Source organism: Micrasema longulum, unplaced genomic scaffold (assembly GCF_059751315.1).
Source record: "Micrasema longulum isolate JH-2025_06_02 unplaced genomic scaffold, ASM5975131v1 h1tg002202l, whole genome shotgun sequence".
NCBI lineage: Eukaryota > Metazoa > Arthropoda > Insecta > Trichoptera > Brachycentridae > Micrasema > Micrasema longulum.
The window spans coordinates 18,324-90,412 of record NW_028279365.1 but is presented as its reverse complement, the minus strand read 5'-3'; the positions used below and the strand labels follow the sequence as shown (position 1 = coordinate 90,412).

Here is a 72,089-nt window from a genome sequence, read left to right as displayed (position 1 = left end):
ACCCAGCATTCGGCACCATATGTAATGAGCACTCTTAAAGCACTTACTCTCAAAAGTCAGTTTGGTGCTTCGAGTTTTTCCCACCATAAAGGAGTACTGGCAAAATTATTATCAAATCCTTATCCGCACCCGATAGTGCAAAGGGCAATGCACCCTTAAACCAGGTGCAAAGTATCTCGATCATCTGTTACAGGTAGGTGATTAGTCTTACGCTTCAGGAAAGATTCCAGAGCGATGTTATATTTCCCGGGATCCACGACCCGAGACATCGAACATGGCAGGTGAACGCGCCAAATACTACACTACTGGGCGGAATTTTCTTCACGCGATTTCCCTTTTCAGGATTTTTACCTAAGAGCCCGAATTCAGTCTTCTAGAACTATTTCACTCATAGGATTGAATTCTCCATCCACCCAGATACAAACAACCAATTAAAAAAAACACGGGTTTTTAGATAAAAAGATAACTAGATAGTTATAAAAAAAATAACGTATGATTTTAGGTAAATCAATATTCGTTAAGGATAAATGCAATATTAAAATTATACGACTCACGATGACGAGCAAGATAATATCAACTCAAGAAATATCTGAGTCATGCCCAATATACATTTAAAAAAATAATTTAGTAGACGCATACCTGTTATAAAACTTGATGCGAAAAATGCGATATCGACTTTCTTTTTTATTCGATCTTGAAAAAATTTTATCAAGGCTTTACATTTCAGGTTTAAAAAAAATATAAACACAACTTGCCCAAATATCAAAAGATAAACTTTTGTGCTTACCGAGTAATGAAATAAAGTGTAAAAAAAATTGAACCGCTGTCATGTCAAGTTGAAGAAAATCACACGCGTCGTTGTTTTACGACCATGACGATACACTTTTCCATTTTCTTAGTTTTTAAGAACCAGTGACGTCATGTGAAGTAGTTTGTTTTCATTTAAATCATTTTACATATATTTTCAAGAAAAATTGGCCTAAATTTTAATGCTCTAATTTTTACCGCGCGTAAGGATAAATTTTTTACATCAATTTCCTGTAGGGCTGAACTTTTTCACTGCAGTTCAGTTCTATCTTAATCAGACAATGATATAATGTTTCTAAGTAATATTATGTTTTTTCGTATCCAATGCAATAACATAAAAAATTTAATCATGTTTTTTTTAATGTAAAAAATGAGTTTATTTGATCAACGTATTTTTTATTTACTATCTCCTGCACTTTTCACCTTTCGCACGTCTGAAATAAGATTAAAACTAAATTTATTGGGACTATTTTAGTATTCAGTTCAACAATATTACATAATATTTCATCTAAAAGTAAATGTTTGTTTTATTTTTTTCAAGAAAACAAAAGCCATAAAAAAAATACAACTTTTAAAAATAAATCCAAAATATAGTTTTCTATATATTACTAAGTCAAAACAAAAAGCATAATTGTGTAGTCACTCCGAATCACTTCACTTGTAAAAAGAAAAAAAGAAACAATAGTAATGAAATAACACATAAATAAAAAAATGTTTCTCTGTCGTAAGAAAACCTTTTCGTCAACAAATCCACATGTTGTGACCCCAAATTAGCATTTTTTCTTTAAAACTAGAGAAAATAAACATTATGATATGAAAATTTACAACAAAAAAAAGTAAAGATTTTTAAAAATTCTGTTCGCAACTATTTTTTGGAGACAAGAACTAGATTCAACTCCCCAGGGAGCTGTTAATATCAACATACTACAACAGATATTTAGAACATGAGAACGGAATATAACATAATAAATATACACAGGGTGTTCTTTAAACCCTGTCACATCTGAAACCACGATGATCAGTATGAGTAAGAAGACATATTGGCAGATTAAAATATTTTTTAAGAACAAATGAAATTAAAAAAAAATATCTATTAAAAAAAACCAATGGTTGCTTACTTCTGCAGGGGTGAAACGAGGGGGGGAAGGGGGGAGTCCGTTACTGCGCCACGCTCCCCTCATTTCTCCCCTGCAGAAGTAAGCAACCATTTGTTTTTTTAAATATCTTATTTTCAAAAAAAATTTTCGTTCTAAATATTTTTCTTAATATGCTAATATGTCTTCTTGCCCATACTGATTATCGTGGTTTCGGATGTGACAGGGTTTAAAGAACACCCTGTATATATATATATATCTTCATTCCCTTCTCTAAAAGTTCTTCATGTCGGTTGTAATATGTTAAATACAGTTGGATTAAATAGTAATTTTTATTTACAGTTAGATTCTAGAATTTTTTTCTTTATAGTTGTTTGAATTTAGATAATATACATAGATTTCAGATAAAAATATAAAATATTTGTTGCATAATAGTTTATGAGACTAATTCAAATTGCTTCATAAATAAAGTGGACAACAAACAGATCGAAACAATTATCATTTATTTATTGAGTTGGCGTTTTGTAGACTTCCATATTATAATTTTAATGTTAAAATAAATCTTGACTGATTTGAGTTTAATAATTTTGTTTATTTTATTTTTCAAACCTTTAATATTCTAGACCTTTTTTATCCTTTAAGGACCTTTAGTCTACTTAATCTTCACATTCGTTTGAAAATACCCTAACAAGGCGAAACAACTGCCTTATTTTTTGTTTAAAAACTAAAGTAAACTAAATTAGGACGCACAAATCAATGTTTGATGTTAATATTAAAATTATTATTCATACTTTAAAATTATTACATACAGATTGTTAATCATAGATAGATTTTACTGACTTGAGGGTGCGTGAAAGAATAGTCATTTTCTAAGGTTAAGAATGCAGAATTATATTCATAATTCTGCTTTTAATAATTCTCTTAATTCTGTCTAATTTGCTTAAGTAAACATCATCAAAATCATCAGAAAATCTATTTTGCTTACATATTTGTTATACAGTAAAAATATTCGATATCTCGGATCATTTCCTAAAACCTGTAAATAACTCGTGCTGGAAAAATTGGAAAAGAGTTGTAAGATAGTGGAATTGGAACCTCGGACCTATCCGTGAGTCCACAACACTACCACTGGATTGCAACTAAGTTTACATTCGTATTTATATTATACATAATATGTAAGACGATGTTGCTCTACGTTTGATTAAATGCTGTTTACTGTCAAAGGCATACTCGTATATATATTTTCATTGTTGTTAGTATGACCTAACGAAGAAACAGATCACAAAGAAATGAAACCTTATGAATGCCAATAATTGAGAGAAAAAGAATCAATCAACCAAAATGATGAGAAAAACAATATACTATATTTTTTAGGTGACAGAAATGTGTAAGAAATAGAGAAAATGTTTTCTTTTTAAAAATATTAACAAAACAATCTTAAAATTAATGTTATGCTGAATTGCAGACGTGTAATTCGTCAGGAGGTATGATAAAAACGTGACTAAAAAAAAACTGAGATTAAATTTATTCCGGTAAGTACTATAAAAGAAAATGTAACCTAAAACATAAATTTTGATAATCTATAACTATGCGCATTCATATTAAAAAAGTTAAGTATGTAATTTATTAAACATATTACAACAGAGATAAAGAACATTTAAGAGAAGGTAATATAGAAGTCTAGGTCTAGTTTAAAATCTAATATACCTGATGAAAGATACAACTTTCATGACTTTAAATTGACATTTATTATCTTTTATTTTAAAGTAATTCAATCGTTGATATTTTAAGTGTAATAATTTTTTTTTCCATAAGAGAATAAGGAAAGTTAAAGTCCTAAGTATTTCTTACATTACACATTAAAGGCGGCTCAACTACATTGGTGAATCTGCACGTGACACCCCGGTTTTAATTTAAAACTTTTTTAAAAATATGTTTATAATTATTATAGAATATCTTAATCTCGCATACAACTAATTACTGTTTTTTATTTTGGTGTTCCAATCGGGAATCTAGCCCGAAACCTTCCGTGTGTAAGTTAAGTGTCTTCGCTATTACACCACTGAGGCCGTATTCCACCAATAAACGTCAGTAGATAAATTAAATTCATCATTCTCTTTATGTTTACTATTGGGGAGTTAAATCCAGTAGTTGTTTAGAAAGAGTGGGACGTACTGGAGTATATGAAAAAAATTATAAATATTGCAATTTTCAATAATCTAAATGTATCAAAACGGTTTCTTGAAGTAATTCCCACTTACTTTCAGGAACTCGTGCTATACTGAAAGAAGTTTCAGGATCTTTCCGGTCAGGAGAGTTGACGGCCATTATTGGTCCTTCAGGATCCGGAAAAAGCTCACTCATGAATATTCTTGTTGGATGCACGTGAGTTTACCTACCCTTATTACCCTACATTTACTTCCAGTGTGTGTATATCATAAACATGGCCACAGATAATTATTCCGTCAGATCCTCAGACTATAGTTAGAGAAGTTAGAGGGAATATAGCATGTGCGGTAAACATATGCACGAAATAGTAATAGTAAAAAGTCTTTCATTTATTAATATTTTCTGGAGAATGGAGACGTTAGTGTGTCTTGCAGTTCATAAAAAAGATAACATCTTTCTCCAGCACCGAATTTCAAAATCATCGAGCCAACACCTTTCTTTTTTCTATGTTTTCACTGCATGTAATGTAACGGAGAAGTACAGTTCTAAAAACTAGACTACAATAATAACTATGTTTCAGCTCGTCGAATGTTACTGGTAACATCCTTGTTAACGGAAGACCACGTGACATGCGCCTGTATCACAAGCTGTCCAGTTACATCATGCAAGATGATCTCATGCAGCCCTGGTTGACGGTTCTGGAGGCGATGGAAGTTGCTGCGAACCTCAAGCTTGGGTCAGAACTGGGGAAACATGAGAAAGCTTTGGTGGTAAGTGTTATTCCGGAATGTTCTATGATACAGTAGGCTAAAAAAAAAAGAATACTGGAAGATACTTTTTATATGCAGATAAAAAAAAACAAAGTTTTTACAATTTTTTGTATGAAAGCGGCCTGGCTGTATTAGCAGAACATAGAATTGACCTCACTGAACCTAATATCACCAATATATCATTTTCCCAAAATTGTGGACTGGCTGTTTTCTGGAAAACTAGGTTCAATTGTTGTGATTACAAAGACATTCTTACTTTAAAATTCATAAATTTTGACTGTGAAAAATCACCCTTTAATTATACGTAGAATAAATTAATAATAATACGTTTATGGTTTATATCATAAATTATTTATCATAGTGCTTCACGGTTAAATGAATTTACTTATTTGAATATTTTGCAATACTGTTTTATTTATTTATTGATAACTCGACAGTGAATATAAAGGTGTCCACCGTATCAAGAAAATTTGTAATGTGTTTTTAACATAGACTTTAGAAAAAATCTGAGAAATGCGGAAATTACCCATTTAGCATGTCTAATCGTGGTTTGAAAATAAATTCATCATTAATAAGATGGTAAGTTTACAGTAATTGGCTAATTTATATAGCGTTTTTGTGGGAAATCACCTCAAAGGCACTGTACAATTTTGTACTTACATGTTATGAAAATTTTAATGTTCATTCTAATACTGCGCATTAAACTCGCAGGTTGCTTACATACTATATTTATACAATAATCTGTTCTGATTTATTACTTGACTACAAATATTGAATTGATTCTAGCGTTCCTCAATTTTTCTTCTTTTCTCTATTTTTTATTTAAATATATTTTTATTGTAAAAGTTTGTTTTGTGTATCTCAAATGCACAATTTATTTTTTTACGAAAACCTTACTTAGTTTGTATATACGCAGTATATACAAACTAAGTAAGACGTCATTCTAGTTGATTTTACATATATAAATACTTGGTGGTACAAAAAAAAATAAGTTGAAGATAAAGCACTCGATTTTGACAGGTTTTGTCCTAGGTCGTATAATAGAAATATGGTTGACGAAAAATATGAAATATATAATTTAATGTCGGAAACATTTACGATATGAAAAACACTTATATTTAAGCTTATCACACATTATGATTCAAACATTTCAAATATATGCTAATTTATGTTGAATGAAATTATGCAATTTATAATAAAAATTTATCCACTATTTTTCAACATTATTGATTTATGCGAAATAATATCAAAAATAAGGATTAAATTTTAAAAATAAAAAATTAGATATTTAAAATTTATTAATATTATGTTAATGCTAAACATATTGAAGTTACAGTCGGTTGGATTTGTTTTATACCTTTTTTTTTTTTTTGAAAAAAGAAATATTTGCGTTCTTATGATTTACCCAAATATTTAATTTTGAGGGCCATTTTCAACGATTTGTAAATAACTCACTATTAGAAAATGGAATCAAGTTGGGGTAAAGTGGGATTTGAACCTCGGAACTTTGGTCCGTGAGTCCGAGACACTAGCCACCTGACCACAACCCGATATACCTAATTTTTATAATCGAAAAAAATAATTGTATTTAAAAATACTTTGGCTTTAAGTTTAATACAAAATTAAAAACAAATTTTCTTCACATTCCAATGCGGTGGTTTCCAACCTGGGAGGCGTGTTTTCTGGGGGAGGTGCGGACTAATGCCAGGGGAGTGACTAATTAAAATAAAAAAATAAAAAATTTTTTCATACTTAAGTTACTACAAATAAGTTAAACTTCACATTGTAATGTAATAGTAAAAATTCAGTAAATTAACGTTAATTTTTTTGTTTTCTTTTTACATTTTGATACATACATTCAACTCCATTTGAAAAACTACTGAGTTTTTAAAATATATTAGAAATGGTAAACAAATCAAACCTGTTGTTTTAAAACAGTTATTTATTCGAAACAGCTGAATCAGTTTCACGAAAAATAAACTGTAACTTTTTTTTAAAAGCATTAAAAGTTTTTTTTCGGAAACAGCTGTAACAGCCTCGTCAGAAAATTAAATTGTAAATGTAAAGAAAAAATAGTCAGAATATTAAATGAAATTGTTTTTAAAAACAACAATAAGTGGGCAAAATTGTGACCATCACCCCCTCATAAAAAATAAAACATTAGTCCGTATATATTAATCTGTTTCATAAAAAAAACATTTTTCCGTAATTGATTTTTGTAAAACTGTTCCAGAAATTGTTTGTACTAGACTTTTTGCATACATTGCTCTCAACTGTTTTTAAAGTTTCAGAAAATATTTTAATTTGTAAACCGTTAACCGTCACTGCTTCTTCTTTTAAATATCCGAAACGCCCATCTCTAGTCTATATTATTGTATCTATTTAAAATATAAAACTGTTGGGAGAGGGAAATTATTTTTTTTCAAGCGGGTGCACGAAAAAAAAATATTTTAGGGAGGCTAAGTAGAACGAAGGCTGGAAACCGATGTGCTAATGTATCGGTAGAACTTTGTTCTCCTGCGAAGCTTTTTGATTTGCAGTGCCAATTAATTGCCACCATAGAAAATAAAGCTTTAAATTTAAATCAAGTTATAAAAGGAATCATAATGTCGAAAATATATTTTTACAGGTTGATGAAGTTTTAACAACTTTAGGGCTCGCATCTTGTAAAGACACACGGACGGAACAGTTATCTGGGGGACAAAAAAAGAGGCTTGCAGTTGCCCTGGAATTGGTCAACAATCCACCAATAATATATTTGGATGAACCCACTTCGTGAGTAAAGTCGTCATTAATGTAAATCGAATGCCCTGAACATTAGTTAATAACAAAACTCATAAATTAATTACTCAACTTCAAATAAAAGAAAATACATACACGCGTGTAAAAATGACTAATTTTGTGAACAAGCGAAGACACGCTTGATTGTAAAAAAAACATTCTTATTTTGTTAGTAAACATGTCACTGTTTCTTTTAAGTCAGTTCCAACCTGAATTTTGTTTCCTTTTCCTGGACGCCTCGGTGCAATCAACATTGTTTTATTTTGTTTTATCAAATTTATTTTTTCGACCTAAGTTACCATTTATTATGTACTACAGGACCTGCGTTAATTTTTTTAAATTTTTATTTTATTTATTTCTTAAGTTAGCTTATACTAAAACTAATATAAACTATTATGTACATTTACATCATCTATTTATATTTACATTTCCTTACAGTAACTTATACATTTATTTTTAAATTCTTTCAGACACTTTTCATTCTTCATACATTCAGGCATCTCATCATACATTTTTAAACCCTTATACATCAAACAATTTTGCGACTCAGCTCTTTTCAATAATGGTAGTTTTATTTTATCCTTTTGTCTAGTAGCATATTCATGACAATTTTTGTTTAAGACAACTTTATCCTTAAAATATTTTGGTAATTTATCGTGAAAAAATTTATGTATAAATATCAACATATTAAATTTAAGTCTCCTTCTTACAGATAACCATTTTAGTTCATCTCTCATTTTTTTTACATTGCTATATTTATTTTTCTTAAGAACTATTCTCATCGCTTTATTTTGTAAAATTTCTAGTTTATTTAAATTTCCTTCGTTTGCTAAAAATAATATTGTTGAGCAGTAATCTATATGTGGAAGAATGATTGTTTTGTAAATTAGTTCTGCAGTATCTTTATTTAATTTATTTCTCAATCTACTAAGGAAAAATATATTTTTTCATATTTTTTTATTAACGTGTTCAAAATTTGCATTAAATTTCAATTTTGAATCAAGTATTATCCCCAAATATTTCATTTCATTAACCTTTTCTATGGTTTCATTATCAATAAGTACATTCATCCTTGGGTTTGACTTTTTCCTTCCTAACTCCATGTATTTTGTTTTTCCAACATTAAGCTGAAGTTTATTAATTTTGAGCCACTCAGATATTCTGTTTAAGTCCTCGTTTAATTTTTGTAAAGTCTCTGTATAATTTTCTCCCGCTATATAGATTAATGTATCATCGGCAAATAATTGTAGTTTGCAGTGTTTTATTATATTTGTGTATAATAAAACACTGTACACATAATAAAACACTTTTATACGATAATTATAATAAAGATACATATAAATATGTATGTAGATATGTATGTTTTTACGCAAAAAAATATCTCTCAAATTCGTCGAACAAATTAAAATCTTATCTCTGTTCTTTGATACACGATTTCGGAGCACGCAAGTGATAAAAAATAGTGTTTAGAAAAATGATATTGAAGAAAACAACATGAGCTACTTTATTAATAACATATGTATGTATCAAGTTTAAAAGTTATTGTGTCACGCTAGGTTAGGATGTTATGTAAACACGTACGTTGTCTAAAAATAATTATAAAAATTATAAACAAACCACCCCTTTGTTTTCTTGTTGAAGTAGACAGAAGTATTTTGTTTATACACGTACGTCGATCATTCCGACTTTTAAAATGCCCAAATAGGTGTTAGATCGTAATATTTTACTCCAATTGAACTAAATATAATAACTATTAAAAAAGGCGAATGATTTTTATTACTATTGTTACAGTGGACTTGATATAGTATCTATAAAACAATGCATATCACTTCTCAAAATTCTGGCTAACTTTGGAAGGACGATCATTTGTACCATACATCAACCGTCTGCATCCGTCTTTACTCTGTTCGACAATGTTTACATCATTGGAAGAGGAAAATGCGTTTACCAGGGAGCTCCTTCTCTATTGGTGCCTTTCTTGAGCAAGATTGGCTGCCATTGTCCAAGGACCCATAACCCTGCAGACTTCGTAATGGAGACGATTCAGACAGACGGAGCCAGCACTAAATTACTATCGGCTGCTATAGGCAATGGCAAAAAGTGCTTCTATCAGGAAGGATCCTCCGCCATGGTGATTCAACAAATCCATAAGGTGTCGAGACTCAAGTCCACCGAGGAAGAAATTGATGTAGTTAAACAGATTGGCACAGGATACCCTACGTCATTTTTTACGCAATTCCGAATCATTTTGAAAAGGATGATGATGCAAAAATTTCGTAATACGGTGAGCATATATTAAAAAAAAAAAAAAAAAATTTAAATAAAGGTAATATATCAATAAAGGAAAAAAATATCAAATTGTTGCAAGATGTCATATAATTTTTGTTTTTTTTAAATTATTATAATGGTCTTATGTTTATACGAGTATTTGATATGTATTTATTGAATTGAATTATGTTAAGCAGATTTCATGTTTTTTTTTGGGTTGTTATGTTTTGACAATAGCATTTCTTGCAAACGCGACGCCTGAGCTCAGCGGTGCTATTCTGAACCGCTCTCGCGCCCGTAGAAAACACTTTTGTCTCGCGTATTTTGTATATAAATAATAAAATGATGTGACAAAAGATTGCGCAGAAAGGTAACTTTAAGATAGTTTGCTCCATATTCCATCCCATACATTTTATACCTCATTGTTTAGTAATGACAATGAATAGAAAGTAATTAGACTAATTATATTTTTTATAAAACATATTTCTGCATTTTCAGACCTCATTGTGGATACAATTGGCTCATCACATGGCATCCGGCATACTGTTGGGTGGTATTTTCTTTGGGATCGGGAACAATGGATCATTTCCCATAGCCAATTTCAAGTACTGCCTAAGCATCATTGTTTTCTTTATGTATACATATGTCATGTTCCCAATATTACTATGTAAGTATTCCTGAAGTTTTATAACAATTTGTTTATTTTACCTCTTACAATCTATTTATTTTTAACGCCCCACAGCTTTGAAGCAAAAACATTAAATGTTTACTTTGGTAAAGGATGAAATATTAATTTATTTTATATCAGAATATGTCTGAACCAATTATATTTCCTTACCCCTAACTAAGCAAGCCTGTAATGATAAAGAAAAAAATAGTTTAGTATGTCATTTTTACATAAAAAAATATGTGTTTTGTTTTATAATTGAAATCTTCTAATATACCTACATTACTACGGGTACTCGCAAAGGTTTGCCTTCGACCTAATAAAGCTCAGCCGAAATCAAGGGATGGTTATCACTAGAATCCCTTTTTTAAAAATTTCAATTTTTCATTTTTTTTTTTTTTAATTCAATTTTTACATTTTCAAATTTTATTTATTCATATATATGTACATTACAAAATAGAATATCTTAATTCATACATATGTAAATAATTAAAATAAAAGGTTAAAATTAGGAATATATAAAAATAACGCAGAAGTATACATAATATAATATGTTATAAAAGTAAGAGAATCTTAAACGAAAATCTCCCTCAGTAACATAAAAAATGTCCATGTCCAAAGTAATATTGTTCAACATAGAGATACCCCTTCCAATAGGCATAACCATTGGCAGGTTGGTCCTGTATATTGGAATGTGAAACAGTCTATGCTGACGCAGTCTAAAGTAAATTTCCGGAACACAAAAGCTAATGCTCCGTATAATTTTAGGGTTGTCAATAATACCGCGCAACAATCGAAAGAAGTGCGTAACTAAATAAACATTCTTTCTGGTCTTCAAACTGCTCTAACCAAGCACACCCTGGAGGAACTCAGTAGGATAAAGCTATAGATAATATCCGAACTCCCTCATGTAGAGAAACCAAAGAAATTTCTTCTGAACCCTCTCCGCTATAAGAGAGTACTTCAACTCACACGGTCCCCAAATCATCGAGCCACTCTCGAGTCTACTTCGCACCAACGAGTTATAAAGAATTCTCAGTACTCGTGTACTTCTAAAAACCCTGGCAGTACGCAAGCACCTAACATCTTCAACGAACTATTACAAACTGTTTCGATCTGATCATGAAATGTCAGAGAACTTACAAAAGTTATGCCTAGATCTTTAACATTCGAAATCCGCATAAGATTCTGGTCGAAAAAGCGGAAGAAAAGCGTTTTGTGGGCCCTGCAGATTGAACAAACACCTTGCTAGAATGAACCTTTCCGAAACTTCTAGATGTAGGTTCTGCAGTGCAGATGAGGAAACACCTATACACATTATATGTGAATGTGAGGCTTTACATCATAAAAGGATCCTCATCCTCGGGGGAGCATTGGTTAAACCTGAGAATGTTAAAGAGCTCGCCCCTCACTTAATAGTCTGATACTTTACGGATCTGGGCTTGGAGGGGGAGATTTAGCAAAATGTAAACTCTTGCTTTGTGTAAAATGTAAACACATCAGCCAGGTTCTTTATAAACCTGGGTTGGGAGGGCGAAAAATATTCACGGGGACCCGTCATAATATATTTTCACAGGTCGCAGTGACGTCAGGAGCTTGAATAGCCCCGACCCCCACGAATAAGAATAGAATATCTAAATTTATTTCCATACTCTTAATTTTCTCAAATCGAACGGCTTTGGTAGGTAGGAAGAAATTGCCTTATATATATATATATTTTTTTTTATCAATATTCCTACAGAGATGAGGTAGAATTTTTTTCAAATTCAGGATTATCGATATTCGAGCGTTTACAGGGCTTATGACCTGTCATTGGCTGGGTTGAGTGGCCACTTTACGTACAACATTCCCCATTCCGCTTATTAGCGAATATCGACACTGGTATCATTTTGATTCTTGTATATACATATCTTATTAAATGAGAAAGCATTCACTAGCGTGTTGGAGCACCATCTATGTATTGATATTGAAGTTAAGTAATACCTACTTCCCCTCGGGAGAAATCCAGATTTGTGTATGTACAAAAATACACATACCAAAAATAATGTTGTTATATATATAATTACATGCCAGCCGTTTTATGTATGTAAATTGGATACGTTTATAAAGTTTTTAAATTAATGAATAAACAGACTAACTCACTTTTGCATTTATAATATTAGAGTGGATTAATGCACTATGTCAGTTGAAAGTCATATTAGCCACAACAAATAAATAAATTAAAATCAATAAGAACTGGATGAATAACGACTTGATATTAAATGGGCTTACTTTTTTTTAGATCCTAACGAGCTAATCAATTTACAAAGGGAATACTTCAACCGGTGGTACGGTCTAAATGCTTATTACTCAGCTCTGACAATCGCAGGATTACCGTTTATTGTAAGTTATTTTATTTTATCTACATATGAATATGCACATATTCGACATTGATTAATTTAAATTATATTTATTACACGTGTTTCGGGACCTGGCCGCGAAACATTCCTCATGGTAAACTTTAAAAAAAATCCTAATGGATTTTTTCCTAGTACTCATTCTTTTCTCCGTGTCTCGGACTGGCATCCCTTGCACAAACTTATGCTTCAGAGGAACGTACCGCGGTATGGCCTTGAAACATCGTGTATATTTGTTGTCTTCTAAACTTTATGTCCGAGTGAAGCAACCCAGAAAGATGTTATGCTACTGCATAGCTAATATTTGCAGAATATCGTCTAAATCCTTTTCATAATTATTTTAACGCCTTGCCTTGTTTTTCTTGTTAAAAAAATACAACGATAGGTAAGCGGTGCCAAACAATGTTAGTGAATAGGTACTTGAACATTGTTTTTCCGTCGCTCTCTCGCAAAAGCGTCCCGATACTGTGCGAAAAAGACAACTGGACGTCGGAATGATTATACTTAACTAAAATCGATGTTTCGTTGTCCCGTTTTCCGCACCTCAAAACTGAACCAATTTTCTTGTTTTTTTTAGAAAAAGTATCAAAATAAAATTTTCTTTTTCGGTACTTTTTGCCTTTTCAAAAAATATTTACCATATTTGAATACCGTACGTCCGAAGACAGCAGACAAAACTGGTTGCTTTTAAAGGTTTTTCGGGTGGTTTTAGTTCCCATAATAAACAATTTATCGATAAAATAAAAACCATAGAGACACGCCAATGATAAATATCTGTGGCGTGTAAAAATATCATTGCTCTCGTGCCATAATCCAGGGAGAAAATACGAGAATACGTTTATATGAAGAAAAGCGAGACCGCGTTGCCTTTTAATTTAACTTTTTTAAAATGCATAAATACCGGGTGTTCGATAGCATTATTCAAATAATGAAATACGTATTTTTTAATTATTTTGTGCAGAAAATTGTCGTGCGATATTTTTGCCACATTGTGTTAAACAATCGTCGGGTCGTGGTGCTGTGGGAAGCGCGTTTGCCTTGCATGCAAGATTTCTCGGGTTCGACCCTATAATACTATTATATTTTATTTTTTATCATCATGCCTTATAGATTTTTTTTTGTTTTTGCACCACAACAGACCAGGAGGCCTAATTACAGTGATGAATTACATCACAGAGCACCCGGGCTTGAGAAAAATCACATTTTTAATTTTTGTGTTCTCACCGGGAATCGAACCCGGAACCTTCCGTGCGTGAGCCAAGCGTCTTGACCACTTCACCACGGAGGCCGCCTATAGTCCCTGGACTGGCACCTGAAGCGTAAGACTGATCATCTTACCTTCATGTAACAAAAATGATCAATTAGGTGCGGAAAGGGAATGATGATGATGTGTTGAAATGCCTCCAAAGTATTTCCAACTGTCGAAGAAACATGAAATATATTAAAACAATGTTTTGCTTATTTTAACGAAGCGCAAAATATGTACTAAATACTTTTTTCGGTTTTTTTAATATTTCAAATACGCGTTCCCGTTAGTTTCATGGCGGGTGAATCTCAAATGAACTTTCTAGCAACAAACATCAGCATGTAATCATCTGTTTGTTAGAAAATGCACTTCTATTGCATTGAATGGTGTAAACCTGTGCTACAACAATGATTTAAAATGAAATTTGGTGTATATTTTGGATGCAAGCACCGAAATGGTTTGAAACAGAATTGTCACTTGATACTATAAAGGGTTAACATATTTTGATAGCACAGTTCGTGTACAGGAAAGTCGTTCTTCTAAGGAAAATGCATTACTTAATTAATATGCATGTAAAATTGTACAGCATCAAAAATTGTTTTCATTGATATTTATTATTATTTTAAATCAAAACTGTTACTTTTAAAGGTACTGCTTGGCTTGATATGTGTGACCACGACATACCTCATGTCAGGTCAACTTCTGGAGCTCGATAGATTTGCTATGTTCAGTTTCGCTGGCATCCTGACTGGATTGTGCTCCGAGGGTTTTGGGATTGCAGTGGCCACATTATTCAATGCTCAGGTATTTAAAAGACGAAAGGTCAGATGAGTGATATTATCAAGTTTCGTGAAAATGTTTTTTTATATCCTAAAGACATTGCGTCGATGGAACCGTTCATTTACTAACCGAAATTGGTGTATTAAACCATCACAAGTCTTTTATTTTTATAATTCTTATTTTCAAAAGCTGTCAGAGTGGTTAGGAAATAATAGCACTTACGTTTAAACACATGGAGTAATAAGACACATGTAACCAAAATACTATAATTATTTATTGAATAGTTGTCTTATTAAAAATGTCTCATTAAAAAATATATTTTTATCTGAACAAAATACAGTAAACAGTTTTGTGTGTGAAATAGAACAAGAACCCTGGACGAGTGTTTTCTACTCGATGACTACTTTTATGTAAATATCCTGAATTAAATCAAGTGGAGATAAGTCCAATTCGAGGTGTACTGGTCTACTGTTAATGTTTAATTTTTTTATATTTTTTTTATTTCAATTTTTATTTTTATAATAAACATAAGTGATAAAACAGAGTATTAAAAAAATAAATCACAATTACATAGCAATTAAATACAAATTAATAGTAAAAATAGTAAACAAAAATCTCACAAAGGCATGGTCTGTTCGTGGGTATACAAGAAAATGTTAATTAATTTTTGCTCCTATGATAAATAATGGACAGTTATAATATTTTTGTATAACATAAGAAAGAAAAAATAAAATATTCTGTAAAAGATAATATGGTTTTTTTTATAGTAATTAAAAAAGGAAATAAAAAATATCTTAAAAAAAACACAAAAAAATCCTTATTATTAAAGGGCAACAAAATATATCATGGAAAAAAGAGTTTATATCTTTAGTTTGAATCCAGGATAGAGCATGTTTTTTAAAATAAGGAATATTTTGAATGTTTTAAAAATTTAAAATTTTTGAGCCTATAAAGTATACATGTGCGAGCCTCGTTTTACAATGTGGTATTTCTAACACACGATTCCCTCGTTGATTTGATCTATTTGAATTACTTGTAAATAAATTTTGGTTCTTAAATATATATTTTAAACATTGAAAACAATATATTTGTCTTAGATCTAAAAGTTTAGCTTCTTGGAACAATTGGAAAGAGGGAAAAGTGCGATTATTGTGAAGCATTATTTTTAATATAAATTTTTGAACAGTTTCTAATGGTTTGATATAATTGTTGTAAGTTCCCCCCATCCAATTATTTCATAGGGAAGCAATGACTGTACAAGTGCATGATATACCATTTTAATAGTATTTTGCTGGGCGTAAATACTTAGTCTTTACCTGCCATATTTGAGTCTCGGGTTCAATTCCCGTAAGGATGGACATAGAACGGTATTTTTGGTTTTAATGTTTCACCCCTGGAGTGAATCTAAAGAGCCTTCACGAATTAAATTATCTAAATTACTCGGGTGCGGATAGGGAAATCAGGAAAACATTATTTTTAGCATTGCCCTACACCCAAAAACATTCTTGGTGCAATATGTTAGTTCTAACCTGGGAGGAATATCAACTCTGGTGGTTCCATGTTCTTTCTTAATCGCTATTGATTAGATAATTAAAACCTTTAAAATTTCATTGGTAAGTTTTATTTTCAGAATGGTTCCATTGTCGGTCCTGCCATAATAGCTCCATCCCTCGCTCTCTCCGTGTACGGCGCAGGATTTGGTCCGTATATAGAGACGGTTATGGTGATCCTCATGCGGCTGTCGTACCTTCGCTATGGGCTGGTGGGGCTGGCTGCTTCTCTCTACAACGAGAGGGGTCCCCTGGACTGCCATCAGTTTTACTGTCACTACAGGGACCCGCGGACCCTAATGAGAGACCTGGGGATGAGGGACGCTAACTACGTCATGGAGATGGTCGGCCTACTCGGATTCACAATTTTCTACAGAGTTGTGGCTTATTTATTTCTCAAGAGTAAACTACAATCGGAGTTTTCTAATAAGATCAAAGAAAGTGTGTCCAAACTATTGCGGCGAAAGTAGTTAAAAAATAAAATATGTATGTAATAATAACGTCGTATCAAGATGCGTGGAAATAATTATGAGAACGTTGATGCTGAATTGTTAACAAACAAAACTGTAATCAAAATGAGAAAGATTAGTTCTACCAAAAATGTTTCATCATTCTTCAGTAAAAAAAATTTTCTTCTTCTTTTGGTGCCATGTCGGGTCCCCCCGACGTTGGCGACCGCTGCAGCGAAAGCATTTCTGTACCGCGCTACTTTTACACTCCGCAGCCAGGACGACTGCTTATTGATGTACTCGCCGTAGTGATTCCTGGGAAAATATGACCAGAGTCGTCTCCCGTTGCCTTCTCTGGTGGTATTTCTATCGGGGTTACCTTCCTTAGCTGGAGTCGCCAGAAACTCGCCTTTCATCTTTTCGTTATTTGCTGTGATCACACCGTCTTGAGTGTGACCCCATTGACCAGAGTTCGCGACGTGGGCGCTAACGAGTTGGGCTAGTCGGTAGTGTTGCCGGTGGAATGCAACTGGATGTTCACAGTATTTTATATAGTAGAATCACACCCTTGTAATGCGACTCACTGCGATCCTACTGACAGTTCGATCCCTAATACTTCTATAAATGTCTAAAAAAATATATTTTCCTTTCCACTATCTCCTTGTTTTGTCCATATTTATCTTATTTTAATATAAAGTATATTTATTATTTATATAGTTTAAACTTCAAGCCGTCGTCGCTTTATTACAGTAGTATTTAGTGAATACATATAATTGGATGGCAGGCCCTACTATGTATACATTTTATATAATTATTTTTTTTTAAATATTCATTCAACCTGTACATCTGTTTGTATTCGAAATAAATAAAATAAAATAAAATAAAATATAAAAAAACAACGAAAATTCAAAAACATTTTTAATCTACGTAAATAGGCAACTAGCAGATATAACAAATAATATATCGTCATAATGAATTACAAATTAGTTCGAAAAGCGTAACTTATACCGGTCTATAAAAAATCTGTTATAAATCAATACAAAAACGTCCTTTGGAGCGTATTCATGATTTGAGTAACAAATAAAAGATTTTTTTAAATATTCATCATTTGTGTTTATGTGTGCAAATACATATTATTTACATAATATGTATTTGCATTAAAATATTTTTAACTTGTTAACAAAGCGGCGCGGCGTTTAAATATATAAAAAAAAACGGTATGTACATATTAATGTTTTGACTTGGTCAAAACTACAGGAAACAAAACATTAAAAAAAAAACCCTAACTTCATCATTTACCTGATGGAGTTTAAAAGACCGCTGTTCTATCACAATAGACGACATTATGAATAAATAGTTTTTTTCTGGCTAGGGTCAAAGCACCAGTAAATGACCACCCCCCAGTAAATGACTATTGGTTAATAAAACACAATATAATAAGAATTGCTACATGTGTCCAGTCAAAAAACTTTTAACACTAGAAACAATGAAAAATCAGTAGGCGGACACATCTTTCGGTAAGAAACAAATCTATCAGTTTTCAACTGTGTGTTGTCAAAAGGTAATAGTGCGTATTCCCGTTATTGTTCTGATATTGATAGTGTTTTTATAAGGAAAGGTGTGGTAAGTGTTTTATTTGATGCTATTTCTTATGCAATTATTTGAATATATCCATATTCTAATGTGTTAGGGTGTTTTATAATGTTATGGTGTAACTAAATCTTAGTATTATTTTTACTGGGGTAGTAGTAGTCATTCACTGGTGATTCTGCTATTTTTTTAGAGTAATATTAATTATAATTGAACGTAGTTATGCAGAAAGCAGCCAGTCCACAAGTTCGGAAAAATGAGATATTGATGTTATCGGGTGCAGTAAGGTCGATTCTATGTTCTGCTAAAAACAGCCAGACCGTTTTCATATAAAAACCGTATTAATCACCTCCGGAAAAGGTGTCGATCACAAAAACGGCATTTCTCAATTTGCAGAAAACACCCACAAAACTAGAAAAATCTTATTGTACTTTAAAAATCTTTTAAACTGGTCAAATACACAATAAGATTCTTGTTTGTAATACATAAAAAAACTTATGTATTCATTGTTTATCGTTTGTTAAAGTCAAAAACATTCAAACTATTGAGTAGATTTTACAATTCACTCTTTTCACAAAATGGTTATTATCTCAGTTTTACTTTTCTATGGCTGACTGCTTTCTGTATAACTACGTTCAATTGTAATACTCGTATTTTAATAAAAAAGTAAAAGTACTTAGAAAAAATAATGTGTTTTTAATTGATTTCTTTTATTTTGTACTCTGAAATAATGAAATTTATACCTTTAATGTGGATTTCACTACAAGCTAAACCTTAAACAGTCATTCATTGGTGCGTTGAGCCTAGTTCAGGTATCAGTTTTCCTGACTAGTAAAAAAAATATATTATTGTTGTCACTAAAGCAAGATTTTGAAACGACAACGACAACGACAACCGTAATCCCTAACCCTTTTGTCGCATTTGAAGTATTGTAAAATTATTAATTTTACTTTAAATTTGTGTAGGTATAAATTGATTTTATGATGTCAGTTCTGATATGAAAACTTAGGCATGCTTTTAACACTTTGTATCCCGGAGCCGTGTAAACACATGATTATATAACCATGCGTTGTGTCCCGGTCCCGTGTTTCCACATGGTTTACCAGCCGTCTAAAAAAGTGCATTTTATTGAAATCTAGTGACTTTTATTAGTCTTTTTTTGCTGCTGGTAAACCACGTGAAAACACGGGACCGGGACACAAGGCATGGTTATTATAATCACGTGTTCACACGGATCCGGGATACAAAGCGCAAAAAAGGAGTGAGGCCCTGTATATGTGCAAACATTGCAATGCGCAATGTGGCTCTCCATCTTTATGGCCATTGCCAATGTTAATATTATTAAAATAAATTATTTCAAATAAATCTGAGGAGTGTCAATTGATTTAACCCAGTATTTTCATAATTATGACACTTTTAAGAAACCCTTCACAAAGCATGAAATTTCACAAAAATTGGCCGGGCACAGGGAAAATTCTATGTGTATTCGGCCGGTAGCCAAAGTGTTAAAATGATTTTAAAACATGATTTTTTAAAGTTATTTTGATACAAGGACTTGAAAAAAATATCAACATTTGTTGTAATTTCACAACAGAGGAAAAACGTTTTTTAAAATAGAATAAGGAAGTCTAGGCATTCACAGGGCTTATGACCTGTCATTGGCGGGTTTATGTGGCCCCTTTACACACTGTGTAACATTCACCGTTTTGCCTACGCTTGAATATCCGCATTTCTTCAATTCTTCCATCTGTTAATTTTTGTAAAGTTAAAGAGCTGAAACCTTAATTTTTGTGAAGAGATTTATCTGATCGAATCATTTCACATTCTAGGCAACGCCTGAAAACAATTTTCCTATTTTTAACTTATTCTAGGATTAATCCAGTCTTTTGTCTACAAACATTTGAACAAACTTAAAATTTTATGAAAAGATTATGTTTAAAAAAAAATCTAAAATTTTGTTAGTTGGTGTACGATTCAAACTAATAAAGTATTGCCAACAAACCGAAGTTGTTTATTTACTTATTTTTATCTTAGTATGTAAATATGTCATATATTAAATCAATATTATTCCATCTAAAAACCATTAAAGACCATTATTATGTTACTTTTATGATTATAATTATTACAAAACGAGTTTCTGTATTAAAAATTAGTAATTATGCAAAAATGTATATTTGACCTTGATGGACACTAATATCAAATATTATAATTGTATAGATTCTGCACATAAATACTTATTTTCCCTGTGTTTGAAAATATTTATTTATTTATACCGATATGTTAAGTAATCAAAAATAATAATATCCGGGTGGGATTTATGGTGAGTGTTGGTGATCTTACCACACTCGGACGTTCACAGAAGAGAAGGGGTTTGAGGTTCAATGGTACGAGGGTTGTGTAAAAAATAAGGTTCTAAAATTTTTTTCAGGTTTAAGGCATTTTTATTTTAACTGAAAAATACATCATTGGAAAGCTTAATTTCTTAACTATTTTTCAACGTAATCACCAGATTTTTCAACGCATTTTTGTTGACGACTAATCCACTTTTGGAATCCAGCTTCAAAAAAGTCCGCCGCCAGTCCATGGAGGAATTTGGTGACAAACTAAAAAAAAATCTATGATTTTTTTACAAAATTTCTGCATTTTCCTTCGAAATAAATTCGCAATCTAAAAAATTATTCAAGGTTTATGTATGTAGATATCGTTTTAAGTAGTACGTGACGTCAACAGTCGACATATTTAACATTAATAAGTTTTTTTACTAAGGCATGATGCATAATATGAATGTACAATATACAAAACATATGTACTATGTACTATGAACATCAAGTATTTCATAGAAAAATTTCATATCAAGTCTTCTTAGAAAAATAATAATTTGATATGATGAACAAAACTAGTTACCTACCTTAAAAATCAATATCTTCAATGGATTTTTGAAATGTCCGCCTCGTGGCGTAATGGTCAGCGCGTTTGCTAGCATGCAAGAGATCTCACAAGTGGTTCATCTTTGACACCTTCTCGGTGTCCACCGGCTAGCCAGTCAAAAACAATGAGACGCAGAGTATGCAGATAACAACAAAAAAAAACCTTGAAAAAAAATTTAAGTCTTTGAATGTAAGTGAAATGCATGACCAGCTCAGAAACAATTAAATAAAACACCGATTATTGTATTATCTTTTGATATTTACGGAAAAGCCACAAAAATTGACCATGTAAATTGAATGCATCTTGTAAATAACATCTCTGTCTTATTTTTTGTGTTTTAATTTTTTTTTAAATTCAAGCAGTTTGTAAATGCGGAGTATTAAATCATGGCCATTATGCGACTAGGCACAAGCCTAATAGGATAATTCGGAACTGTATTATGTTCTGGTCACAGCCCCGCATTATATCCATACAAATAGAATTAGCGATCATTGTATCAAGTATTTTCCATTGTTAGAACATGTACATAATGTAACAAGACCAAGCGTCTGTTGATTCTACTCTTGAATAAAATCAAATTACGATGTTAGGGCTCGTTTTCACGAGGGATAATAATTATCTGACTTTGAACAATCACAATTTTCACCCTTATTTAATAAAAAAAAATGCATTCATTAATATGTATTAGGTATGTTAGGTATTTGATGAATCGTTTTCGAGTTATGTTAAAATAAACTTTGCACCATTTAGCCTTCTGAATGGAATAAACATATTTAATGGATTTATCTATTTTATTTTAATAAATTTACGGACCAAGTCCATTTTGAACATACCTTTATATTACAACGAAAAAATCATATTATACATTAACATAAAATAAGAAATGAAACAATAAAGAAAAATCCGAAAAACAAATATAATGGACAAATATACATTTAAAACACAATACAACAAATACATTTTTTTAAATCATCAAAAACTTATTAAAAAGAACAAGTGAATCTTAAGTGTGCACATAAATATTTTCGTAATTTTTTATTAAACTCTGTACCTACCTTTTACGAAAAAAGGTTAAGTGAAAGAAAATCACACGCGTCGTTGTTCTACGATCATGACGATATACTTGGTTTAAACATTACATTTTTTATTTCATTTATACTTTTATAATGTCTGTAAAAAAAAATTTTATAGAATAATGTTCCCTCATTGGGGAAACATTTACAATAAGTGAAACATGCCTTAAATAAGTTATTTAACATAGTTGACATAATAATGTGTTATATGCATTTTTTTCATACATTTTCAAGAAATTTTGCTTTACAATTTAATGCTTTAATTTTTACCGCACGTAAGAAAGCTTTATTAAATCCAATTTCCCGTAGGGTTGAACTTCGTCATTGATTACAATATCGAGATGAATACTGCTGTGAGTATGATGCTTCAGTGTTGTTTTTACAAACAAATGAGCAAATACCAGTTGTTGAATAAGTACATTAAGTTACGAGCATTGAAACATTTTAAAGATTGTTTTTGCTCTCTTGCAAAATGGCCGATTTAGACAAAAAACTGTGTATTTCTGGAGTTGGGATATGCGAACAATATTTAATCTTTATTATTTATCCATTCAATATTCAACACAGTGTGTATTTATTTTCTTTCAGTAAACATCTCGCTTCTACGTACGTACATTCAAATTGTTAAAATCAAACATGGTATGAATCTGTTTTCATCGATTTTGCAATGTTAGTGGAATTCTATACAAGCAAAGCTAACCAATTATCTAACATTAACTAAATTGACGTCAACCGATCTATTATCATCGCATGATCTGTTCAAACTGCTGAATATTACAACAGGTTACTGTTTGTTTATAAGGAACTATATAAAAATATGCAACATAACCAACCAGATACCGTGAACTTAAGGATACTCACTTAGACGTCAGCTCCTGGGATTGGAATATTGTCCTAGTATTTAACTTTCTTATGACGTCAACCCAATCAGTTATTTGAACTTAATCGATAAGGAATTGTTACTTTGTTAACGTAATCAAAACGGTTATTAAATTTTTTTGTAAGGTCAAAGAAATGCATTTAAAATATAATTTACCAATGATAATGATTTAGATAGATATTTTTTTTAAACATTTATTTAAAGCCGTTGATTGGAGACCAGGTTAATGGCTTTGTCTAAGGGATTCTATGTTGAGTCCAGACTAGAAGAAGAATTATAAAATATTACATTTATTTTATTTTGAATCTTGAAGTAGGGCACATATAAACATATTCTTATATGTACTATAATAATAACAATGTACATGTATTTAATTTAAAAGTTGTTTAACACATATTTCTCAACCTTCTATTTAAATTTAGATTATTTTTTAAATAAATGTTTTTTCGAAGGCAAAGTCATAAAATTGAATTTTGTGACTTCGCCTTTTTTTCTAAATGGGAGTCTGATTTTAACATTTTCTCTGGTATTGTGATCATGTTCATATTGCCTTTAAATTATTTTTTTTTAAATTCTAAGTTAATACGTTGAAAAAGTATTTTCGCAACAAAAACTTATTCCGTTTTCTAGAATGTACATGCTTTCGTTAAATTACGAATATCATTGTGGATGCATTATTGTGTTAGGATCATGTCGACTCAGGGGCCCCAATTACAGTGGGAAATTAAGGCTGTAGTCTGGTAAAACGCACGCAAAATGAGGAAATCATACGATTTTTGCCATTTTAAAACAAATGTTTTTTTTTAATCACGCAATAAAAAAAATTTAAAAACTAAAATAAGATAATAACAATATTATATACTTAAAGGTATTTCTGTTAAAAAATATACTTAAAAGTTTTATGTAACTAAAATATAATTACTTTTAAACCGGCAGATAACGCCGTTTATTAAAACTTAACTTAGGTATTTGGGATCTAAATAAAGACATAGTAATGTTCTTAAATTTGTTATTGAAGAAAATAAATTTAACATGAAAGTGGCAGAAGCCAAATTTATTTTTTATGATTTTGAAAAGAAATACAAGCATTTTAAATTACATACATTTTTGTGATATTTTCCTTTATTTCTACTTGAAATTATGTCTTCGGTAATCCTTTAAAAAAAATCATTTATTGAAATACTTTAGTTATAACCTTTTATTTTAGAATTTTATTCTCTTTTTTCCACGTTCATGTTCAATTTAATTATCTTTAAAGCTTTACAACAAATTTTAGTTCAATACTTAGTCTTTATTGAGATCCCAGATACCTAAGTTTGGTCTAAATTTGAAATGGCGTAATCTGCCGGTCTAAAAGTAATTATATTTTAGTTACATAAAACTTTTAAGTATATTTTTAAACAGAAATACCTTTAAAAAATATTGTTTTTTTCTAGTTTATGTTTTTTATTTTTTTACTATAGCGAGATTAAAAAAAACATTCGTTTTAAAATGGCAAAATTGTATGATTTCCAAATTTTGCGTTCGTTTTACCAGACTACAGCCTTAACGAAGTTATCTTCAATTGTCTACGAAGTAAAATCGAATTTTCTGAAAATGTTAATTTTATATTAAATTGCTTTAGGAACATGTACATTTTATAGGTTATCGACGAAATACTTAAAAATTTCATTCAAATAAACACATTTTTATAAAGAAATTTTAATTTTACTATATACGAAGATAACTATGTAAAATTCTCATTCTAATCGGTCTCCAGGTATCGACAAATATTCATAAAATGAAATTAACTTCGACTACAAAAAAGTGTGTTACCGGATCATAAAATTATACCTGAAACAAAAAGTCTAGGATAAAAAAATATAAAAAATAAGTACAATATTTGTTTTGGATAGTTCGTTTTGGAAGATGAGTGACTGATATAGTCTGAAATAAAAGTGGAAAAAAAAGTATTATATGTCGCACCCATTTCTAACTTGTTTAATATTTGATTTACTGTGAAATTTGACGTACTCGTATTCAAAGGGAAAACTCAAGGCGAGAAAAGGTACATTTTGATATCATATGAAGAGAAAGCTGGAAGGTGAGGACTGTAGAATGTACTTATACGGCATTAGAAAACAAACAAAAAAAACTTGAAGAGTATGGTTTTGTGAGTGCGAACACATACATGTTTTAAAAAAACAGAATCTACAGTCTTGCAGTGTTTATTTTACATTTTAAGAATTTGGTCTTCTTTAACAGATTGTGAAGTTATTCTAACATTGTAAATCAATCAGATTTTGAATTTTACATAACGTTTAAAAGCTTTTGAGAAATTAACACGCAGTCTACGAGTTCAAATAATTAAGCGATGTTAACTCCTATAGATAATATGAAATAGTGTGTATATTTTTTGTTCTCTAGTGTATGTGACTTTGGCTAAAGAGCAGTTCTTTGTGCGAGAATCCCTGAACTTTACTCGTCTATTATCCAACTTACCTATAATAACTTATGACCGTACTATCTGTAGACGTTAGGCAATAACTGCGGAATAGAACAATATGCCAGTAACTAGAAGTAAGGTACCAGCTACCAGCTACCTACAGTAGAAAAATAAAAAATGGTAGATACTAACTATAATAGTAAGTAATGTTGAATAATGACAACGCAGCTCTTGTCTAAGTCTAGAGACGAATGAATACCTTTTTGCGTTCAAACCAACAACTAAAAAAATACCGAAGTGATCGTTTTTCATCATGTAAACCGACAGACGCAATAACCAGTACACCATGAGACCGACTAATCTCCAGTCGATTTTCTTTTGCAGGATTTTTACTCGCTAAATTTAAATAATGATTTTAATCAAATAATTATCTAAATAATGATTTTAATCAAATAATTATCTAAATAATGATTTTAATCAAATAAAATCTCTTTTGTTAAGTTTTACTACATTATTTACATCGAGTTGTGGGCTCGTAGCTAGTGTTGTGGACTCACGAATCACAGGTCAGAGGTTCGAATCCTACTCTACCTGAACTTGATTTCCATTTTCTAATAGTGAGTTATTTAGAGCTCGTTGAAAATGGTCGCCAAAATTGAAATATTTGGGTGACTACTCATTAGTTGCACAAAAAATATTTTTAAGTTTATAATTTTGAATTCCCACGAAAACGGTCCATTGCATTGGCTACGCCGTCACGCCGTACGTCACGACTCGTGTAAATTTTTAACATTGTTTGTGACAGTTTAAATTTAAATAGAACATCGTCACGAATCTGACGTCACAATTATCAAGGCCAAACATGTCGCGTTTTTGTAGGGACACATTTTTTAATGATTTATTTTTTAAAGTTATATATAAAAAACATTTCTTCAAAATACGAAAATACCCCATTTGATTTTGAAAATACAATTAACTTTTCCAAATCAATTTCTTTTTTTTTTCGGTATTCGTAGCATGCAATATTTTTCATTATGTTTAGGTACCAAAATATAAAAATACCTTTCCAGCTTTCTATCAATAAATGTATTAAAGATATTTTTTTTTTCATACCTTATATAACCATAGCATAGCGTAGCAAATTTGATACATACCTGTTTTTTTGTATTTTCTATCTAGGATTTTAAAAATGATTTTTCCGTCCGTTTTTAGCGTATGTAATATCGTTTTGAATACAAAAATAACACACAGAAAATCTTGCAATTAAGGGTAAAAATTGTTAGATGCCATGTGTACTAGCTACGCATGAACTGAAAGGGAGGGTCAATGCGAGTAATGAATAACTAAACCCAGATCTCATTGGAATCCAAATAGAAATAGATTTCGCTTTCACGCATAATCTTTCAGTACAGTGTGGCCATACAACAGCCGTGCCGTAATAGAATCCTATTACATGGGTTCATATGAAAACACTGTCAAGGTATCAATGAGAGTTTCACGTGAGGCGGGAATATTTATTTGGTATTTATACTTTTATAATGAAAAATACACAAATATATGATTTAGCGCTTGGTACATTCTTTCACCCGATGAGTTTGTAAATATCACATGCACTATTTTGTGTTTTTTTTATTGAAATCACGTATTAATATAGAAGAGCGGACAGATTTTCCAGTGCAATTCGTATTTAGGAATAAAAATAAACCTATATTTTTATTACGATATATTTACCATACTCGGTTATAAAACACGAAGTCCCCGGTTTGGTTTCAGATAAAGTTAATGCGCAATAATTTACTAACAAATGCCGTTTTTTAAATCATTACATCATGACAATTAACAATCTTCATGTACATAAAATAATAAACTTATGCCTTTATCTCCCTAACAAATTAACAATCAACATGTACAGCAATATTATGTATGCAATGTTTGCAGCGTTTGGTGCGAATAAAGGAAAAAAATGATAATTTAATTATTAAAAAATTACAATATAGTTGGAGAACAATTTAGAGAAAGAAATCATTTACAGGGCTTTTGACCTGTTATTGGATGGTTTAATAATATTTTATACCTTTTTAGCTAGTTTGTCAGTTGTGTATCATATATAATTGAACATGATTCAAAAGCAACATAATTGGAAACTCAAACATTTATTTTCAAAAAATATTGCTTAGATATTGAGTTTCTTTAACTAAAAAGGTGGACATTTTTCTTCAAACGGGTTTGTCAGATGATGTTCCTCTCAAGTATGCCCGAGTATGTTTACTTTTCAAGTCTTATGACGCAGATGGTTTTGTTGACATAACACGGAGACTTGATGTTATTCTAGGTATAATTTAATTTATTGATTAATTTTACCTCTACGAGATTGCGAACGTTTTTATAGTCAATGTGTTTAATTATTATAACAACAAATTCGGTTACTTGTTAACAATACCTTGAGCATGTGCAAATATTTGTAGACACTGAGACTGTTGGGAATGTGGAAGTCCAGGCAGTATTTACTCCTTTCAACAAGAAATATCGCTACGGCTCTTCAAACTTATTTTTTTGATTATAAACAACCCGCTTGTAAAATATCATATCTAAATCAACCATAAAACCGTGTAAGTCACTCTACAAGTGCAAGAACTAGTCTCTTTTTTTTAAAATATACAGCTTTAAGATTACTAAAACTAAATACATGTAAAAGTAGATTGTATTAGAAAAAATGAACATGTATCATTTTATGTAATCGTATTGATTAAATCATGTATATTAAAATCGGATAATTCCATAGGTGAATATGAAAGTCAACTAACTTTAAGCAGAATGGTAAGTGTTACACAGTTTGTGAATTGATTTAACATAACCGATTACCATCAGAAGCTCTGTAAATGTCTAGACTTCCATATTCTCGACAACTTCATCTTTGTAAAAATATATATAAATTATTAACTTGCAGGACTAGCGTTACACCAGAAAAGCGTTTTGCTTTAATTTTTTTAATACACATTTTCATAACATTTTTTTTGTTAGATCCGAGTATATTTATGAATGAAAAATATAAACAATCATGCTATAAATTAATGCGTAGTAGTAATATTTACACCAATGTAAATCGATAATATTTTTTTCGCGCATATATTATTTACGATTTAAAATGAAGCATGTAATAAAAAGAACATCGTCTTAAGCCGTAAAAATGTAACGAAGTAAAACAGTAATTAAAACGTAAAGAAAATAATAAATATTTATGAAATGTGGTTTGAATGTTTGTATCTTCATCACGGGAACAACACAATAAATATTTTTTTAATGTCTAGTATTCGAAAACTTAAGGTCAATGGAATGGTGTATTTATACCCAAAAATGATGTATTTTATGTTTATTCCTGAAAAAGTATATTTATAAATAATGTATTTTTAAGAAGAGTTCTGAAAAAAGCTACGTCGCAGTGCAAAAAACTAATTTTATTCTTCAATATAAATAATATGCTTGAACAAAAATAAATAATTAAAAGGAAAGACGCCGAAATTTGGAGCATATTTTACAATAACGTGTAGATGTAGGTATTAATGTTTGTTTTGTGAAAATTCGTTAACTTTGGTTTTTATGCTATTCGTTTTTTGTATATTATGTCTATTTAAAAAAATAGTTTTCTGATTATGTAATTTTTAAATAACTTTTTTTCCCTTTTACATCAGTTTACTAACAATAATAAAAAAAAATTATCATGAAATTGGCTCTGCAACATTCAGCCCTTTTAATAGATCCGCAAAAATAACTGCGCAATAAGCATAAAATTTCTCTTAACTAAGGTTAATTAGGTCGGCTCTGTTAGGTTTTATGGTTTTTCATGGATTTTTTTTCTTTTAGAACCCAATCAATTGCTGAAACTTTTTTATGTAGGTAAAATTACTATCTGCGTGTTTACCTTTCCTAAATTAGTCCATCTTATTTTGTGAATTATTGATACAATCAAAGCACTTTATTTAACGTAATATATTTGTATTCAATTATTAATCAAAATAAAAAGTGTTGCACACAGTTTATATGATAAAGCAGTTTATCGGGAAGAAAATCTACAGTGTATCGCGTTATTCTTTTTTTTTTTAAATAAAGACCAACAACTAACTAAATATTTTAAACAAATACGTTCACAGTTTATATTATTAGACAGCATAAGTTGTGTGATTACTCGAAATTTTTTAATGAATATATTCATGAGGCGCAGAAATAATTTTAACTGTATCGGCCAATACTGCGCCTGAGCGGAGGCAAGCGGAATGACGCTGGCGCCAAGCCGGAAAATTGTGTTTAGTTTACTAATGTATTTGTTAAATTTATGCCCTTATTTATCTTTTAATGTACTAATAAAATAATTTCTTAAATATTACATACTGTTCCCGCAAAGTAGAGGGTTGTCCCGTTGTCCGTTGGTTACATTTTATTCATATTACGGTAAGTGTTTTCGTTTAAAATTTCCAAATGAAGCGCTACAAACAAGTTCTTAAATTTTATGCTGAATTATAAACATCGCGTTGATATCATTTTCATTAAGAGCGTTTTATTATAATTGTAATTGTTTTTTTATAAATTAACTTTCAACTGAGTTCAAATTTCACGTTTGTAATGCGTGTCCAGATTAAATATTATGTAAGTAAGGTAGATATGCTTATTTAAGTATGTTAACGCAGATATTTCGTGCCGTATTTGATTAGTGTATTATATTTTACATAAGAAAAAAAATGGAAAAATTATTTAAAAAAATCATTTTATTAATCCATTAAACTTAAAGTTTCAGTGTTGATTTATTTAAAATTTACGGTACATCACTTTTTAATTAAAATATAAACATTGGCGTTGCTCCGATTTCTCCAAATATTTCGATTTAATGACTATTTTCAATACCTAAGTATGAAAGTATTTAATCCGTTGTTCGTTTTCACTAAAACGTATTTACGATAGTGAGATATATGGTAATACTTTTGTATAAACATAATATAAACAAACAAACAAACAAACCATCACGCCGTCTCCCCGTAAGGGTAGGAAGAGAGGATAGAACGCCACATCACTCTATCTTAGCATACAGATCTCGCTTCCTATACATTCATACATCCTCTCATGCACGTGGGCCGATTATTTCGACTTTTAACATGTCTATCTTCAAGTATTTGTTGGACTTGATCGTGCCATGTCTTTCTCGGTCTTCCTCTATTTCTGTACCCATTCGCATTGTAAATATTTCTAGACATTTTTTTGCTGTCCATTCACTCTAAATGTACAAACCATCGCAGAGCTCCGTTCCTACATAATAAACCTATATATATATGTTTGTTGGTTTGGGCCACTCTCTTGCCCTGGAAATGGTAAATGCCCTCCAAATGCGGAAGAGGCTTCGCGGTCAACGGCGTGGGATGTTGAAAGTGCAAAGGGGAAACCACCACATTAAAGGTCCAAGTGGCATCCCGAGAACTAGCAAATATGAGATTACCCGGGATGGTCGGTCAATGAGCGCGGCTGCCAGCCGTGTACATCAGGCAAGACGCGAGACTCGTGTTTAACAGAAAATCTTTTTAAAAAGTTATTAAATAACGAAGACCTGAAACTACGAGATACGGTGCGTGTCCGAAGGAGACAAAAAAAGACTAAAGGCTTTCGAGATGCGGTCCTTTAGAAGAACTCTGGAAATTGATCGCAGAGATTGCATCACGAATGACGAGGTTCTTAATAGAATTGAACAAGGAAAGCACTCGTTTAAGACCATCTCCGAAAAACGTGCTAGAAAGATTTGACATATAGTGCATCAAGAAGTCTTCTACGTGAGGTAATAGAGGGGATGTCTGAGGGGACAAACTAGAGGGGTGCCTTCGCCGAGAATACCTAGAGGATTTATGCAAAGACACGAGCTACGAGTCATGTGAATACCTAAAAAGGGCCGCTCAGAACAGACCGGAGTAGCAGAGGAGATGCAGAGCTTTGCTGAAAGCCAATCAATCTCATAGGATTGAAACCAGAGAGACATATTTCATTGCGTACCTGGACTGACATCAGAACATAATGTTGACCCACGTTTCCTTTATACATTTTTTCTATATCAAAGGAATCATTGCATTCTTAAACGATTTACTAAAATATTTCGTGAATAACTGTGTTAGTAATTGAGAATCAAGTCGTGGTAGAATGCAACAATACCTTGAACTAAAATAGGCACATAAATGTGAATAAGGGAGTGATGTTATATCTTCCGTCAAACTGTAAAGAAACAGTTCAGTAGGGCGGAAATTTTATTTAAAGAGACGTGGATACGCACAATGTTGAGTTTTGTTGCCACGGGGTTTTCTTTAGTCGCTTCTGCAAAATATTATAGCGGTCGATAAAACATGATTATCTCCCAAGGGGTCATCGGTAATAAATGCTCACGTAAATAATATTAAATAATCATAAAATTATCACGCCGCTTCCACGAACATAAAGATACCCTTGAGACGCGTGGCACCCGATACGATTATCAATAACACCTTTACTTGAACTATATATTAGTGATAAATTCGTGTTAAATAATAAATAATGTACAAATTCTAGCGAGACGATGAGACAAGCCACGCGCTTAAAAAGTCTTGGCACGTGCCGCAATTCTTCAGACGTAAACAACTTTTTTTAAATAAATTAATTCAATTATTACAAAATTCATCAATTTTATTAAACGTTTTATCACTAGGCTGTAAAAAGTTTCATGCAAATAATAAATTCCAAACAAAATAATGACAAAATATGCTGACAGTACCGTACCTACCTCTCTATTACCTAACAAGGAAAACAAGATTTTTTAAATGCTGTTATTATTTCCGAATTTTATTTTATTCGTTGATATTTTTCTTCGTTTCTTTATTGGGGTGAGCCCAATTTTTTTGGTTCACATAAAAATTATAAAAATAAATATCAAAAACATATTTTCGTCTTGTGATTTACCTAAATAGGTAGGTATTTAATTTTTGGGGGCAATTTTCAACTGCGCACAGTAAGTTTTTTGGGTTATTATCAATAACGATTTATTATATACTATCTATCGAATCAAATATTTGTGAGATTTCCGATGTTATTCTGAATACCATGGACACTGAATATCGGGTTAATGTTTTGTACACGGATCATTCAAAGGCTTTTGATAAAATAAACCATTCAATACTACTTCTTAAGCTTTGGAGGATTGGTATACGGAGAAATCTGTTTAGCTGGATAACTCCATATATTATGAACCGTTGTTTCAGTTAAATATTTCAATTCTTTATTTAAGTCAGTTCCATCGATGTCCCACAAGGTTCATATCTTGGACCCTTGTTTTTTTACGATTGGGATTCAAGAGTATGTTGCTACTGTGAGGACAATCAGCTATTTCTAAATATTGATAAAAAATCTTATCATTTCATTCACTAGGAAGAAAAAATACATTGTCTGCCACTTTAAATTATCTAAGAAACATGTAAGATGCTCAAGAAAAGAAAAAGATTTGGGTGTATTGATGGATAGAAAACTCACTTTTCAAGATCACTACTACACTAACTACTTTGGTTTAACAATGTTTTGAGTATGTCCAAATGCTTACAGACTGGCTGGATTTTCTCCCTACGGTGTTGTTAATATTTAAATTTGTTGCAACAATGAGGTAAAACATTTTCGAGAAGGGAATATGGGAGTCTAGGCATTTGCAAGGCTTATGATCAATCATTGGCTGGTTTAAGTGGCCACTTTACACACTGTGTAAAATCAAACATAGGCAGAATGGCGAATGTTACGTAGTGTGTAAAGTGGCCACTTAAATCAGCCAATGACAGGTCATAAGCTCTGTAAATGCCTAGACTCCTATATTCCCTTCTCAAAAATGTTTTCCCTCTCTGTTGCAACAAATTTAAATACTTGAGTTTAAATAACGCATTTTAAAGCCATTCACATCCCCACATACTCTCAAACTTTTTTACTTTGCTCATGTTTGTAGTCAATTGGAATTTGCTTTAATAATATGGCAGCCTCAGTATAAACTGTTATATCAATCAGATTAAATGTATCAACAAAAAAAATCTCAAAAACATCGAATATTGCTTTGGTAATATAAATTATGACTATAATACTAAACTTCCCTAAGTAATTTTTTTTTCAATACACGTGTAGGAGTCACCTGAAATTAAATTCTTAGTGTCAGCTGGCTTACTATCGTATTAAGTACTGCAGAAACGAAATCAGACATTTCCTGAGTGTAAACAATTGATTACCAAAGTATCTTAATTACTGATGACAAATTATTGCTGACATGCGCGAATATCAGCAATATCAATAAAATCGCTGACATCCAAGTAAGTAGTACACAAAATCAAGATCCCACTAGGAAGTAAAGTGAACACTAAACAATATATAAGTAGTAACACCTTAAGTTACACGGTCAGATAACAGTGAATCTGGTACAACATGTAGTTCAACTACTTAGCTCGTATCATACAATGCAGTTACAACATGTAGCTCAGACAGCCTTAAGACAGTTCCAACATGTAATATAGTTCAGTGCTCAGTGGTTTGACATGAAATGTCTACACAGTTACCCTTTCTGTCACTTTGTTCATACGACATATAACAAACACGCGTCAAAGCGTATCATTGTTTTCTTCTGTCACCTCCAACTGGGTAGGAGCTCTTATGCATTCATTCTTGTATTGGTGACCTCGATGTCCACCCTTATTAATTCTCACACGCGTTATAAAATAGTTTTGTCCTAACATATTGACCGAAGCGTCGCAGCATGTCCTCAAGCTCTGATATCATGGTGGCAGGAGGGGGTGTGAAAAAGGGTTTACTAAACAAAAATTGTGTGTGCAAAAAAAACACACAAAGTTATTGCAAACAATCCACTGTACACCGTGATCCACTGTTACCCATTGCTCCCCTACTTCATCCTACATAAGAATGAAGTTTTAGTTATATAATTACCAACATTACAAAGTTGCCTTGGTAGGTTCAAAATTAGCATAAAGTACGCAATAGTTAGGTAAATAAATTATTATAAATGTCACCTTTGGTGCAATGTGAGTTTATATAGGTAAGTATATTATATTTGTGAATTGGTTAAATAATAAACATGAAATGAATCGATGCAAAATTCTTACTACTTATTAGTTTTATGTAGGTACACTTGTACCCATAGCCTTTTCACTTGGCAAGTTTAGTTCGTCATAAGAAAAACTATAAATTTGACAAGACAGCTAATAAAATAAATAGGTATAAGATGGTAAATGACATGAACTTACTTGTTTTTCATATCTACATATTGTATAATATATAAATTAGTTAAATGAATAGATAATATAGGTACACAATATAATATATCACAAAGTTACGTTACAAAGTTGATTTCGTAGATGAGAGTTGTTGTATCACACAGAACCACAGAAAAAATAGCAATTTATAGTAAATATAATTTCCATTATATTATGTACCTATTATGTACGTACAAATAAATGATTTTGTTAATAGCTTACCTGTAAATAAAACCACCATTCGCCACTGACATCTACCACCTTAAGGGCCGTTTACCGGACATAACAAAAGATAAGACAATATTGTCTCATCCCAATTCCATAAATAGCCTCAACCGCGCAGGACAGAGCACTGGGACAATACAAAAATTCGGCCGCAGTTCACACGCGAGCGCTGATATATATATATATATATTTTATATAATATAAGGGAGGTCACAATACTATGATATTGGAAAGAACTTCTTACTAAAACCTATATCATCTTCTTCTCTTAGTGCCCTGTCAGGTATCCCATAATCCCAACGTTGGAAATCACTCTGGCGAAGGTCTCTCTGCCATGTGCTGCCTGGAAAATCTGCTCGATTGCAAATGCAAAACTGAACCGATTTGGTTATTTTTTAAAGAAAAAATATCAGATTTTCTGTGTTGGTACCTTTTCAAAATTATTTATCATATTTGTATATGTCCAAAGAAGGCAGATAAAACTGGGTTTTTTTTGGGTTGTTAGATGGTCCTAGCTCCCATAAGAAACAATTTATCAAAAAAAACGAAACGATAGAGACATGCAATGGTAAATATCTATGTGTAAAAAAATCATTGCTCTAGTGCCATAATCTAGGGAGAAACGTATTTTATATTTACTATGTTTGTATTAATATGTTTACTGCTCTACTCAGTAGCCTAGCTCTTCAAAGACTTGGAGGGCGTGGAGACTCGTCACATCAGATATACACAAGTCACAGTGACATTGGGAGCTAATTTAGCACTAACCCTATCTACAAGAATATAAATAAGAATACTGCACTTTGTAGTACATTGGTTGGAGCATTTGCCTACTATGCTTGAGGTCCTGGGTTCAATTAAGGGTTGTTTTGCACTGCAAAATTTGATGTCCGTTTGTTGTTCTCGAAGCGTACGACTGAACAGCTTATTTCATATCATAGATGATCGAGTTGTGGATACGAGAATGATGATGATTGGTAGGTACTAGGTTGAAAAAATATATTTTTTCGTACTTTTAAAATATGGACCTCTGAATGAAAAATTAACTAAGCTTTATTAATATTGTCCAAATTATTACAATTAAAACCGACATATTATGTAAACAACAAGTCAAACTCAATAAATAATAATATTTGTTAGTCGAGGGCAAACTCCTAAAAATAAATGTTTAAATATTATAAGCAAAAAATAAAACAGTTAATTTATGAACCCAGATAAAACATTTTCAAGTATTTTATATTATTATATAAATAATAGAGCCAAATGTCAAAAACATTAACACATGGTTGCAGTTAAACAAACAAACCATCACACTGTTTTTCTGTAGGCAGAGAGGATAGGACACCATATCACTCTGTCTTTGCATACATACCTCGCTTCCTTTACATTCATACATATTCATATGCATGCCGCCGATTATTCTGACTTAAAAATGAATGAATGGGGAAGAAAGTTGTGATACGAATTTTGATGGACATAGAAAATAAGGAGCACCAAAACAGACATGGCATGATCATATTTTACAAATAATTGTAAATGGAAATGTCGATTCAGAATAATCAGCATGCTTGCATAAAAAGTTGTATCTTCCGATTGTAATCGCCCCCGGGCCAGGAGAAAAATCAAAGGATTTATATTTGTATTTGTGGTCTCGCTGCATAACAGGGACTATTAAATAAAGGGAACATATGAAAGTTAATAAAAACATCATCATTCCATGTCGACTCACTAATTAGAACAAATGGTGTGTACTAATAGCCTCCAAGTCTCTCCGTCGGCTGCCAGCTTCTGTGCATCTTCCTATCAACCCCTCAAGTCAAGTTCATGTCCCATAGTTCTAACTTGAACTGCTGACGAGCAGTCAGAAGCGGATGTCCAGAATGTTGAGAGCTGGATGCTTTGTAAAGTAAGCAAGCATGGTTAAGGGTCTCAGGAAACTAAAGCATTATATGGCCAAGCCAACCTGTCATATTCGCTTAGTAACGGTTGTCATTGGAGTTTGCTGGATGCATTCTCATATTTCTTTATTCCTTACAATTTCAAACCACCACACATCCAAAATTCTTCTTAAGACCTTTTCTCAAAACTCAGAACTTCGCTGTTTTGGGCTCTAATGAGGTGGCACAATTGGCACCCGCAGAGGAGAATAAGTGTTATGTGGGTATTGTATAGGCGGCATTTAGTTTTCACTGAGCAAAAATCCGAACTCCATAAAAATAAAAAAAATTAGGAATAAAATTTTTCAGTATTTTCAGGTGTTTCCCAGTAAGTAAAATAAAATCATTTTCGTTAAAGTTCGAGGTTCGAGTTCCACTCTACCACAACTTGATTCCCATTTTCTAATAGTAAGTTATTTACAACTTGTTGGAAATGGCCCCGGAAGTTGAAATATTTGGGTAAATCATAAGAACGCAAATATTTCTTTAAAAAAAAATTGCAAAATCATGAATGTTCAAACACAGAATAGTGAATGCTATAAACATACATTATGTAAGAAAATAAAACGCATCAATAAAATTCTTATAAAAAGTTTATGATAAAATTTATTTACATGATACAATTCAAAAAACAAGAAAACCATTAGACCACAATGCGCACATATTATACAGTTCAATATTGATAATAGTCATTTCACAAAATGTATAGTATAGCACAATAAAGAAAATTTTCAGTTATTCACAGAATTTTCAATGGTCAACATTTTTTAATACCTTTTGACCGAAAATTATTATGAAATGCAGTAAAATTGTTAATTTTTTTTATAACTAGAGATTAGATGTCCAGCCCAAATCTCCCAACCTGTCGAGAGTTGAATTTTATTTACAGATGTTTGCCTATATACCATACTTAAGATACCAGGTACTATTGACAACATTAGATATAAAACGCTAAAGCATTTTTTCACTGTATTTATAATTTATAGTTTCCCTGGACGGACATCTAAACATAAGACTGATTTTTTTTTTTTTATATGTAGTTGCATTATTCTTTTACCTTGCTTGTAATGTACAAGGTTAATATATACTTCAAAGCGATAGTTATTTATTTGTTTACTTAAAAATATTTACTTAAATGAAAAACTTTATTTCGTTATTTTATGTAAGGATCATTAAGATGTTTCGGCTGTGACCTGTTTCAAGAGGAAACCACAGAAAACTCGTCAGAAGAAGGCGGACCGTTGTTATTCGTCAACAGATCTTCCGATCCACCTGAACAGTGTTCGGCATTTGGTGTCCCGCTATCATTGATACCTTTTATTGCCTTCACTATATCTGTCATGTATAATGATACCTCTCTTGACAAGTCCCTGTGACTAATCACTACATGCACATCGTGTAAATCCTCATTTAGACTTCTGCATCGCGCCTCCAGTTGCATTCTCTGCAGACTAAAAAAGGGGCAATGCATCAATAGATGGGAGACATCTTGGAGAGTAACATCATCGCATGGGCAAGTGTTGATCTCAGATATTTTGAATCTGTGTAAATAACTCATAAATCCGCCATGTCCTGTCAGGATTTGTGTGAGTTCGTATCCTGCACGCTGCAGTTTCCTAAATTCAAAAGCATGGTAAATAGATGGAAAAAACATTTTTGTTACCTTTCCTGTGGGTTCTGCTAAATAGCGATCATTCCAGAGCTGTAAAGTTCTGCTTCTTATTTTTCTCTTAGCAAAACTTATTGGGAAGTCAGCAAAATCAGGAACTGTTTTTTTTAATGTTGCTTCCCGAGCCTTTTCGTCAGCTCTTTCAACATAAGACTGATTCTCTTGCCTTCAGGCGATTGGGATACACTGTAATTATTGCACCAATGCAGCACCCTATGCATCATTAGATGGGGGATAAGGATAAAGGGTAAGTAATAGTTCTTAGTGTTGTTACATTAATTTTACAAGTAGAGTATATTTGTGATTTTTTCCCCATTATTTTGACAATTAATTTTTATTTACTAAATCCATGGCCAGTTTTCCAATAAGAACTTGTCTACGACTATGGTCATCTTAAAATATTGCAGAAACCAAAAATACTCAACAGTTATTCTTCACGATTGCGGGCACATTTGAATTGTTTTGGTATCACACATATACATATTTTGTCTTATTGTTCATATAATTTTAATACTGTTTATTTCATTTTCGTAAGAAAGGCGAGATGAAAAAAAATATCCATTGCACCATTTCTTAAAACTCTTTTTATCATATTTTTGTGATAATTTATTAGAATAATACATATTATATATTTATTTTTTATTTATTTATTTATTTATTTATTTATTCACACTTTTTATCAAAATACAATTCTATATTCACTTTGCCCAGCTAACAAGGGTACATACCCCGTTCCAAGCTAGGCAATTACATTTTAATATATTATAATACTTAACAAATTAATATAGAGCACAGACAAACAAAATATAAACTTATTCGGATACACATTTTGATTCATATACATACAGACATACACATATATACACACATGTATATATAAATATACACATATATACACATGTACATACACACACACGTACATACACCCATGCGCATGCACATACATACATTCATAAAAACATAGACAATTTATTTATGCGAAACTTCATGGTTGTCATCTATAAATATATATTTTTTAAATTATTCCTTATTTTTTATATTATATTTTTAACATCCAGTAAGGTTCTCCAATCCGCTTTACTTTTTGTTACAATATTGACTAATAATAATAATAATCACTGTAAATAACTGATTTGGTGTCTGTATCAACCCATACTTTGGTAAAGCTGGGTTAACCATATTTGTATGTCCATAGAAACATATAAAATATGTAGTATTCAGTTGGATAACTACATAAATATATTAAATATTCAAACTTAATTCTATCACTTTCCAGCCATATCGACAACAATCTTTCCTCGCAGATGGCCCTTTTGCAATTTATCATAAGCCGCGGAAGCATCAGAGAATTGAAAAATTTCATCAATAACAGGCCTTAACTGAAAAAAAAAAGTTAATTTAGGATATAATACAATTATTATGGTTAAATACTACTGGAGATAAAAGTAGAAACATGTGATTATCTCAGATTTGCAATTTCGATCCATGTACACATTTTAGAATAGTCAAAGTTTTCAAATCGCTTTTTTGTAGAGAAAAGTTATACTACAGAAAGTTCAGAATGTTTGTTTTATCAAAAGTAAAAGTACTTAATTGTATTCCAAAATAAGATTTTAAATAATATTATGTAACTATGTTATCTCAACAGGTGGAAATTGACATTATTTACATACAAAAGTAAAAAGTATTACAAAGTTAGGAAAACAGAAATTACTGACGTAAATAAAAAATAATATTACGAATGTTTCATTTTCAAATATGTAGCAATAATTCTAGCACTAACAGTTATAAAAATGATTTTTGTATTGTTTTTGTATTAAATAAAGACTACCTTCTTGAATTATTCAATAACCTTAAATCTATGAATTTTTATAAATCAAATTAGATTTTTTACCTTCTTTGTATTGATTAAATCTGACAAATGTTTAATGCCATCTTCAGATGGAGTGAAATACGCCCACTTGACAATTCTTCCTTTCTTCAAGGCTCGAATATTAGGACAAAGCAGGTCGGTGGCGCTGGTAATTGTACCACGAATAAGACCGAGTGTGTCCAGGTTCTTAAGGACAGGTGTTGTGAAGGTGACATAGTTTCTAAAATCCCAATCCTTGGATGCGGCATAATCGGTCCCCAAACCCGCACAGTCAAGTATCAAATCATATCTATGTATGTAAAACAAAACATTTTTAAGTTGACACATTGGCACTGAGGAACTGAAGTATACCCCATACAATGTTTATCTTTTTTATTACTTCCATAATACACAAAGGCAAAATTTCAGAAATAAACTCACATAAATAAAGGAACAAGAATGTATAAGTAAGAAAACAACTAAATATTACATTTGTTCAGAATTGTTCTGGCATAATTGCTGTTTTGAACTGACAAATGTTATTAATATTTTTTTAGTAGCAAAATTATCGATCAATATGACTTTAATTTAGTATTTGTTTATCATAAACAAAATAAATCAATTCCAAAGAGCATTAACATAAAGATGAGGTTTTTGATTCAGGATCAAATTATTAGATATACATATTAGAAGAACTCAGCTCATGATCAATAAAAAAATCAGTTTAAATACCAACATTATTTTTAAAAGTATAAAGAAAGCAACACAATATCGCTAAAACAAGTTTGTTAGGTATATATAATTTCAAGACTGCACATTTAAAATATCACCATACCAATTTTTTTTTAATCTCTAGGAAATCGAATAAAGACGGGATAAAATATTTTGGTATACTTTTAGCCAATTTAAATATACAAGCACAGATGAGAAACTCATATTGACATAGTGACTAGTAAGATAAAAAAACTTAATATTTTTAATTGAATCGGCATTCACTTCGTAACACTTCATTATAAATTATTTTGAAAATATTTTTTTTTATCAGTGTTACACAATTTTATTCTTTTACAAGAACACAACTATAGTTTCGGGAGAGCACTCCTTCCATCGACGGGTGATATAAAAGAATAAAATTGTGTAACACTGATAACAAAGTTTTATTTTCATAATAATTTATAAAAAAACTTACTTATTGCTTTAAAATATTAACGAATGTTCTGAGCTTAAAACTTCTACAAAACATATATTTTGCATTGTGCCAAAGCATGATTGGATACGGTATGGTGGGCTGGGGTAGAGACGCTTTATCTATACTAGATTGATTAATGAAAGTTCAAAAAGCAATTATACGAATCACTTTTTTAAAAAACCATTTCAGTGTCACTCAGAACCACTATTTAAGAAATTAAAAGTTTTGAATGTGAGACAGCTATTTATAATGACCCTGTTAAAAGATGTCCATGATAAGAAACTTCAACTAGTACACTCCAAAAAAAACAGAGCCATAACTAAAGGTAGTCTTGTGGTTTCTCAAATGGAGACAATTTTTGCCCAAAGACACTCAAGTTTTATAGGACCTCGATGCTATAATAAGCTACCTCAAGAAATTACCCATTTTTCCAAAAATAAATTCCCAGCTGAAGTTAAAGAGTGGCTCCTCAGAATTGGAAGAAGTCAGCTGGATGAGGTTCTAAGAATAAGGATTTAATGCTGCCTTCAATCTTCAATATTCAATGTCTATTTTTCTTTCATTTGATTTATACATTATTTTTATACCTGTAATTTTCTTTACTTAGGATTTAGCTTTTTAGTTTTTGGGATTCGAACCGTTAGTTGGCAATTTAAAAAAAATAAATTATTAATTAGAATTTATTTACTTTTTTGTCATATATTCTCTGCTAAGCTTTTATTCTAGAGGCTTGTCAGCAGGCGGGAAGGAGAGGATATGGATGGAAATTATGAATAAATACACCACAACACCCGACCAATTGAGAAAAAAAACTTTGTTGGATTTTTTTCTTATAACTGGCGGGAATCGAACCTGCGACGCCAGTTTCACAGTTGGCCGTTTCACCAACTGCTTTCGGCACTTATATTATATTTTTTTCTTATCATTGTTTTAAATTTTTTAAGTTGCTAATAAATGTTTTTAGTGTTTTATTTTTGTTATTTCTTTATTTTTATTGCAATGTAGTAATATAATTGTTATTATAATGTAGTAAAGTGTATATATATATTATAAATGTAGCTTTAGAACAGGTATTTTTGTATCTAGTGAAGCTGCTATGATTATTTTCATGCAATTCAATTAGATGTCAAATACTTATTTTGTTTTATTTTGTATTGCATGTATTTACTTTTGTTTTATGCCAATAAACGCCGAATTTCGGCACTGAACCTGAACCCGAATTTAATAATAATTGAAAATCAACTCAACCTTCCACTATCCACAATGACTTGTTCAAAATTTGGTTCTGTGTAATCTAATACCAAGTCTGCCCCAAGACTATTAACGAGAGGCACTGCATCAGAAGCACATGTTGCCGTTACCTGCAATTAATATATTATTATTATATTAAAATGTCTGCATATTAAAATTGAATCTTTGCTATTGATTTCCTAAAAATAATATCAAACTAGATTTGATTCATCCAGAAAAATAGAAGTAAGCTTCTACTACTGTCGTGTTTTGAGTGGCATATATATTTTTTTATATTTTAGCTCAACGTGGCTTGCACTTATAGAAACTAGAACTACCTACTAGAAGTGCAGCGTTCATCCGAATTTTGGGAATAAAGTTGCGGTTACATATCATCTCCGTGTTTAGTATAAAGAACTAAACAAATCTAGATTTCTAACTTATCCTTTAATTTCAATATAATCCTCTTGGCGCGAACCGCCCCATGTGGGGCGGGATAAATCCTGCTCAAAAAGCGTATGGCCTACGGTTGGGCCCCAAGTACTTATTTCTTTATAAAACCCAGATACTGTCTAAAATTTTATTACTATTGACATCTATGGACGATTCGACAAAGAAAAATAAATTGTTTTTAAAATATTTATTTTACCGACCGAGTTATAGCCATTTTAAAATGTCAATAACATCTTACTACTGTAGAGGTTAAGAGGGTATGCGGTGCCAGGCAAATTTGATGAACAGGTATTTGAACATTGTTTTTCTGTCAATCTCTCGCAAACGCTTTCCCGATACTGTGCGAAAAAGACCACTGCACATCGGACTGATTATGTCTGACTAAAATCGATACAATCGACGTTTCGTTGTCCCGTTTGCTGCACCCCAAATCTGAGCCTATTAATTATTTTTTTGAGAAAGAGTATCAGAATAAAATTTTATATGCCGATAACTTTCTCGTTTTTTAAAATTATTTATTGTATTTGTATACTGTATGTCCGAAGAGGGCATATAAAACTGGGAGCTGTTATGTGTTTCTGGATGGTCCTAGCTTCCATAAGAAACAATTAATCAAAAAATCAAAATGAAATAGACAAATAGTAAACATTCATAGTGTGTAAAAAAAGCACTTGTCTGGTGTCAAAATCCAGAGAGAAAATATAGATATATTTTTGTATGAAAAAAAGTTTTCGGCGTATTTCCTCTTAAAGGTGACATAGAATTATCGCACCTAGCAACGTAAAATAAACATTATTCAGAAATAGAATATTCACAACCCAATAAAAATGCTTTTTTAATGGATGTTTAATTTGCAATGCTCTGTGTGCTAGGTACGGATAAAGGAAAGGAAATTGAGAGTTTTAGCAGCGTTAAAGACTGCAGTGAAAATTACATGAAGATATAATGACCTATTTTCATAAAATAATATTATTATGAGTCAAATATCTTCGGCATTAAAAAGTCTTTTTAAATGTTACTAAGATAATTTCACAAAGCTAATAAATAACCTTAGCGTTTCCAGCTTTTAGCTGTTGCACAGCTGAAGTCCCAACACCTCCTGATGCTCCCAGCACTAAAGCTCGGAGACCAGACATGTCCTTCATGTTTAGGTTGGCACTCCACCTAAGGCCAGAGTAGGCTGTGAGACCAGCGTACAATACGGAGGCTCCTTCTTGCATGGTCAAAAGGTCAGGCATTGGAGCTACCTGCAATTTATTAAGAAAATCTATATTACATTATGGAATAATTAGATGGGGTGCTGCTTTTAGAACAAATATTTTACCTGTCAAAAAAATATAAAAATGAATAAAAAAAGTTATATTGAAAAAATATCTACTTTTACCACTGTCCCATTGTTTTAAAAAATCAGGGTTTTAGATATAAAATCGTAATTTAAAAATAATGGTTTTCTTCAAATCCATAAGGACAACATATTATATAATAATATTGAAAGTACGAGACCTAGAACTATTGCTAATATTTAATTCCAAAACTAAAAATGACAACAGGACAACATCATTATACTTTCAGAATAATATATTTTTTTATAGAAATAAAAAAAACTAAAAAAAGTGCAGTCAGGAACACAAAATATTTAACCCATTGTTTGCGGCGATCTTTGTTATAACTTTAAGTCATGTTTTAAAACAGAAAAGAATTGGTAATATTTTTGTATTTTAGTAACACCTATCAGCAAATCAAACATGACAGAAGAAATTAGAAGTTTAAGATGTGTTTTTTGGAAGGTAACCGAAATGCATAAAAATGTGCACCCCGCCGCAACATAAGGTTTCTGAAATGCACAAATGTGAGCACACCGTAATCAACGTGTTAAGATAGAAGTTTAAAGCTTAAATATACATTTATAATTCTTTTTTACATAGCATTCATTGAAAACACATATTTTGTAATTTTTGAAATATTTACAGAACAAAAAATAGAAACATCATTGTAAGATGTCCCTCTCCTTAATGGTACACAAGAACTGTTTCTTTCTTTTACGTAATTGGTAACGTAAAACAATCATATATATGTATCCGAAATCTGTACAAAATTAGAGTTGATTTTTTTTTCTGAATAAAATTGATTTTCTACATGAAAAAAAATATACGACTAACAATATTTTGAGAGTACCTATGAATTTTTTAATCGGATATTCAAACAAAGACAAACGGTGAATTATACGTGCTGGGTAAAATGATCACTTAAACCAGCCAAATGACAAGAATTTTTTTTTTTTTCTTATTTGTTTAGTTTTAATTATTTAGTTGAATTATTTAGTTATATTTCATATTATATATTACATAATGAATTATTTTTTTATGATTATTTCTGTAATTTTTTTTATTGTAAAAGGTTCTTTGAACTGTTGATATATAAATAAATATATATATATATACATATATATACACATATGTATTGTAGGAAGTTTGCATTTATTTATTTATTTGACACTTTATATACATGTACAATAAAAATACATATAAGGACGGGCATATTGCCTTAAGGCGATTTCTTCCTACCTACCCAAACCGTTCAGTTTGAGAAAATTATAAATACATGGACATATTGAATCTTACAATTTTATACAAAAATTAAAAGCAAAGATTAACAAAAATAAATATATATATATAAAAAAAAAACACTATACTATGAAGAGAGGAGAGGGGATGGGAAGGAAAGAAGAAGGATAAAGGAACAATTTAAATATTTAGATTGTGACATTTCAATCTTGACTTAAATGTAAATAATGAAGGGGCGTCTCTAACATTAGTGGGTAGATTATTCCACAATCGAGCGGCTACTACTGTGAAAGAGGAGGCAAAAAAATTAGAGCGATGACAGGGTATTAAAAGGGTTCTCTCGTTACTAGAACGAAGAGATAGTCCGTGTTGTGAAAGAGATTGGATGAGCTCTCTCAGATAAACAGGCGAAGTGGGATTATTTAAAATATTGTGAAGAAGTGATAGAATGTAAATGTTTCTTTTATGCCTGATACTGAGCCAGTGTAGTTGCGTGCGATACTCGGTTACTGCATTGTATATATGTCTCTTCTTTCTTTAAAAGAAATGAACTTATAAATTATAATATATTCAAATGTAAGTGCCTAGTTTGGAAGGGGGTACGTTTTCTTGTAAGCTGGGCAAAGTTTCTAATAAAAAAATGTAAATATGATTAAATAGAAAAATAAATAAAAATATATAATTTCACACTGTGAGTGTAAAACCAAAGTGAGTGAAAATTTTTTATTTTTGGGGTTTAAATGCAAAACAATCACATTAGTCACAAGCTTGAAAGTGTAAAAGGGAAATTTAAATTAAAACATCAAAGCACAAAAAAATAAAAGATTATTTAAAAAAGCCAGTTTTTCGAGCAAAGAAAATCTCAAACCCCATATCTCTAAATTATACTATTTGCACATACTACGGTTTTACATTCACATTGTGATTTAATACTTGGGTTAGGTATATGCATTTTTATATTCAAATTCAAACTTGGAATATGAAGACTTTCAAGTTCAAATATATAAGAAAGTCAATGTCGCATATATTACACATCCGCCATTGTTCTACGATCATGACGATTTGAGTGATTCAACTTTTCATGATAAATTATTGTGAAATGGCAGCCGAATAAAAGCCAGGGGATCACCATTTGTAACAAAAATATTAATCACCAATTTTAATAAATATCTTGGAACAGTTTTATCATATTTATTTTAAATACAAATAACTATATCAAAAATAGATCAACAATTTGATAAAAGATAATATAGTAATTAGGTTAAAAAAATATGCAATATTTGAAAAGAAATTATTAAAACTACTTAAGAAGGTTTTCACTAATTTTTAGTTAGATTTAACAAAAGCTAAACAAAAAAAGCTGCTTTAAATTTTATTTTCAAAATTATATCGACGGTGGAAAGCCTAGTTGACTAACAAGTATATATGCAATGCACATTAGTCAAATGGGCTTTTCACCATCGATATAATGAATCTATCCATGTTACCAATGTATTAACTTTCATTTCATTATTATCTTTCCGCACCTAATAGTGCACAGGCTCTTAATTGGTACACCAATTGCAGCATTCTTTATTGTTTCTTTGTTACATGAAGGTAAGATTATCAGTCTTACGCTTCAAGCGCCAGTCTAGGGACTATGAAATATTCTAGTGGAAAAACACCAAATTGTAAACAAATATTTCATGTCAACCATATCGGGACCCAAAACCTTTTGCATGGTAGGCAAACATGCTGACCTTTGCACCACGAGGCGGATTTATGTATGGATGTATAATAAATCTTACATTATTTATTTTTTTATTCATTTTAAATTGCAATGATTACTACTCATTATTATCTCTCCCTAATTCCCTCTTAATGGTGCGTGCATAGAACACTGCATTATCATCAATGTATTTATGCTTTATTAATTTAGTTCATAACATCTTAAGAACTAATATAAACTTTCAATAAAATTACATTTTATATAAAATTTATCAAGAACGTATTTTTTCAAATTGATTTTTAATATTTCAAGGCTTTTCACTTATTTTTTTTTTCCAGGTAACTAATTGTACAATTTAAAAGCCTTGTACAGTGAGTTTTGTGACTCTGTTATTCTCCCAATGGATAATGTTATCTTCTTTTTATCTCTAGTTTCATATTTATAGCATTGTTAGTTAATTTCTTAAAATATTTCTCATTACCAGACCGATTGCAATTTATCAAGATGATCAGTTTTACATATAGGTAAAACAATATGTCAACCGTACTTTAATGCTTATTATACCTCTTTAATTTTTTTTTTAAAGAACATGGTATATATTTTTTTAAATTTACAATATCTAAACTGCTCGTTGTATATAAAAAAAAACATTCTCTAATAAAATTTTCATGCACAAAGACAATGTTCATTTAGCCATTAATCTTATGTATCTCTTCAAGTACAAAGGCCTTTTTTAAATTTTATTATATGATAATATTGTAATTATTTTAAAAACAATATTCAAAAATATGTATATTTACTAAACATAGATATTATGTTAACCTGTGTAATAAATATATTATTTTGCTACAACAGTTGCAGTTTGCAGTTTGGCGGGAATTGAAAAATTGTTTAGAATTTAAAAAAAAATAAAATAAAATAAAATAAAAAAAAAAACAAGACAAGGTCTTTGGAAAATATTTATTTGAAATGTGTTTTACATTGCAATATTCCAGTGTTCCGACTGGCATCTGAAGTGTCAAGACTGATCATTTTGTATTCAGCAATTGATAATAAATGATCACAATATGCTATAATTTGTGTAACAATTAAATATGCTCTGCATCTTCAGGAACGGATGAAAGAGAAAATCAATCAATAGGTGGTGTTACCAGTTTTCTGTTAACGATGACATATTCAGCATGACAACCCTGTTCGTGAACTGGGACTACTCCCCATACTCGGGCTCCTACAGAAATAGTATTACGGCTACTGAGTCCCTTAGAAACTACAGTACCGGAAAAATCTCTGCCAAGTGTTAAAGGAAATTCTATGTCATCCATTTTCCTCATTAAATTTAATGCTGTGGACCCAAATCCTCCTATAAAAAACATTTTAGTGAATATAAAGTCCAGTCAATAGAAATACAAAATGCAATGTGAAGGAATGCTACGACCATATATTTTTTTTGTATGTACATATTTGTACATTAGCGGCCTTATTGACAAATGGCAATTTTTTTAACCAACCAATAAAGAAAAGGTGCTATTTATACAACTTCAAAACATATGCGAAAAAAAATAAAATAGTAAAACAAAATACGACAAAAATAGAAATAGCAATATGTGTATATAAATAAATTAATATCCATACTAGACTTCAACGGGTAAAGGGAATAAGGAGAGAAAAATAGGGAGATTAAGGAAGAGAGAAGAGATGTTTCTTCAGGCATGATTTAAACAGAGATACTGTAGAAAAATCTTTTAAAGTGGATGGGAGATGAGCCGCACGAGTTAGAAAAGAAGGAAGAATAGTGGATGGGAATTAAAAGGGTGTTTTGAGAATAAGAAAGAAGCAGTAAACCGTATATCGTCAGTATACTGGTAAAACTTCACAGTAATAATTCTCTAGAGAAGCCCCCAAGCTCTTGGCATAGAACAAAAGCGTTACAAATTTTAGTTTTAGTTTGGTTTTAAGTTTAACAACAAACGTGTAGCGGACGGTTTCGATTTGCGCCTTGCAATTCTCAACCCAAGTACCTACGGCCCGTTGTATTGATGTAATCTGTAGCTAGCATTGTGGTCAATAATCGTAGAATGGTTTTTCTCCGTATGGGCGACTCTATCAGGTTATTATTCTAAGGATAAAACCTTCTAGGTGACGAAATCTTTGAAAACAAGTTTAAAAATCTGTTGTATGTCATTTGTTGAGCTTTGTCAACTGATAAAAACCTCTAAATTCTCCAAGGTTTAGTTTTAAAGTTAGCATGTATAAAAACCCACTAAGGGTAGTTTTCTCACAGACTTCAAGGTTAGTTATAAAATCGAACCACCTTATGCCTAATATTCTTCCCAAGCACTTACTCTCAGAGCTCAGAAGTTTGGTGTTCTGAGCTTTGGTAGGGTGCCAAGATTCACACCCATATAGGAGTGCTGGCATTAAACAAGAGTTGAATAATCGCCATCCACTAGAGTTCCAGACAACACGCATCATGTTAAAAGTTGCTCCAGCAATTTCTAGGCGGGTAGTGAGCTCTTTGTGAGTGCTTCCATCCTCAGTTATGTGAACTCCCAAGAATTTAAAGCTGTCAACTTTCTTGATCCTCTGTCCATTATTATAGAAAGGCCGATCAGGTTCAGGACAGGACTTCTTGCACACAATCTGAGTCTTTTTTATTAATATCAAGACCCAGATGAGTAGTTTTCCTGGAGTTTGTCAACAATTTCCTGAAGATCACCAACAGACTTTTCAAGAAAAACCACATCGTCTGCAGTCACACAACTTTGGGGGGAGTTCACTTCTATCCCTCGATCAGGTGGTATTGATTTGCATAAGATAAAATACATCAATATGATGAATAAGAATGGTGCAAGGATGCAGCCTAGTCTCACTCAGACCCCGAACCAATCAGCCAAAGAGCTGCCGATTCATTGAAGTCTGAGAATGGACGCAGCAGCCTCCTATAGCGAGCGTCTTGAGGATGCGGCGGTGGACCTGGCTTGGATACGTGCTGCGCATGCCTCAGGAGAACCTAAACCCAAGTTGCCTCTTTTTTAAATTTGCGGGCTCATGCCGACCTGGAAGGCCGTCGACGACGATCTTCTTTTTTAATTTGAAATTTATTTATTAACGCTAACGGATTATTACATTTATTTTACAAAAATAATATATCTTTTTTTTCTTATACTCTGTTGATAATAAATGATTTGATTCGGCGGAACTAAGGGACGCTCGATTGACGTAGGAGGAGGTGAGAGTGCTGACTGGCGATAGGGTCTTCTGGTTGGCATATGGTGATGTCCACATGCTCCACTTTCGAGCGGATGTGGAAAAGAAGAAAAGTAGTTTTTTTTAAAATGTTTTCCAATGAAACCAATCACTTCCATTTACCAAATATTTGTTTATGAAATCTTATTTTTTGGGTCAAACATTCAAATTGATTATTCTAAGTACAAATAATACTTGCAATAATGCATTTAGAGGATTTGATCAGTTTACCGACGATATTGTATTCGCTTGCCTGCTATTTGCTGGGTTCATCACAATTATTACAGCAATAGTGAAATTTGTTGTTTTTGAGATGTTATATTTTAATTCTTAAACAAAATTTACATTTTAAAGATTTACCCAAATATTCCAAATATCGGAACATTTTTAACGAGTTCTTGGGCTACAAAAATATAAAGGTTGTAAAGGGCTCTAATTTTTACATACTACAAATGTACCAAATCTGACTTCATTTTCTGTTTCAAATAAATTTGCAACTTTAGTGGGTCAGGCGAGTTGTGATTAAGCAATTAATTCATAATCATACAAAAGTGCATAAATTAAAGGTAAATGTAGAATACAGCAACGTTGGCATGCTCAATTTGATAAAAATCTGCCCAACTTACCTATCATTTCAACATCAATTGGATTTACTGAAGAAGCTTGTACCTTGACGAGAACATCGTCCGGATTAGAAATACATGGAATTCTTGTATGTTGTGATAGCTGCAGTTCGTCTAGTTTCCCATAGGAATGAATTTGCCATGATAACATTTTGTGTTTATCTTTTTCGTATTTAACTTGAGAAACGCTTCGAGTGTAAATTTTCGCGATCGAAGTATGTTGAGTACAAACCCTCGTAATTACGCGCAGTATCATGTTGTGTGTAATAATTATTACTGTAGATTACTACTAATTATGAAATTATCTGCTAATAGAATCTTAAAATTTCTTACTTTTGATTTGTAATATTTTATCTATTTTATGTACAATCACAGATTAAAGAGTATCCAAATTCTGATCTGACAGCTATTTATATTTTGCGCTATGATTTTGTGAAAAAAAATATGTTTATCATTTAATTTATTGCCATAAAAATAAAAGTTATTTTAATATTTTATTTAGACTTTTCTTTCAATATAAAAAAATAATAATAGGAGCATAAAGAAATGTAAACTAGTGAATTTTAGCCAAGTTAATTTGCACATTTGTTAGATTAAGAAACATTCTCTCTCCAAAAAATATAAAAACTGTTTATTAAAGTTAAAAACTGTATATTCTGCTGTATGGAATCATAGGCTGAGGAGGAGCTTCTAAGACAAATTTACGCCCACTCTTGATTGCTCAAAAAACCATCGCTAAAATTATTTTTAAAAAGCCTAGAACTTACCCTTCAAATTTAAGTTTTAAAGAACTAGATATACTCTCAATTGACGGCATCTTTAAAAAGCCATTTATTATTCAAACTTTCAAAGAAAAAAAAACCCACTAATTTACAAAGTTCTCGAAACTCTAGATTTCCAAATAATTTCACTTTACTCAGATGCAATACAACTGCAGCTTTAAATCTTTATTCATATGTCGGGAATTTATTCTTTAATAATCTACCAGAAATCTTAAAATCAATAGCAAATATTAAAACATTTAAAACTAAATTTAAAAAACATATGAGACCCATCCTATCCTGAACGCCGTACAGTAAAAACCTGTAAGATCTAGTGAGTATTGCCTCTATGTTTACTACGTAATCATACAGTCTATTCTGCAGTATAAAATCATAGGCTGGGGAGGAGCTTACAATACAAATTTACGTCCAAATATTATTGCCTAAAAAAACGTGGCTAAAATTATATTTAAAAAGCCTTAAACTTACTTTTTAAATAAAATATGTATTCTCAATTCATGACATTAAAAATGGCATCTATTAAACAAACTTTCAAATAAAAATAAATCCACTTATTTACATAAGATCAGGCATTTCATTGACAGGCGTCGAGGCGCAGTTGTTCGACTTCCACTAGTTGCAAGAAAAAATCAAGTAATATTTTTTTCTCAGTTGGTCTGGGCGTTTGTAGTGTATTTTTAATTACCTCCTTCCATATCCCCTCAATCTCGTCCGCTGAGAAGTCTTAAAACAGAGGCTTGGCGGGTAATTTCTTAAAAAATACATATTTTTAATCGAAACCCTAGATTTCCAAATAATTTAATTTTAAATGGATGCAATACAACGGCATCTTTTAATTATTATTCAAATGTTGGGAAAAAAATTTAATTAATCTTCCATAAATTTTAAAATCAATAGTATAAACAAAAATATTTCAATCTGAATCACATGAGACGCATTATATTCTAAACTCCATTCAATAAAAATTGTGCACTTTTGCTTATTGGGAATATTTCATACAAATAAATTATGAAATGTTATGTTGAAACAATATATATTTTGTCAAAAATAAATTAATTTAATCTTATTTTGTTAACAACTTTTTCAAGTATATTTTTTAATGAATAAACATATATGTTATCATAAATGTGAAGTACTAATACACTAATTTATATGTATTACTAACAAATGTGTAAATATGTAAATCAAAATAAAGTTCAAACTTGACAGCTAGAACACCCCAGTGCTGAGGTCAAAAAGCCATTAAAAAACAAAAAAGACGAAGAAGTTTGTCACAAATCTTAGTTTTTTTTGTTGCTTTTTTCACCCCTAAGACAAAACACCCCAGTTCTAGCCAAAACTTGTCACAAAACAGTTTCTGTTTTATATTTTTTGACAAGGCAACTGTAATGAAGCCAAACGGAATACAATCAACGGATTGTCTATGACTAACAGTGGTGGCGGTCGTTTTTGTTTGTCTTAGATAATAATTATTGTGTTTTTTCCTTAAAAAGTCGAAATAATTCACTAATTGGGTTAAAAAAAGAGTGGTGTACATACAATTTTATCTATTATTAAGTGTTTTCAGTAGTTTGTGTTTGTTTTCGTTCTCTGTCCCGAAACCTAATAACCAGGTAACAATTATTTTTTCCATACACGTGTAGCCAAATTTTTTTTTGGTTTTTACAACTTGTTATAAATGAACGATAAAGAGAAACCTCCGGATCCACCGGATGGATCTCAATTAGATTCGTCGTGCGGTACAATGGACACTGTTCCAGATCCCGCCGAATTTGTTACAATAAGGCCTAAATCAAAAAAACTCAAACTTATAAATTCGGAGAGGAAATCGAGTTCTGAGTCAGACCGCCCCCTCCCACACAAAACACCTAGCCCCCGACCCTCAGCTTCTACAAACCCAGGTACTCCAGAGGTCACAAACACTTTATCGCCTATTACCACACCTACCAAAGTCCAATCCCGCATGTACAATGGAATGGATCGTGCTCCATTTATCGTACATGTAACAAAAGTACAAGTAGACGGCGTCACCCAAACCAACTTGTACGATATTGACTTCGGTCGATTTCTTCATAGAAACAATATTCGGACTGCCTGGAACGGAATCAAGTCCGTCGGCCGTAACCGTATTTCTGTGGAGTTTAAGACGGCAAACGAAGCCAATACGTTCGTAAAATCAGAAATAGCTAAAAAAGATAATTATAACGTTTTCATTCCGACTTTCCTAGTAACTAAACAAGGTGTTACCAAAGGCATCCCTTCGCACTGGTCTGAACAGGACATTGTGGAGAATGCCGAGGTACCTCATGGATTCGGAAAAGTAATCAAGGCTCGACGACTGAATTACAGATCGAGTAATGGTGACGTAGTCGAATGGAAACCCTCCCACACGGTGGTTTTGACCTTCGACTCAAAATCTCTACCTTCCCACATTTCCATCTTCAATGTGTCCCTCTCCGTAGAACTCTACGTATTTCCGACAATTCAGTGTTTTAAATGCTGTAAGTACGGACATACAAAGACTGTCTGTAGATCCCTTGTGCGCTGTTACAAGTGTGGCTCCTCACACAATGGGGAATCCTGCACGGTGGCGGCAGAAGATATAAAATGCCTCAATTGATCTGGTAACCACTCTGCCACCAGCAAGCTGTGCCCTGAGCTTAAAAGGCAACAAAACATAAAACACACGATGGCTGACAGAAACATTTCATATATTGAAGCTTCTAAAATGTTCGGAAAAGCGACGATTTCCTATGCAGAAATCGTCTCTAAAACGACAAAACCGAATGTCAATGTTGTTATGCCCGCGCCCTCCGCGCCAATATCCTACAAAAAATCAGTAGAGAGGAAGTCGAGGTCAAAAAAACTACCTTCCAAACCTAATGTTCCTCATCATGACCCTTCACTTCTGTATTTCCCGAATGGACAACTTCCATCTGGTTCTAATGGGAATGCTTTTCCTAGCACAGTCCCAACATCGAACAATACAATTATATCTACCATATTGAGTATTCTAGTATCGATCCTTCAAAACAATCCACAAATACCGTCCAACGTCGCCCATCAACTTCTAAATATAACCTCCCTACTTAACCACCACCATGGCTCCTCAGATGAGGATTCTGCAGTGGAACAGCCATAGCATTTTTAATAAAAAAGAAGATCTCTTGCATACATTGCAAGAAGAATCTATTTCAATTGCGGCCATTTCGGAGACGTGGATGGTCCCGGGATCTACTATTAGATTCCGGGGATTCCACTGTCTGCGAGATGATCGTGAGGATGGGAAGGGTGGCTCTGCCCTCCTCATCAAAAACTCCCTTCCCTTTATCCCTATTAATGTCAAGACTGATGGCTGTCCTTTCCAAGTGACAGCTGCAAAGGTTAATGACTTGACCATCCTTTCCATGTATATCTCCCCAACCAACAAACCCTCAAAATCGATACTTTTATCTTTGTTCCAAAAATTGACCCCTCCGTTCCTTATCCTTGGTGACTTTAATGCTCACCATGCCCTGTGGGGTGCTCCGACATGCGACAGGTTGGGAAGAGATATTGTTGATCTCTTGGATGATCTGAATATGTGTGTCCTTAATGATGGCTCCGCGACGCGCCTTCAGCTTCCAAATCAGCGACCCAGTGCAGTGGATCTCACCATCTCCAGCGCTGCAATGGCACCATCTGTGCAATGGTCAATTAAGGATGACACTATTGGTAGTGATCATTACCCTATAGTAGTCAGCCTCATATCCAGCCATAGATATTGCCAAAGTGGCCTATCCCCTGGGGGAAGACGAAGACCGAGATACATTACAGAAAGAGTTAAATGGAGATACTTCTCTGACGACATTGAACTTAAAGTGAACGAGCTGCCCACCCCGACGAAAGAGAATGTAGTGAAGTGCTATGAAGCATTGTCATCATGCATCGTCGAAGCAGCAGACAAACATGTCCCTGTAAAGGAGAAAGGCAATAGAAGTAAACCCCCCCCTGCCCCATGGTGGGATAGCGAATGTGCGGAGGCAGTTTTGAAAAGGAAAAAGCAAGCTAAAGTTTACTCCTTAAACATGAGCCTAGAAAACCTGTTGAGTTTTAAACAGGTTGAAGCTAAAACAAAACGCCTCTTAAGAGACAAGAAACGACAAGGATGGAAAAACTTCTGTTGCTCTTTATCACGAGACGTGCCTATATCTACTGTTTGGAGCATGATACGTCGATTTAGAGGTTCTTTCACTCCACCAGTGAGACGTCCTGAGACCCTAGGGTGGGTTGAGGAGTTCGCCAACAAATTAGCCCCGCAGACCGCAAATAACTGGAATGAGTCTCCCTATTGGTACCAGTTTACAAATAGAAGCTGGTTAGATCATAGCTTCAGTTTAGATGAACTGAAGACTATTCTGACCCGGCTCACAGACTCAGCTCCAGGGATGGACGGTATACTGTATAGTTTTATCCAACATAACAGTGATCCTACCCTCTCCTACATCCTATCATTGATCAACATGATCTTTGAATCAGGAAACATCCCCCCTTCATGGAAAACCCAATCCATTATCCCTATCCTTAAACCCAACAAAGACCCAAACTTTGGGTCTTCCTACCGCCCCATAGCCCTCTCCTCCACACTGTTGAAAGTGGCGGAACATATGGTGAGACAACGCTTGGACTGGTTTGTGGAGAGCTCGAAAACTCTCCCCGAGTCTCAATTTGGATTCAGGAAAAGAAAGAGCACTATTGAAAGCGTGTCGGTTCTGACATCTGATATCAGAGCCGCTCTTACTAAGAAAGAATTTCTTATAGGTGTCTGTCTGGACATAAGTGGTGCATATGACAATGTTATTATCCATATTCTAGAAGCTAAAATGCTACGAATTGGAATCCCGCGAAAACTCACTTCCTTTATAGCAAATTTGATTCTCTCCAGAAAGGTAGAAATCAGTGTTCGCGGTCATGCTGTGGTGGAGAGAGAGTTGAGCAAGGGACTACCTCAGGGTTCTGTCCTGAGCCCGATTCTCTTCAATATCTATACGCATGACATAAGCGGAATTGTTCCCTCAGAGACAAGTTTGCTTCAATACGCGGACGACTTCTTCATGTATACATATGGGAAGGACCCAAATAATCTAGAAAATACTCTAAATTTAGGTATGAGAAACATCAGGAATTGGTTAGTGGAACATGGCTTGGATCTATCGACTGGTAAAAGTAATGCCATAACCTTTTGTAGACAGCGAAAAATCCCAACCATAAAAATTCAACACGGAGATGAGATAGTACCTTTTACGTCCCAGATTAAGTTCCTGGGAGTAATTCTGGACACTCATCTTACATGGAACTCATACATAAATCATATAGTAAACAAGTGTCAAGCCGGATTGAATACGTTAAGAGCAGTCTCGCGAGTATGGTGGGGGAGCCACCCTTTTATACAGAGACTTTTTTATACTGCGTATATCCGGAGCCATCTAGATTATGCCTCGTTCCTTTTAGAACCTTGTTCAAAAAAGAATCTCCAAAGACTTGACCGGATCCAATCCCAAAGTCTGAGACTAGTCGTCGGAGCCATGAAGTCATCTCCAATTAACGCTTTACAAGTAGAAGCTTGTGATCCCCCACTTGGTATGAGAAGACAATACTTGGCGGATAGATTTCTTCTAAAATGCTCTATCCAAAAAAACAACCTGCTCCTCAAAAAGGTACAATTTCTCTCTGACTGCGTGACATCCTCATCTTTTTGGTTTCATAAACCACCCCCTTTACTAGTCAACAGTTTTCATTTTTACAAATCTTTCAAATCTAACATTTATCCTAAAGACCTTCTTCCCCTTTATCGTTTCCCATTTAAAACTTCTATTTATGCCCCAAGTATTGAACTCACATTCGGAGTCGAAAGCCACCTACAGCCCCGGTGTACATTCAACCGTATTCGGTCGTCAAGATGGATAGGTTGGAAAATTATCTACACTGATGGATCTCGGTCAGATTCGGCAACCCATACGGGTGCGGCTATATATTGTGAAGACAACAACTTTCAAAGATTGTACAAATTGCACAAGAATGCATCTGTATTTACCGCAGAATGTATCGCAATCCGAGAAGCTGTCAAATACGCCTTAAGCTCACAATATAGCAAGTTCCTAATCCTGTCGGATTCCTTGAGTGCCTTACAAAAAATCAAATCCCCTCCATCCTTTTATCCCGAGGATGAGCTCTGCGTGGAAACTCGATTTCTTCTTTCTATATCAGAGGCATCCAATAAGAGTATTGTTATGTCCTGGATCCCTAGCCATTGTGGTATTCCCGGTAACGAAAAAGTGGACGCGTTAGCAAAGGAGGCGGTCCACTCCGGGGATCCTGCCTATAGTAATTTACTACCACTAGGTGATCTCCTTGTTATGACGAAGGAGAAGCAACTTCGCGCATGGCAAGAATATTGGGTAGCCTCTTCCCAAGCCAAGGGTAAACATCTTTTCCAACTGAAACCAAATGTTACAGAAAAGCCTTGGTTTTCCAAAGTGATTCTGAACAAGTTTGAGACATCCTCCATATGCAGAATGCGCATTGGGCACTGCTGCAATGGTTCTCACCTGTTCAGAATCCATGTCCGGGACTCTGCCATTTGCGAATGTCAGCTAGATGAGGAAGATTTAAACCATATTTTTTTTGGATGCCCCATAAATGATTGTTATCCTGATTTCCTATCCGACCTCTCTGATATCAATATCCCATTCCCTATTCATATTCTAACTCTCCTGTCCCCACCCAATAAACGTGTATTTAAAATCCTATGTAAATATCTAGTTGTAAATGGTGTAAAGCTGTAAATATGTTTTATTATTATATGTATACATTATATTAAATACTAACATACTAACTTTTACATATTATATTACTAACACATGTGTATATATGTAAAAAAAAAAACAAAACTACTCGACACTGGCCAGAACACCCAAGTTGAGATGTGAAAAGGCCATGAAAAAACGAAGAAGAAGAAGAAGAATACAATCAACGAATTAACGGTAAATCAACCAATCAACTGCCGAACCAATCTGAACCATTCGACATCGACAGCTGTTGGCTGTCATAACCTGAAACCTCGTTTCCTAATTTTTCTCTAACCTCAATTTAAACAGAAATTATTTATCGCTCTCCATTTATCACAGCAAACATTTATTGATATATATTTAATTATCACATAAATAATTTAGTATATTAATTCCTAAGAATGGTAAATATAGTATTTATTTACAGATAACGATGTCGTCGGCGTTGTTAAGAAAAGCTCTTGAAATTGTTGTGGCAGATCCTAAACTACAAGGTAATTTCATTTTGTTTATTATTTTTATATTTAGCATAAGTACATAAATATACTGTGTTAAGACTTTTTCTTATTATTCAGGACAAAACAAAAAGAAAAGCAAAGGTGTCTTTGATTTGATTCCTGCTAATCACAGAAACATCAAATCTGTTGGAAAAGGAGGGAAAATAGGTAAGAATTAAGAATAGTTAATTTCTTATTTTCGAGAATTCGAGATATTGCCACTCTAGACATGGCCGATATGCTTTGGGTATGTAGAAATGTTCTTCGTTTTTTATGGCTTTTTCACCTCCCAACTGGGGTGTTCTAGCCAATGTAGAAATTTTATGGAACTATTATACTACTATGGCTGGTATCAGGTATGCGTTAAAGGGTTAAATTGTTTGTGTATGATTTTCCCTTTGATTACATCAGGATGATAACTTTTTTTTTTTTTGTCTGTATATTTTAAGATCTATTTTGTAGTCACATATATCATAAGGTCTGCCAAAGGTCGGGGTCACCACTGCCGAGATATGATCCGGTGTTAGATTATCCTGATTCAACATTATTTGATTGCAGTTGTTTATAATTATGTAGATTATGATTATTAAATGATTCTCGATTAGGATTACTCACATGAGATTTATTTTTCACTGAATTTGCAATGATAAGAATAAATTACAATCGAACTTTAGAGATTAAATGTCACATTTTCGCGCGGAGGCTGTTGGCGTGGAAAAGAGAACAATATTTCTTGTGTTCTTCTTCTACAATGTTTTCACAGCACCTTCTGTTAGCCGGTCTTGCATATTGTGGGATGTTCAAGCACAGGTCCACGCAGATGTTATGAACTCATAAAAAGTAACTTTTTAAATAATGCATAGTTTTTTTTAAAAATAAAGGTTGACTGTTAATATTAGTATCAATAAATGAGTACGTGCTTAAAATAAATGTGTTTACAGTACATGTTTTGAATCAATAAAAATCATTGAAGTACATTTTGTTTCATCTATTTTGCTACTCTTTTAAATACAGATTCATTGAATTTCCACAGTGTATGTACGTATTCATATTTTGTACATGTTCTTTACTAAAAAAAAATTTGTTACAAAAATGATGACATTTGTTTGGATGATATATAATCATGTAATACATGTATTATAAATATGTAATAATATTAATTATTAATAGAATGAAAGAGTATGATGATATTTTCCCTATTCTTCAATTTACTTTAGAAAAGAGAGCTGTTTACAACATTGGAGATCGTACATCCAAGAAAAGTAAGAAGGTTTACAAATCTCCCGGGACAATTCTTGAAGAGAATTTACAAAAATTGAGTTCTTTGGCTAGTTCCAGTATTCGAGAAGATATTGCAGAAAAGGTAAAAAATCTTACTTTTCATAAATTCATTCATTATCGCTGTTCCCTTTCCGCACCTAATGGTGGTTAGGGCATTACATTGGACGCCAACTGCTACGTATCTTGATTTTTTTATCCTTTCATGAAGGTAAGATGATAAGTCTTACATTTAAGGTACCAGTCCAGGGACTATGAAATATTCTAGTGTGAAAACGCATTTTTAAATAAGTATTTCATGTCGACCATGTCAAGAATCCAACTCGAGACATTCTGTGTGGTAGTTAAACACACTGACCATTTGAACACGAGGCGGACAAATAAAATTTTTACTTAATCTTAATAGGGACTTTAATAATTTTTCTCTGTTTCTCGACAGACGGTGTAATCTTAACCTTTTTACACCTGGCAATACTATAGCCAACTTCATCGTGAAGTAGGAAGTGATGTGTTATTCCGCTGAAGTGTAAGCAATGTATTTTTCATAGCGTTAAACGTGTTGAATTTCATGTCAAAAAGAGTATTTGCGGGAAATTTTACTGCATTACTTTTTTTTTCTGCAGCTGAAGCACGTAGAATTCTTGTGGAGAGTTACGGCGACCATGCTCTGATGTAAACAACATGCAGAGATTGGTTTTGACGCTTAAAAAATAATGATTTTGATGTTGAAGAAGAAGAAGAATTGAAAGCATTACTCGATGAAGACCCGTGTCTTGTGTCAGTTTTATGTCAGTTGCAAAATGAACTTGCAAAATCATTAGGAGTTGGGTTGAGTAGGCAACAGTTGCCAAATGTTTAAAAGCATTAGAAATGATTTAAAAGCAAGGAAATTGGGTGCCATATGTATTTAGTGGGATTAGCTGGCTCTAGTGCATTATAAGCTTCTCAAACCCAAAGAAACCGTCACTGGGGATCGCTTAAACTGCAATTTGGGCCCAGCTTTGAAGGAAAAACGGCCGTAATACAAGGAGAGACACGACAAAGTAATTTTGCAACATGACAATGCTCAGCCTCATGTTCAAAGGCCAGTCAAAACATCCTTGAAAATGCTCAAATGGGAAGTCCTACCCCACCCGCCATATTCACCGGACATTTCTTCTTTCGATTATCATATGTTCCGATATGACCCGACTGAGCAGCATTTCCATTCTTATGAAGATGCCAAAAAATGACTAGATTTGAGAATAACCTCAAAAGATGAGTCGTTCTTTCGAGATAGTATTGGTATGCTGCCAGAAAGATGGACATATATATAGCGATGGGCAGTATTTGTTTTTAAAAATAAAGTATCAATTTTCATTAAAAAATAACTAGAACTTATTTAAGTCCCCAATATAATCCTAACTATTGTCAAATATATCAAAATTTCTTCACTAATCTAGTCAGTTATAAGTCGAGATATATTTTAATCATGTAGATGTGAATTTTTACATGTATTTTCAAATATGTTTTTGTTTTAGATTGTGAAGCGCGCCAGAACTGGAAAACCTCTGATTGAGATTGAAGAAGAAAAAGAAGACGAGGGAACTGTTTTTACAGAAGAAGATTTTCAAAAGTTTGAAAAGGAATACTTCTGCTCCTAAAACATCGATGAGTTTATCCACCGCACTTCTTGGAAAATTTATACTCATAACTGCAGTCTTGGTGTTTTCTTATTTTGTCATTTGGCTAACGATATTACCATTTACAGAATTAGAAGAAGGTACTTTTTTTTAAATTCACTTTTTTGAAAAATATTTTTGTTTAACATCAAATGTCATTTGACATTTAGTGTGAATTTATTTAAATACTATTAATCTTGCTGAAGGGTGTGATTCTATTAAATGCTGCAAACGCCCAGTTGCATTCCACCTGCAACACTACTGACTAGTCCAACCCGTTAGCGTCCATGTCGCAAACCCTGGGCAATGGGATCACACTCATAACGCTGTGAGCGCAGCAGATAACGAGAGGATGAAAGACGAGTTTCTGGTGCCTCCAAACCACAACCAACCAGCTAAAGGAAGGTAACCCCGACATAAAAATTCACCAGAGAAGGCAACGGGAAACCACTCTGGTCATCTTTTCCCAGGAATTACTATGGCGAGTACATCCAACAAGCAGTTGTCCTGGCCTCGGAGTAGCGTAGGGCCGAGATGCCTTCGTTGTAGTGATCGCCAACGTCGGGGGGACCTGATAAGGCACTGCAAGAATTATCTTGTATCTATTGAGAGAAATAAAAACATCTTAATTTGTTAAGCATTCCGATATGCCCCCATTAATTAGAAATTTTAAATTAGATTACTGAAAAGATAACGGAGACAATGTAATTTTTCTTAAAGCTGGGTGTTTTGCACAGTAATACACCATTGTGATTGAATATTTTGGCTTGTTGCGGTGTTAAAAATTTATGAACAAATTTTTTTTCAGATCACTGGCTGTATAAAGGATTTATGGACCGCAAAATTGCCTTATTATTTACATATCTTTGGAGTTTTATATTTGTTGGATCGTTGATGAGTTTTACATTATTTCACATTTATCAATACTCTAAACTATAAAGGTAATCAGATTTGTACTCTATTTTTTTTAAACACAAATATAAAAAACATTACACAGTAATTTTAAGTTGATTCCTTACAGTTGTGCATTGCCACGTTCATACTAAACCTGAGCACCAACAATAACCACTTAACACCCACAAACATTATTTTACGTTCACATTTTCCTCTTCAATGGCACCACAGCCCATATCGAGCCTTGGCCTTCATCAATCTTCGCCTCCAACTCCTGTCGTCCGCTGCAACTCTCCAGTTAGATACTTCTAATATTTGGAATGCATTATTTTTTATGTCATCTACCCGTCGCAGCCTCGGTCTACCGACCTTTCTTCTGCCTCCTGGGTGGCCATCTAAGTCTCTTCTTGGTACCCGCGATGATGGCATTCTCTGCACACGTCCAGCCCATCTCAGCCCATTCAGTCTGATGTGTACAGAGAGCTTAGGAGCTTTATAGATGTTGTACAGCTTGTCGTTATATTTGATTCTCTAGGTGTCTTCATCATTCACGCGACCCAGGATTTTATGCAGTGCTCCTCTTTGACTTTGCTGTTAGAGTTCAAGCCTCACACCTTTATTATACCACTGTTATGATGATAGTCTTGCGCAGGATGATTTTTGTCTTTTTGTGGACACTTAGACACTTGTAACAGAGAGAAGAATACTTTGTTACCCATTGTGGTTCTTGTTTTTACATCTACAAGAACTACATCCAATTGCAGCCTATCAGCTATCACTTCTAATATACATGAAGGCAAGATGATCACTCTCACACTTCAAGCGCCAGTCCAGGGACTACAAAATATTTTATGTTGACCTTGGCGGAAATTACTCCTAGGACCTCAGCATGCGCGGTCCGATCATGGAACGCATGGAACCGTTGCTTCCCCTAAATTTAGCCAATAAGATCATGTTTAACATTCGCTACCTGTTATACCACGTACAAGATGCACATTGAAGTTAAAATAATAGTCTTTTTGCTGCAGGTTTTGTTTGTGGTCTTCCCAAATACAGTGGTCATGGACAGTAGCAGTTTTGCATTTAACCCCCTCATATGTTATATAACTTTACCGTTGTTTATTTAAACTGTTTATTGTAAAAGCCATTAGGCATTTAATAAATAAGTTTCCTAATTAGCAAATGTAAATACCTGCTTTTTCACTTTAGTAATCGATAACTTTTAAAAATGTTCTAATGTATTTGGGTTGTAAAGTTTTTTTTTCCTCATAAAATAATTTAACTGTACGTGATTATTTTGTGTAAAATCACTCAAATATGTCGACCAGATACAGAACACGACTGTTCCTTAGTCAAGGCTTAAAAATGAACTAAAACTAAATATTTTAAATCTTACCAAAGCTAGACCTAACACACTGAACACACCATCGTGACGGATGTGAACAATGACTGATGTGTGAAAAATGTAACTTTGACTTTTATATTTGATCTTGAAAAGGTTATATAAGGGCTTTATTTCTATAACTAATCCGAGTATAAAATTATATACTTTTGTACTTATCAAGTTCTGTCATATAGTGTAAAAAATAATAATTAAATCGCTCTCGTGTAAAGTTGAATAAAATCCCATGCGTCATTGTTCTACGATCATGATGACATGTAAGCAGATGTATTTAAGTTTCTTGTAATTTGGTGTAAAACTTTGAAAGATTTGAAATATTTAGTTTTAGTTTGTTTTTAAGCTTTGATAAAGGGACAGTTGTGTTTTGAAACCGGTCCACATATATAAATTTAATTTGATAATTTTATTCAAAATAATATGTATTAGATATTAATATAAGTTGTGTCTGTTTTTTTCTAAATTTAAAAATGAGTACCAAAAGTAAAAGAAAATTGTAAAGGTTATGCGTCATTTGAAAGAATTTTTTTCTCTCTACGAGACATTGAGTTTCCTTTTACGTTACATATTTATTTATTATATAGACGGCCTAAGCCAATTGCAACAGTACATATATCATTTTATTTGATTATAAGCCTTCAAAATAGTATGTCAAGTAGATAAAGTGATATTTTTGACACCTTCTGTTACCATTTAATCGAGGGAATAAAGCTGCTCCCGATAATTGCGCAGTGTACGGTGAAGATACTATGAATTATTGACAATTTTTTTTGTGAAATAACAAAAGAGAATCTCTCAGTAATAATTCTCTAGAGAAGCCCTTAAGCTCTATTGCATAGTCCAAACAACAAACATGTAATGGACGGTTTCGGTTAGTGCTCACAATTCTCTACCTCAGTACCTACAGCACGTTGTGTTGCTATAAAATGTAGCCAACTTAATGGTCAATAATCGTAGAATGGTTTTTCTCCACATGGGTGACTCTATTACTCTAAGGGGAGAATGCATTATTGACTAATTTGTTGCATTTTTTTTTGTTGTGTTCTCTTCATTTGGAAAAAAACAGACGCAACTTATGTTAACACCCAATATTTAAATCATCAAACTTGGAAAATCACAAAGTTTGTGTTTTTAATAATTTGTTTTTTTTGTTGTTTCTTTATTTCTTTTTGCTTATAAAGGGGTCTTGATACTAAAAAAAATATGTTACAGTGACTGAATCTATTACTATCTTTTAATGTCTAATAAGATTGTTGTTTTCTCCATACAGAAAGATGTCCTCACGGAAAAAGTGGCTTGTGGTAGGCATTACAGGAGTGACATGCGGAGGGAAAACATCGCTAGCAAATAAAATTAAAAATAAATTCAACGAGTCTATTATCCTATGCCAAGATGACTATTTTTACCCTGATGATAGCCCACATCATGTAAAAGTGCCTAATTTGGACCATAATAATTATGACATCCTTTCTTCTCTGGACATGGAAAGAATGTACCAAGATGTGTTGAATATTATGAACAATGATCAATCTTCTGGTGATCAGGCCAACCGTAACAATGATCATCGAAACATTTTAGTTATCGAAGGATTCAGTATCTTAAATTACAAACCTATTGCGGATGTTTGTATTCTTAAGTACATTATAACTTTAATGAAGGAGGAGTGCATTGAACGTAGAAATAGTAGAGTGTATGACCCGCCCGACATTCCAGGTTACTTTGAATTGTGTGTTTGGCCCGAATATTTAAAGTATAAGCATGAATTGATGTTGCAAGAAGGCATAACGGTTATTGATGGAACTGATGATAATTTACACGAGAATGTTTTAACAGATATTGTGAATGCATTATTTTTTGATACTTGAATAAACATTTTTAAATTCTTGAGTACTGAAATAGTTTTTTTTAATACCCATTATCAAATATTTTTAAGAAATTATGTTATTTATTACAAAATTGGTAAATATGATTAAAAACAATGAGGAAGTTCAGTGGTTTTATACAGTTCATTAAGAACTCTTTAATTTAGTAGAGATCCTAGCCAACTATCAAACGAGAGCAGTAATTATATTGAATTGGCTGCTGCATACATTTTTCCAAGGTATGTGGATCATCAACTACAGTCTTATCGGAAGTGAAATATTCTAAATAATAAGGAGGTTATGAATGCGATTTTATCATAAGAGAATTTGATAGGTCTTATGCTTTCCGTTTTCACACAATAGTAAGGCTTAAGAAAGAGACTGCTGACTTTGTAGAGCATCGTCCCTGTCAGCAGTGAATATGTGTATAATTTTTAGGTTAATTTTTTAAATATAAATCTTGTATAATTTTTAGGTTTATTTTTTTTATAAATCTTGGGTATAAGGAAATTTATGTTTTAAAAAAAAAAAATATTAAGCCAAATATGTTAGTATTATAAATTTTTGTAAAAGGCAGATTTGCCGTTTATGTTAATAAAATAAAATAAATAAAAAAAATTGAATGATTACAAAAACACGTAGGTATTTTAAATTATGGATTTTATGAACCCATATAAAAACTCATCTTGCCTCATACCATGGAGTAAAGTGGGGTTTAAATATTGGTGTTTCTTTTAATTTTCTACCCTTTTAATGCATTTTTGACTATGCTGAGAAAAATCACTTTGAATGTTTGACTACAAAATTTTTTTCGATCTACAATATTATTTTATTTGGGAAACCAACAGTTCTACATACATATTTATAGTTAACAACATATATATTGTATAAACTCAGAACCAAAACAGATTTCCACCGAGTATACAAAATTGGTGAAGAAAATATAATACATAATATTATATTCCAAATAAATAAATACACATAAAAATGTTACTTCCATACATTTATTTTTTTAATAATCAAAGAAGATACAAATATTTTTTTTAATGATTTATTGTTAATGGGGTAGGATGTGGGATTAGGATAAGGATGAGTGAAGAGAGGATAAGGAGGGGAAGGGAGATGTACAAATTTATTATTATAGTGTCTATTATGCTACTCGTACATAATGCATTTAAATGTATGTTTGTGTAGTCTATGACAATGTCTTTAAATTTGGTATTGTACCTACACTGAAAAAGTCCTACGAAAAAAAATATTTTTAACATACGATGTTTTACTTATTGGTAGATGAAACAGGTGGTGGACATAAATAAAGACTCATGAAACCATCTTAGTTCTTTTGAATTGTTTCAATCGATATGATTTCTAAAAAAATAATCTATTAAACGGGACTGATGGTTGCATTATAACCTGTTTTCTCAAACGTTGTCATTTAGAGAGTTTTACCAGTATACAGGCGATTTTAAAGTCTCTGGACTGGTACCTGAAGCGTCAAACTGATCATCCTTCGTTTAAGAAAAAAACTATTAACGTACGCTGCGATTGGTGTAACAATGCATTGCTCTATGTACCGTTAAGTGCGAAAAGGGAATGATCGAGAACTCCGCCATTTTAGAGAGTAACAATTTTTATGTTCCTGATGGTTATCTCCGACAGCGTCAGCACAGACTGTTTTACCTCCCGGCTTCCTGAACCAACCTGCCTCTGGTTATGCCGATTGGAAGAGCATTCAGGCAGCTGAACATTATCACTTTGGAGAACGACATCTTTCACATCAGTGAAACTACGTTTAAGAGGCAAATACTCTTGCTATTGGAGAGTATTATACCTTAATAATGTTTGCTTTGTGCTTCCTTGCTCAATGGTTCCTCAATATAAAGTCTCAAATATTTCGTTATTTTGGTAAAATAAATAAAATGATAAGCTAATAAATCTTATTATTTTTATTTAAACCATTAAAATTACCTTGGGGTAAGGCCTCGTGGTGTAATGGTCAGCCCATTTGCCTACCATGCAAGAAGTCTCGGATTCAATTCCCGACATGGTTGACATAAAACATTAATTTAAAAGGGTGTTTTCACCCTAGAATATTTCATAGTCCCTGGACTGGTACCTGAAACGTAAGACTGATCACCTTACCTTCATGTAACAAAATTGATCAAGAAATGCTATGATTGATGCACCAATCCAGTGCCCTATGCACCATTAGGTACGGAAAGGGAAGGATGATGATGAAGGACCCTTTTAATATTATTTTTAATGTTATCCAAACTTACTCTTTAAAAATAGTCATTTCTTATCCTGAACAACTAGAATTGTGTATTCATTTGTTAATTACCCGGTTTTATTTCATACCCCATTATGTCCAGCTGCTACGAATTTTACATAAATATAAATATCGTATTATCAAGGGCGCGCCGGCGCCGGGCCTGCCTCAGATAACTAAACAATGGACAAGTGGGCTCAGAAACATAAAAGCTGTAATAATTAGAAACAAGATATTAATTATTGGTATACTGTGAGCTATGATGTACGATTTAGTATTTGAGTATTTCACATTTCAGTTTCGTTTCATCTTTTCTGGTTTAAGGTGTGACAACAAGAAATCACGGATTTGTTTGATTAAAAAAATATTTTCCAGTTAACCTGCACTGAGTTAATTGAATTTTAAGTTCGTTTTGTTGGATTTTCACGTAAGTACTTGAATAAAAAACATTTTGTTGGTTTCTTCAATACAATTTTCAAACCTATGACTTATTTTTAAAATAATAATTTAAAGTGCACGTGAAACAAAAATATAGGCGATCATTTTGTTTATTTTTTATATCGTCGATATCTGTTATAGTATACTATTATAATCAGTGCCAGTTACAGTAAAAAAAGTTAAATTTAAAAAAGTTTTTAGTATCATTGTTGTTAACAAATTACAACAGAAATAAAGAACATTTCAGAAAAGGTAATATAGAAGTCTAGGCATCTACAGGGCTTATGACCTGTCATTGGCTGGTTTAAGTGGCCACTTTACACACTGTGTAACATTCACCATTCTGCCCATATTTGAACAACTTTATTCTTTCATCTGTTGATGTTTGTGAAGTTAAAGAGCTGAAACCTTTATTTATGCGAGTGAGATTCATCTAATTGAATTATTTCACCTACATACTAGGCAACGCCTGAAAATTTTATTTTTTCAATTTCTATACTTCTTCATGGACCAGGTGAATTTATCTCTTTCACATTCTCAATTCAGCTCTTGTGTTTTATGTAAGTGTTTTCTAAGAAGCTTTATCTACATACGCTCATATTTATTATTAGGTTCACAGTTCTCTCAATAGATATAAGAATCCCTTCAAAGAGACGTCTGGGCGAAATGGAAGATACAGTTCTGTGTGTAAAATATAACGAGAATTCTGGATGAGTGTTTTCAACTCGAAAAATAAATCGAATTTTCTGCTTCCTAGTGATTTTTTTGTTTTCATTGTTATTTTTTTTTAAAGAAAAAATATTTTTGCGGTTTTCTGTGAGACAATAGTTTTAAATCATTATTTTTGTTTATTTGAATACGTTTATTTATACACTTTATCATAAAAAAAATATATGTTCTCATTGCCCAGCTAACAAGGGTACATACCCCGTTCCAAGCTAGGTAATTACATTTTAATACATGATAATAGTTGACAAGTTAATAAAAAGCACAGACTAATAAAATATTAACTTACTCGTATACACATTTTGATACATATACATACACATACACACATATACATACATACACATATATACACATATATACATATACACACATATATACATACACACACATGTATGTAATGTGTGTAATGTGTGTACACATTCATTAAACATAGATAATTTATTTAATATAATGCGAAACTTCATGATAAAGGAACAGTTTAAATATTTAGATAGTGACATTTCAATATTGACTTAAATGTAAATAAAGAAGGGGCGTCTCTAACATTAGTGGGTAGATTATTCCACAATCGAGCGACTACTACTGTGAAAGAGGAGGCAAGAAAATTATTAAGTATTAAAAGGGTTCTCTCGTTACTAGAACGAAGAGATAGTCCAGGTTGTGAAAGAGTGAAAGTGCATAGGGCACTGCATTAGTAAAGTAAATTCAGCGTATCTCGATCATCCGTTAGAGGAAGGCAAGATGATTAGCCTTACGCTATACGTGCCAGTCCTCATACAATAAAATATTGCAGTGTAAACCGCATTTTTTTATTTGTTGAAAAAACTGTTAACAAAATGAGTATAAAATAACAAATGTTTTTTGTTCACACATAGTTAATAATAACGTCTCTACCTCTCTAATAGAGAGAAAACTCGTGTTCAAAAAGGGAGTTTGTTTTACATTCATTTTTATTTTGATATATATGTATATTATATATACATTATATTTTATTTACACTTCATTTTTATTATCTAAAACAGATTCCTTATAATTTGATATTATATTCTAAAAGATACCCAATTTTCAAGTGTTTTAAGAAAAAATAGATTTTAATGTTTTTATATGTTTTGATTTGAAGATTTCTGGAAAATTATTAAAGTTTTATTTCCAACGTATGAATAATGATTTAACGCTGCATTTGTACTGAATTTATGTCAAATGAAATTATTTTGAAATTAAGGGCTCCTGTAATCTAGGACTTTTGTAAATTAGCGGGTTGTTTTTTTTTGAAAGTTTGAATTGAGGATATACCTAGTTCTTCAAAATATTAATTTGAAGGGTAAGTTCTAAAATTTTTTAATATAATCTTAGAAGCAAATATTTCATGTCTACTTTCCCAGAAAATTGCACTGCACTGCTAGGCGGACTTTACTCGACTCGGTTTTTATTTTCTGGATTTTTAACTGAGAGTAGTTATCGAGCCGAAAACACTTGTCCAGGATTCTGTTTTTATTTATTTAACCTTTTGTACATAATGTAAATTGTAACATACTTCTGTTCAATGTACTTTATAGTCCTAACGCTCTTATATACCTGCATGAAAAATGTC

The 72,089-nt window shown here is 32.3% G+C and overlaps 4 protein-coding genes and 1 long non-coding RNA gene across 6 annotated transcripts; 3 read left to right on the top strand and 2 right to left on the bottom strand.

The window, feature by feature from the left end:
- The first annotated feature begins 4,172 nt into the window (after nucleotides 1–4,172).
- Nucleotides 4,173–17,602, top strand: LOC148272748 (ATP-binding cassette subfamily G member 4-like). Of its 2 annotated transcripts, XM_088239616.1 has the most exons (8): nucleotides 4,173–4,286; nucleotides 4,651–4,840; nucleotides 7,470–7,615; nucleotides 9,413–9,905; nucleotides 10,388–10,556; nucleotides 12,838–12,938; nucleotides 14,847–15,002; nucleotides 16,609–17,602. In XM_088239616.1, the coding sequence occupies exons 1-8, from the start codon at nucleotides 4,264–4,266 to the stop codon at nucleotides 16,996–16,998; spliced, it is 1,668 nt and encodes a 555-aa protein (XP_088095742.1). In that variant the 5' UTR covers nucleotides 4,173–4,263; the 3' UTR covers nucleotides 16,999–17,602. The 2 variants fall into 2 exon arrangements, with proteins under 2 accessions (XP_088095742.1, XP_088095743.1); XM_088239617.1 differs by lacking the exons at nucleotides 4,173–4,286; nucleotides 4,651–4,840 and adding an exon at nucleotides 5,284–5,419 and having other exon boundaries at nucleotides 16,609–17,129.
- A 20,301-nt stretch (nucleotides 17,603–37,903) lies between these two features.
- Nucleotides 37,904–39,517, bottom strand: LOC148272747 (uncharacterized). Its single transcript, XR_015824785.1, has 2 exons — nucleotides 38,992–39,517; nucleotides 37,904–38,779 (listed from the first exon to the last, which is right to left on the bottom strand). It is a non-coding gene; the product is annotated as an uncharacterized LOC148272747 (long non-coding RNA).
- A 111-nt stretch (nucleotides 39,518–39,628) lies between these two features.
- On the bottom strand, nucleotides 39,629–52,296 carry LOC148272746 (NAD(P)H oxidoreductase RTN4IP1, mitochondrial-like). Its single transcript, XM_088239618.1, has 6 exons — nucleotides 51,866–52,296; nucleotides 49,145–49,353; nucleotides 44,771–44,968; nucleotides 43,287–43,399; nucleotides 40,892–41,159; nucleotides 39,629–40,376 (listed from the first exon to the last, which is right to left on the bottom strand). The coding sequence occupies exons 1-6, from the start codon at nucleotides 52,116–52,118 to the stop codon at nucleotides 40,263–40,265; spliced, it is 1,155 nt and encodes a 384-aa protein (XP_088095744.1). The 5' UTR covers nucleotides 52,119–52,296; the 3' UTR covers nucleotides 39,629–40,262.
- Nucleotides 52,297–59,650: 7,354 nt separating this feature from the next.
- LOC148272745 (active regulator of SIRT1-like) lies at nucleotides 59,651–63,847 on the top strand. Its single transcript, XM_088239615.1, has 6 exons — nucleotides 59,651–59,666; nucleotides 59,899–59,965; nucleotides 60,047–60,136; nucleotides 61,186–61,331; nucleotides 62,767–63,008; nucleotides 63,716–63,847. Exons 2-5 carry the CDS (start codon nucleotides 59,905–59,907, stop codon nucleotides 62,887–62,889), a joined length of 420 nt encoding a protein of 139 aa, XP_088095741.1. The 5' UTR covers nucleotides 59,651–59,666; nucleotides 59,899–59,904; the 3' UTR covers nucleotides 62,890–63,008; nucleotides 63,716–63,847.
- On the top strand, nucleotides 63,714–67,088 carry LOC148272744 (nicotinamide riboside kinase 1). The gene is made up of 2 exons (XM_088239614.1): nucleotides 63,714–63,848; nucleotides 66,471–67,088. The coding sequence occupies exon 2, from the start codon at nucleotides 66,475–66,477 to the stop codon at nucleotides 67,063–67,065; it is 591 nt and encodes a 196-aa protein (XP_088095740.1). The 5' UTR covers nucleotides 63,714–63,848; nucleotides 66,471–66,474; the 3' UTR covers nucleotides 67,066–67,088.
- Nucleotides 67,089–72,089: the final 5,001 nt, after the last annotated feature.

Coding starts and splice junctions, on each gene's coding strand:
- LOC148272748 (XM_088239616.1), top strand. CDS start 4,264: ATGAATATTCTTGTTGGATGCAC. Junction 7,616..9,412: donor TATTTGGATGAACCCACTTC/GTGAGTAAAGTC, acceptor CTATTGTTACAG/TGGACTTGATATAGTATCTA. Junction 15,003..16,608: donor CCACATTATTCAATGCTCAG/GTATTTAAAAGA, acceptor TTTTATTTTCAG/AATGGTTCCATTGTCGGTCC.
- LOC148272746 (XM_088239618.1), bottom strand. CDS start 52,118: ATGATACTGCGCGTAATTACGAGGGTTTGTACTCAACATACTTCGATC. Junction 44,969..49,144: donor TCATCGTTAACAGAAAACTG/GTAACACCACCT, acceptor AATAAATTGCAG/GTAGCTCCAATGCCTGACCT. Junction 40,377..40,891: donor ATTTAATCAATACAAAGAAG/GTAAAAAATCTA, acceptor TTTTTTTTTCAG/TTAAGGCCTGTTATTGATGA.
- LOC148272745 (XM_088239615.1), top strand. CDS start 59,905: ATGTCGTCGGCGTTGTTAAGAAAAGCTCTTGAAATTGTTGTGGCAGAT. Junction 60,137..61,185: donor TGGAAAAGGAGGGAAAATAG/GTAAGAATTAAG, acceptor AATTTACTTTAG/AAAAGAGAGCTGTTTACAAC. Junction 61,332..62,766: donor GAGAAGATATTGCAGAAAAG/GTAAAAAATCTT, acceptor TTTTTGTTTTAG/ATTGTGAAGCGCGCCAGAAC.
- LOC148272744 (XM_088239614.1), top strand. CDS start 66,475: ATGTCCTCACGGAAAAAGTGGCTTGTGGTAGGCATTACAGGAGTGACA.